This window comes from Mirounga angustirostris, unplaced genomic scaffold (assembly GCF_029215605.1).
Source record: "Mirounga angustirostris isolate CCGP_5_RB_7025 unplaced genomic scaffold, mMirAng1.0.hap1 SCAF_8, whole genome shotgun sequence".
Lineage (NCBI taxonomy): Eukaryota > Metazoa > Chordata > Mammalia > Carnivora > Phocidae > Mirounga > Mirounga angustirostris.
The window spans coordinates 58,164,014-58,236,102 of NW_026991716.1; positions in this window are offsets into that span (position 1 = coordinate 58,164,014).

Here is a 72,089-nt window from a genome sequence, read left to right on the forward strand (position 1 = left end):
TTTCAATGTGTATTTATTTCAAAGGAAGTATTTTTGATGAGTATATTTAATAATCAATTAATAAGTGTCTTTTAAAATTTTTAGTAGCTTGGGGACTCCTGGGTGGCTCAGCCAGTTAAGCGTCTGCCTTCAGCTCAGGTCATGATCCCAGGGTCCTGGGATTAAGCCCGATGTCAGGCTCCCTGCTTAGCGGGGAGCCTGCTGGAGCCTGCTTCTCTCTTTCCCTCTGCAGCTCTCCCTGTTTGTGCACCAGCTCTCTCTCTCTCTCTTCCTGTCAAATAAATAAAATCTTAAAAAAAAATTAGTAGCTGAATAATATTTCATAGCATGGAGAGTCAACAATTGATGGAACTATCTCCTATAATGGATATTTTTTCTAGGTTTGTTTAAATATTGTAAATAGTGATACAATAAATATTATTAAATATATCTTATTTTTGGTGCATTTGTTTATATAAGAGGGATACCAAAAGTTAACTTTTACAATCAAAAATTCATAATTTTTAAAAAATGTTATTTATTTGAGAGCAAGTGAGAGAGTGCATGAGCAGAGGGGCAAAGGGAGATGGAGAAGTAGACTTCCTTCTGAGCAGAGAGCCCAATATGGGGCTGGATCCCAGGACCCTGGTATCAGGACCTGAGCCAAAGGCAGATGGTTAACTGACTGAGCCACCCAGGTGCCCCTAGATTAATAATTTTTAAAGTATAATTAATACTGTAAAATAATATTCCAAGAACATTATAGCAATAAATAATCCTCCTAGCAATATACAAACATGACTGTATCTATATGCTCTCACCCTCATTAGTTATTAACTCACCTTAAAATATTTGATTATTTAACTAATGAAAACAATTTTTACATGGAAATATAAAATATATTCCAAATGGTTTGAGTCAACCTTGGATGCAAATATAATTGAAAGTATATGTTGAGTTTCTATTCATGTAACTCCATTGCAGTTCTGAGTAACAATCAAAGCTTATTGTAGATATTGAGATATTTTTACTAGAAAGATTGTTGACAAAAAGCACTTAGTTAAATATAATGGATAAGTTTAATACTGATTCACTTTGCTAGCAGTATAAATGGACTAGCCAAATAAGGTAAAAGTTCTGTTATCTTTGCACATTCCATATCTCACCAAGAATTGAGATTCCTGGGCCATTTGTTTGCAAATATTCTCCTGTGAACTTTACTTGCAATGGATTTATTGTAATCCACTATGCAAAGCAATTCTTAGATTTGAGATTATGATTACTACAATAGCTATATACACGTTTGCATTGAACTTTTTAGAGAAAATTGAATTATTCATCAATGTTGTAATATTAAACCTACTAACAATGACTGATTTTTTATAATTTATTCACTGGTATTCAAACTATGTAGATATCTTTAGAGTAGAAAAATCATTTTTAAGCTGTTCTTTATTACTAGATTTCTGAAAGATAAAGTATGTTTGGAATAAAATTATTTTACATAAAGTAAAATATCACTTTTTGATAATATAAATGAGGCAATGTTTACCTTTTAGTTTTTTACATATTTTCATTTGTTTCTAATAATTGTCTGTTTAACATTTTGCCTACATTTTATGTAATATTTTTTGTGTGGATATTAATTTTTGTATTGGGATATTAACCCTTTGTCCAGGTTATATATCATAATAATTTCCTTTGGAGTATAATCTTTTTACTGATTTTGTTTTGGTCTTCTTCCATGCAGAAAAAAATCAATAATGTATTCTTTTATGGCTTTTATATTTTTTTGCATCCCTTAACTGGGCCTTCACTGGAAACAGTCGCAAAGTCTTCTCAATTTTTTTCTAAAAGGTTACAGTTTTGCAAATAGTCTTATAAATGAAACTATGAAATATTAGAAAAATTAAGAAGAATTTATGTAACTGGGTCCAGTGAAAACTAAAATATCAGTGGAAAATAATGGTTAGCTGAATTAGTCACAATTGATGAAATTATGGAAAAAAACTAAGGTATACACAATTATGTATATGAAATATGTTTAGGGGTTACCTTGATTTTATAATGGTAATTAATGTTATTACACTAGCATTATTTTGAATCTAAATATATTTTGTTTTATTTAAAAAATCAATGGAAAATTCTCAGAAATGTATTCTTCCTTTTGAACTTATGAATCATTTTTACCAATTCCAAGAAACCATTTGAGAATTATGATTGTAGTTTCCATAAATTTCTATAATTTAAAATAATTTCTATTTCTATATTGTCTTTAAATCCAGGAAAATTGCATACCTCTTCATATAATTCAAGGATCCCTAGTTATTTTAATAAGTTTTATAGTTGTGTATAGAGGCCCTGAATGTATAATTTTTCCTATTTTACATTTTTCCACGATCGTAAAAGGGATTTAAAAATTATTTCTAGTTGTTGGTACTATCATAAAGTAGAATGCTTGTGTTTTGTAACATGTTATTTTTTGTTTCCTATAGTTGGCTACTAGGACACAAGACTGAAGTTAAAGACACAGTAATTACCCGACATCTTGAAGAGAGCCCATTCATGTGGGAACCACCCTCCTCCACACTTATTAAAAGTGTTTCCCTAAACATCATCATCCTTGAAGGATTTAGTTAAATGATAGCCAGAATAATAGTCATCCCTCTACTTTTTCTGATTTTAATCATTGGGACTTTATTGTTTTATTAGTTACTAGACTGATTTGGGCTGAAATAACTAGTTTTATTATATTTAGTTTATTTCTTGTTCACTTAAATTGAGATTAGGAATGACTACCAATTATTTTGTAGGATTTGTTAGCATCCTGTGGAAAAACCATACAGTTTTAAATACTTTGTGTATTTGTGTATTTGTGTATACTTTGTGTATTTCCTAAATTGAAACAGCTTTGCTCTGCTCTAATGAAAATTACTTGATCATAACGCATATTCTAAGAATATGCTTTTGAATTTAAATCTTATTTAATCATGTCTTCTTTATAACTATTATATCTAGGAAAATTTTTATCAACATATCATGTTTAGATGTTTTGACATTAAATGTAATATTTACCTTTGTTTTTCACATCAGCTAAGAAGGAGCCATCTTTTTTCCAACTCAATAGAAATTTTTTAAAAAAGTTTTAAATAATGAAAGAATTTTTGTGTTAGGTCTAAAGAAAGATATCTTAAGGTGAAACACTATATATGCCATGGGCTAATTTATATCATCCCCAAAATTCATATGTTTAAGTACTAACCTTCAGTATCTCAGAATGTAACTGTATCTGAAGATAGAGTCTTTAATAAGGTAATTAGGTTAACATGAGGTTATTAGAGTAGGTCCTCATCCAGGATGACTAGCACCCTCATAGATTAGGACACAGATTAGGACACAGACACACAGGCAAGACCATGTGAAGACAGAGGGAAAGAAAAACAATCTACAAAGGGGAGATACATCAGAAGAAACCAACTCTTGTCATACCTTGATCTCTGACTTTTAGCCTTCCAGAATCACAAGAAAATCAATTAAAGTTGTTTAAGTTTCATGGTCTGTGGTATTTTTTTGTGGCAGCCCTAGCAAAATAATACAATATAATACACTGTTTAAATTTAAGCATTAATTTAAATTTAAGCATTAAGTTATTTTTGATCCATTGGATATCTAAAATGACAATTTTTATCAAAAATGTATGATTTTTTGAAAAGTTTTAGATTCAGAACAAAATTAAGGGGATGACACAGAGATTTCCATATAATCTCTGCCTCCTACATGCATAGTTTCCTCAATAATCAACATCTCCTATCAGAATGGTACAATTGATGAAACTATATTGACAAATCGTGATCCCTAAAAGTCCATAGTTCTCATTAAAGTTTATGCTTGGTTTCATATATGGATTTGGACAAATGTATAATGACATGTATTCATCATTATGATATCATATAGAGTATTTTCAGTCTTAAAAACCCTCTGTGTTCTGTTTACTCATCTCTCCCCCTGCTCCAATCCCTGTCAATCACTGATGTTTTCAGTCTCCAGAGTTTGCCTTTTCTAGAATGTCATATAGTTGGAATCATACAATACGTAGATTTTAAGATTAGCTTCTTTCCCTTAGCATACAAATTTAAGTTTCTTCCATGTTTTTCATGGCTTGCTAGTTTATTTCTTTTTAGCCCTGAATGATATGCCATTGTCTGAATGTACCATAGTTTATTTATCCATTCACCTACTGAAGAGCATCTTGGTAGTTTCCAAGTTTCTCCAATTATGAATAAAGCTACTATAAACATCCATGTACTGGTTTGTTTGTAGACATTAAGTTTTCAAGCCCTTTGAGTAAATACCAAGGACCATGATTACTAGATCATATGGCAAGAGTATGATTAGTTTTGTAAGAAACCATCAAACGGTCTTCCAAAAAGTGGCTTGTACAATTCAGCAACCCCACCACCAATGAGTGAGGGTTCCTGTCCCTTTATATCCTCAACAGCTTTTGGTGTTGTCAGTGTTCTCGAATTTGGCCATTCTAACAGGTGTGTAGCACTATCTCATAACTGTTTTAATTTGCATTTCCTTGATGACATATGATATGGGGCATCTTTTTATATCCTTATTTGCATCTTAACCAAACAAAGCCATTTTAAAAACCATAGCCAACACATAGGCCATGATAACACAACTCAACTCCACTGTGCTGTATCACAATTTTCTAAGACTCAACAGCAGAAATAAATGCAGTCTATAAATTAAAGAATTTCAAAGTCCTCACCTCACACTTTTGCACAGCAGAAAAGACAAAGGATAATCCTATTTTGTAGAGAATTTCTGCTACTCTCTACCACTTTTTCCTTGTTTTCATTGGCATGGCACCAACCTCATTTTCTGTTTCAAAAGGGCCTTAAGTTGACTGTCTCCAATTACCCCAGAAGTAACCTTCTTCTTAACATCTTCCCCATTCTGCTAAACCAATGAGTTTTCATTTTTCAAGCGAGTAATTTAGAAAAAAATAAAATGTAATCTGGAAAATATGAAACTCATGTGAGAATCTCTGGCTTTTAGAGTTGCCTTTTAATTTTTTTTTACTGCAACTCTCTCATGGATTTGTTTCCTTTAACAACAACAACAAAAAATCAAATTAGCTTATTGAACCAGTTCCTATGATTTACATTTTGGGAGAAGCAATAGATAACCAGTTTTAAAAAATATGTCTAATACCTTGAAAACTATAATAGCAATTCAAGAAAGATATCTGCAGCTAATTTTGAAGATAACAACTACAAGCTTAAGTGGTTGCTTACATTTTCTTTATAGAATGTTAGGCAGAGACCTTGTCTTTTTCATCTTGTCTTCTTAACTGATTCTAATGCAGTGGCTTGCACATTGTAATTGCCCAATAAATATTTGTAGAATTAAATTGAAAATTTTATCACTTTAAATGACTCTTCTTGACACATTCTGGCCAGTGCTGAGTTTAATTAAACATTACCTCAAACATAAATGTTGGAAATAACATTTCAAACTTAAACTGAATTTGACATATTGAGGTACTGTTTTCAGAATTGTGTTTACAACATCATAACTTTGTTATAGGCAATCAATCTTATGACTTTTATGAAAGAACATATTTATCATCTAAATGTTATTTAATCAGAAATATCCTGGTTTGGCATCAGAGTGGTTCACAGAATGATTGAGCAGTTGTTAGGATTCTGTCAAGCCAAATAAAATAAATACATTCTTAAAAATATGAAATACTTAAAATATTAATGTATCTTATGCTTTTAATTTGGAGTATTCAGAGTTTGAACTGCACTTCAAAAGCTACTTAAAGCATATGTGATGATTTGACTGTTCAGATATAAGTAGAAGATAGCCAATGGCAATAACACCAAGATGTGTAACTCTGGTGCACTTAAATTTATTTCATTCTTATTTACTGAAATGATTTTTATCATTTGATTTAGTGTATATAAATTATGTTTAAAGTCACATTTATCTATCTAAAATAAATAAGCAAAAAGTGTGTTTGGATAAGTCTATTTTGAATTTCTATACTATTTTTTCTCTAAGGGAAGAAGCTGCTTTACCTTAAATAAAATAACAAATGAAAAATATCTGCTCTGGTGAATTAAGTAATGAGGTCTAGGAAATCATTTAATTCTTATCTATTTCAGCAATGATTCTCAAATACTGGGAGGAACTTATCTAAGCTCTGCTCATCAAAATCATTTGAAGGAATTATTTTCTTTCAAATTATACATAGAATATTCTAATCTATCTTCTCTTTCTTCAGGGAGAAAATGAAACACAGGCTTATCTTTGAAAACCCAAAGTGTTCTCTGGAAAGTCTCCAGTACCTAAGACAGAGCATTTCTCTGGGGCTTCTTGCTCCTTCCTATCTATCTCTTCCTCCTTTTTCTCTTAACCATCTCCGTTTGTTTAGGTATTTTACTTTTAGCCCAACACTGCCCATCCGTGATTCTTCATTATGACCTATTTGGTCCATCCTGCTGATGGTAAGCCTCTTTGTGTTGCTTAGTTTAAATTCTCAGGAGATAGGATTTGGTGGATTGTCTTCTGCTATGCCGTAGGTTATTATGGAATGCCTAAGATGTGTTTGCCAAAGGCGAGGTCTAATCATCTGTGTCTGGAGAGCGTTCACATGGTACGTAGGACAGCCTCTTTTTTTTTTTTTTTTCTTTTTCAAGTTTTTATTGAGTTCCAGTTAGTTCACATACAGTGTAATATTAGTTTCAGGTGTAGAATTTAGTGATTCATCACTTACATACAACACCCAGTGCTCATCACAACAAGTGCCCTCCTTAAAGCTTCTTTGGGCAGGGCACATGTCACAAACTACATCTATTACAATCCAAGTATTTTGAGTTTGGTCAGCAAAAATTTACCAAGTGCCTACTACATATAATATACTCTGCTGAGGGATGGTAAATAAAGAGTATAATATATAAGGTCTCTATTGTGAGATTACAGTAAAATTGGGAGGACTGAATGCATCTATAAAATTCTGGAGAGTGACAGAAAATATTATATTTAAATATATAATATTTTTATATATTTGATGACTAAATGATTTAGGGATTCAGAAGTGAAAATTATGTCATTGTAGACAGTATAGGCTCAGGAAAGACCTATTTGAAGGGGTAAGATGTAGGCTGAAACTTTATCAATCACAGATAGTTGCCTTTCATTCAGAGTAACTGATGGAGCAAAGGTTCTGAAGAGTCTTTAAAATGTACCCTTTTTCTTTAGGACTTCCATTTGTATGTCTTATATGACAAAAATTCCATGAATTGTTCACTTAAACTATGATTTGATTTTGCATGTTTGTTTGTTTGTTTGTTTGTTTTTTCTTTTCCCGTTCCATTAACAACACAAACTCCTTACTAAGGGATTAATTCCGTGCTTCTTGTAAGATCTCAAAGTAATCAGCTTGGTACCAAGAACCGCACCTGTATTCATTCAGTATTTAAGTATTTTCTCACTAGTGCAATTTAACACAGAATCAAGAAATGTACTTAGAATATATAAAGCTTAAAAAAAGTGTTTTAGGGATGCCTGGGTGGCTCATTCGGTTAAACATCTTCCTTCAGCTCAGGTCATGATCCCAGAGTCTCCTGAGATAGAGCCCTCTGCATCAGGCTCCCTGTTCAGCGGGGAGTCTGCTTTTCCCTCTCCTTCTGCTCTTCCCAGTCCCCACCCCCTCTCCTGCTCTCTCTCTCTGGGTCACTCTCCCCCTCAAATACATAAATAAAACCTTTAAAAAAAAAAAGTGTTCTAACTTCACATTTTCTGACTTTACCTACCTGATTCATAAAACAGGGACCTAAAAGTCCAGTCAGTTATAATGAATCTAACATCCCATAAGAAATAAGCCTAGTACTTTTCTATGTCAACATATTTGAACTAAACAGTATTCTATTTCCTGTCCCCTCAGCAGAATTTGTTGTATAAGCTCTAAAGAGAGGATATTTTTTTGAATTTTAAATATAAAGCATTTTTCTTAAATATGATATAGACTCAATTTTGTGACATTTCAATGTTAAGTCACATTTGAAAGACAAGAATCTGCATATTTTCCAGCTTGAGAAAAGCCTTTTACTTTATCTATTTTATAAAATAGGTTTAATTAATAAAGCCAACTTCTTTTTTGTTTCTCCATCCCATAATTTTGAAAGGTTATAAAGTATATATAGATTTTTTGTTATTTCCTCAATGTTGCCATTTTAATTATATCATTTTTTTACCTTTGAAAATTTACTTTTTCCCTAGAATAAATATTGAAATATGAAATGCTGATGTTACTATATTGCCAAAAAGGCCCAACAGATCTGGGAAGCAGTCCAAAGTGCTTCAGAATGACTTTTGTGCCAAACTAAGGCTTTTTACCTGAAGCCATCAGTTTCTGGAGAAGAAAAAAAAAATTCATCTTTGAAGATAATTCGGGTACATTATGAAATGATTAAACTCTTGTGGGTACAATTGAATATGCCACCTCAGTTTTATCACCACCAAAAACATCATTCTACCACTCCCTGAATGTTCAGGCAATTGTGATTCAGGACCACTTCTCAGAAATTTGCAAATTCTTACAGAGCTTGCCCCACTCTCTCCTTGTGGCTAAGACAGCACCACACAAAGGAAGGGAAAAATTGAGGCAACTGATTTAAAATCAGAAAGGCTGATTCCTAGTCAGTGTATGGGAATTAATTGGCAAATGTTAAAAAATGAAATTATGGGGTAGAGGTTAATTACTCTTAAATTAAGTCCAGTATATCCTGAAGTCCAGCTGACTGCAATCATGGACAATTGTTATTTAATTTGATTATAATTTTTAAAATGCTTCAAAGTGGCACAGATTTCAAATGGCAAAATAGAAATCATTGAAAAATAAGATTAATTCTATCTCTGAGTGTACATGAATACAATAAGTTCAGTTGCATTCCTAATATGAGTAGCTTGTAGCTCTTGACTGTTCAGTTCTTTTCCCATTTATGTTACATTTTATTTTGGTAGGGATATTGTCCTTCCTTTCACAAATTAAACATCTATTTTATCAATTCTCTTAGTGAAATTTTCCTTTTTAAGATCTTTGGAACTCCAGAAGCTGTCAATAACTATATCATCTTTGTTAGTTTTCTGTGATACTATCTCTCTACCAGCAAGTTCTTCTGAGCCTTTTACTTTTTTAGTGAAATTGAAATGCTCAATGACTTTTGACATCCAGGTAGGATTAGGAATGCCTTTAAATGGCACCAGAGTTTATACTAGTATATTGCCAATTAAAATCCAATAAAAGTCAAATCATGCCTTAAGGATTTGTTAAGGGGGTATTTATGAAAAGTGCAAAAAATACATTTCCCAACCTTGCCACTGAAATCAGGTGCCCCTGAATAAATACCGTTTTGGTAAATATCATGTCTCAGGACATTGCTGAACAAAGACTAATTAATTGCATTTACAGCGGACAGGCCTCTCTAGAGTGGTGCAGTCAGCACCACCAAATAGTTCTATCTTGCAGGACAGGAATTAACTTGAACAAATCACCAACTATGAATGGCTGGCACCAAGATGCTGGGGCCAAATATGAACAATAGCATTTTACATTGAGAAACTACACTAAGAAACTGAATCAGGGTTTAGATGACAATAATAAATGATTGTGACCTGGAATATAAAGGCAAGGCTGTAAACCGAGAAGCATGCCAACTTAGGAACTAGAAAAATAAGAATTAGATTAAATACTGTATGATAAATAGATAAGGAGAGCACTTCAGAACGAACATCATGAGTTGTAAGAGAAAACTGGGGTGGTGCTGGCACACTAAAACACACATGCACAATATCCAGTTGAAGGACTAAAAACTGGAAGGACGGCATAAATGAGTGAAGTTTTTAAACAAATTCCAGGACTTTCAAAAGCCTGTGGGATTGTATCAATAAAGAAAGGGTAAAAAAAAAAAAAAAAAAAAGACAATTCCCCAGCGATAAGTAAGATTCTTCATAAGGGGAACACCAAACGTATTTTAAATGAGGCACCATTCACCATAAAGAAAGTCAGAACTTAGACACTACAAAATCCTTAGAGTAATTCATCAAGGGACCAAATTTCAATTTGATGACAATATGTCCTTCCAAAAAAAAGTGGGAGAAAGAAAAGCAAGGCAAAGTAATACAACTCTGTTCAACAGTAAATACCCAGTTTTGCACAATTCCTAGAGAAATGTCCTTTGCACTATATAAGGGGTTCCAGAGTTCCGTCCATTCTCTGTTGAAGCTGCCTGCTAGCAAGCCTGGTCTTACCCACATCTTCCTGAAGGCACTGCCCACGCCTGACAGAAACAATCTCCTTCAGATATCTAAATAAATCGGGCTTGTGTTTTTATCTGTAAATGTGAAGGGACAATCAAGAAATACTAGACAATTTAAGAAACCCAAAACCATAAAGAAGGATCAAGATGAAGCAACAGAACGGCTGGATTTGATATCCATCATAAAAGATCAGGGTGCTATAAAAAAAGAAGGGAGTAGAAAAAATTTCCATGAAAGAGAGCACTGATTAATAAAATTAATAAAATGATACTGAAATAAATAATCCAGGAACGTGCTAATAGAATAAGATAAAGATTAAAGATGTCTTACCAAAAATCTGATATTTTGAATATAAAGTCTAGAAAATTTCTCAGTACATGGAGGACATATACAGGAGGTACAATATTATCCTAACCAATGTTTTGAATGTTTGAAGAAAAGATTTAACAATCTTTTATTCTCTATCACTTTCATGATGTATGAATTTACATATATATGTATGTGTACATATATATAACTATATATGCATATGTCAGGTATATAGTTACTTTCAATCACTGCCTAATATCTATTGGTCATATTAGAATATAATCCATTCTCGGGCGCCTTGGTGGCTCAGTTGGTTAATCATCTGCCTTCAGCTCAGATGATCTCGGAGTCCCACGATCCAGCTCTGTTGGGCTCCCTGCTCAGTGGGGAGTCTGCTTCTCCCTCTTCCTCTGCCCCCCGCATTCATACTCTTTCTCTCTGGCACATGCAAGCTCTCTTTTTCTCTCTGAAGTAAATAAATAAAATCTTAAATACATATATATATATATATATATAGTTTCTCTTTTTGTTTTATTTTTCCCCTTACAAATTAACCTGCCATGAATATTTTGTGCAGGTATTGATTCTGTTCGTTCTTGTAAGACAGATTTCCAAATTTTTCAAGTAGGAATAAAATGACAAAGAGGCATTGAAAATATAATTTGAATAAATATTGTCAGGTTATCCTTTAAAAACGTGCTTTATTTCCACCAATATCAATCAGAGCTGAATATCATTACTATTTATATTTTTAATTATTGACCATTTAAAAGGTGGAAAAATAATTTCCCATTGTATTTTATGCACACTCAAAATTATTGTTTTATTTTTCTTTCTAAAACAATTAGTGAGGTAATACGTCATTTAACATGTCGATGACAATTTCTTTACTTTCTCCTTTTGTTTACCTTGTTCATAAATGTTGCTTATTTTTTCTCCTCATACTTTTGTCTTCATCATTTTATCTTTTTGTAGCAGCATCTGTATCATAGTGATAGCAAGCCTTTTTTATAAGACTGGTAAATAAATAAACTCAGTCTATCATGTAACTTTTTTAACATTTTATGATATGTTTTTTATCAGTAACTGACTAGTAGGTTTGGAATCACATTCATGCAAAATAGTCAAACAAACTTAAATTTGAGCGGTTTTTCCCCTATACATAATGTCTAATAAATCAGAGGTAACCCTATTCGCTAAATTGGTCATATATGTCGTGTTAGATCTAAAGAAAAGTGCATATCCTTCATTCAATGAATTCTCAACAAACCTCAGGTATTTATAATACCTGGACTTCTCAAAGAAAAACAAACAAAATGTTTCATTTAAATTTCATATTCTTGTATAAATAAATTCTTTTAAATAGGAAAAGTCAATTGTGCATCAAGTAAACATTTTTGTTATTTTAGTATTTATTTCTAGTACTAAAGATAGAAGGAAAAAAAGTTCTATTAATAGCACACATTTTGTCATGTGTGAGAAGGTTAAAACATTAAACTATTTCCAGTTTTTAAGGAATGTCATCATCTGTTGTTTCTATTTCAAAGTGATTTATTTCACCACAAGCGAAGTGCTAGAAATTATAGCAGAACATTTAGGAACAGATTCTGGCTAGCTTCTTTTAAATAAAAAGCTAGCCAAAGGCAAATTGAATGCTTGATGGGTTTAAAATAATAAAGTTTTAGAGGAAATATATTTTGATACTTGAGAGCATTGTTTACAGTACAGTCTATAGACCAACAGCAGCAGTATGACCTGAGAAATTTTTAGAAATGCAAATTCATTTTTTAAAGGTTTATTTATTTATTTTTACAGAAAAAGAGAGAGAGTGTGTGGGGGAGAGGGGCAACGGGAGAGGGACAGAGAGTCTCAAGCTGACGCCATGCTGAGCACTGAGCAGACATGGGGGCTCTATCCTATGACCCTGAGATCACAACCTGAGATGAAACCAAGAGTTGGACACCTAGCTGACTATGCCACGCAGGCACCAGCCCCCCTTCTTTTTTAGAAATGCAAATTTTGGGACAACACTTCAGGTGCGCAGAGCCAACTAAGGGTAGAGTCCATCAATCTGTAAATTAACAAATCCTCCAGGAGTTTCTCATGCAGTTTAATTTTTGACAACCACTGCGCTACACCTCTTAGGAGTTTTCAATTGGCCTAGAACTCAGGGATTGTGTGTGTGTGTATTATATATACTATTTTTATTATAAGTAGCTAGTTTATATGAGCAATTTATGTGACTACATAATTTTATTATAATATCTGCTGTAGCATGAGTGATGAGTTAAAAAGAATAGAAGAAAAACTAATAAAGCAGCTATTATACTAGCATGAGGGAAATTGTGGAAGTGAATGGAAAGGAGATAACAGATTTTTGAGATATTTAAAAATTTTAGATTCATCTTAAAATTATATCTATTTCCGAAGCTTTAACAGTCCTTAATGGAAACTAAGATAACCAAAGTCCAAATATGATTTTCTCAAGAAAAGCCATATATAATGTGCATATATATAATTTTCATTTACTTGTAATGTTTATATAAGCGGCATTCTGTTCCTCCTTACTTATCATACCATGTCCAGCTATCCACGTGTGGTCTTAGTTTTTCTTATAAAACTGTAAATACTGCTTAATAAATTTGTAAGAATTGCAACATTTTAACCTGCATATCTTAATTTTTCACAAATATACACATATGAAAGTAGTTATTCCCTTACAGAGTTGTTGGAATTTTGATAGGAGATAATGCAGGCAAAGATGCACTAGATTCCTGAATTCTTCACTTTTCCTCATCTCCTTGACCCCCTTTACTGAAAGCTAATATATTGTATATATAATTACATGATAAAAGATAAAAGCATGTGAAAACTAATTGATTCACTTACTGACATGTAGGGAATATAAACTTTCATAACTAATGCCAAAACAGAAAATAAACACATGCCAAAGGTAACTAAATTTATTAAGTTCATTGCAGAGCCATACTTTATCTTGAGCGAGGTAGGGTATGCTGGACAGGTACAACTGAACAACAAATACATCCTGGCCTCAGTTGTTGTATCAATACTTTTTTATGGAAATTTCTCAACATGGCTTTTAAACAGCTATTGGAAAGTTATTGATCCCACCTATATATTATTAAATATATTTCAGAGAAACAAAAAAGTTCTACAAAGCCAAAAACCAATATTTAATGAAGAAATATTCATGACAAATATTCAGTAAGAAAATTATAAATTAGAACAAACATTCCACATTATAGTAGATCTGTATTATATCTCATTTAAAATTTTTGAAAACAACGGGCACCTGGGTGGCTCAGTTGGTTAAGCGACTGCCTTCGGCTCAGGTCATGATCCTGGAGTCCCGGGATCGAGTCCCGCATCGGGCTCCCTGCTCGGCGGGGAGTCTGCTTCTCCCTCTAACCCTACCCCCTCTCGCACTCTCTCTCTCACTCTCTCTCTAATAAATAAATTTAAAAAATCTTTAAAAAATGTTAAAAATTTTTGAAAACATTATGATTTGGAAGACATGGAGTTATTTTAATGTTTTTTAATGAATTCTAATGTCTTTAAATCTAATGTGTCTTTATCATTGTATATTGCCATGAGAAAAGTGTCTGGCAAGCAGTCGACAGAGATTTTTATGCTATAGTATGAAAGAAGCAAAGAAGCCAAGAAAAACGTGCCTAATAAGCTCAGCAGAGCTTAATCAGTCTTTAATAACTGAAGGAAAATGTAGTTTAAGGTCTGCCATGAAGGAGGATCTCTAGTAAAAATATTATGCTCCCAGAGTGGAAGCCCACAAGGCTACACCTTGAGGGTAGGGAGGAACTAAAGAGGGATAGACCAAGCATCATATCTAGACGTAGTCTGCAAGTCTAAAGGAACTAATCTTTTACTTATTGAGATTATTATTATAAAACTTAAAACACTAGCAAAAGAAACATAAATAATATTATTAATGACTCATTCGTGTGGTAAGGAAAAGTAATCAACTGAAAATATTAAATTGTATTTCACTTTGATTGCTGTACCAGATTTTGTATTATCCTTGAAATGATAATTATTTTTAGTTGGCATCTTTTTTCCTTGTGAAAGTAAAACAGAAGATATTTGTTCTGAGGAGAATGACTTAAGGCACTAAGAAAATAAGTTTATTGTCAAGATTATAAAATATAGAGTTTTATAGTTTAATCTGGCCTATATCAGTCTCTTGTTATGAAATAGACTGCCTTCTTTTTTCCTGTTATTATAGTAATGTGAAACAAGTTCTTTAAAATTGAATGGGTGTTATACACAAACAATGAATCATGGAACATTGCATCTAAAACTAATGATGTAATGTATGGGGATTAACATAGCAATAAAAAACCTAATGATGTGATGTATGGTGATTAACATGATATAATAATTTAAAAAATTGAATGAACAGTCCATATAATAGATAAATGGAAACATCCCCTGAACTTTTAATTTATAGATTTCATTTATCATTTGATTAATCAAGCTTTTTAAAAGTTTTGATTATGTTTATTCAATTGCAGGAGGAAAATTAAATATATGAATCCCGTCTCCTTTCCCCGTAGCATTTCCTCATCATAAGGGGTAAATTTTTGTTCAATATAAGTGCAATCACACCACTGTGCCCATTAAAATAGTGGAAATTGCTCATCCAATTTGCCATTGACCAATTGAAAATTTTCCCCATAAGGGTAATGAAATACATAAAACTTACCATAGGAGATAAACTCAGTCTGCATTTCTAGACATTTGGCACCTGAAAGAAAGAAAGAAAGAAAGAAAGAAAGAAAGAAAGAAAGAAAGAAAGAAAGAAAGAAAGATGATCTTTTAAAACCATTTAATGTATAACTTAAATATTCCAAGAGAGTATTTAATAAAATGTTATGCAGATAGAAAAAGAAGAAAAGTAAAGCTTGAAACAAAGAATAATGCAGATTAAAAAAGAAATAAATTATCAACCTAGGAGTAAAAAACAACATAAAATTGCCAAATCACATGCACAAGATCATTTATTTTATAATTTCCTTGGCTGGAGCTTTCCAACTTAATGTATTTTTTTCCTTATTCAAAGAAAGAATAGAATGTCTAGAATAAAAGTACTGTAAGACATTACCCATACACACAGGGATTGCAGGATTTAAAAAAATGATATAATACTTTATTTAGAGACAATACAAAACAATTGCAATTGTTTATAGATTTCATCTTCAAATTCATCTGTCTCAAAAACTGAGTATTTCCTATTTAGTTTCCTAGCACAATACAATAAAACATTAAAATGATAACCAGAATTTTAATTAGTTACCATTATCTGGAAATGAGTTAAAATTTAAAGTAAGTGGAGCCAGTTTTTTTCCTCAAACTTCTCTTAGCTCTCCTTGTCCCTTCTAACTTTTTTTCCAAAAATGGAAGTTTATATATTTATACCTTAAAGATACACAGCTTTTTGTCTGTCAATTATACCTCAATAAAGCCTTAAAAAATAAAAAGGAATATATTTGGAGCAAAAATTATCTATATTTTACCTAATTTCATGCATATTATAGTTTAAAAATGTCAAGGAAGTACAATTTGTTCCACTTTTTATCGACCTTCTGCTCAACTATTGTCATTTATTTTTGTTGTTATTGCTAGTATTGAGGGCCTCATGTATTTCCAATGACTCAGCATTTGTTTGTATGTTTGTTTCCTCAAATTTCTAAATGTGTGGTGTCATTTGAATACTTCTCCTTTGCAACCTCACTGACACTGAGTCCAGAATCTCATCTTGTCATACCTATTATACCTGTTAACAGAATTGCCTCTGTGCATGTTCTTGTTTTTCCAACCATCTTTTCCATCAAAATCAATTAACTTTTAAAGCACAGTGTAAATCACTGAGTCTTTCCTGTTGGGAAAAAAAAAAAACAAAAAAAAAAACTTCATTATACTATATGACCTACAATTTATGTAAATACACCTCAGTTGGGCCTTCCAATCTACTTTTCAAACTCATTTTCTACTATGAATTCCCATGCACATCCCCACCCCAGGTTTTCCATTTTTTACTAAAATGCATAACTGTGTTGGAATCCAAGATTCATTCTTTTCCTCAGCCTGAGATGTTCTTCCTTTATTTTTCCTCAGAATTATACACATCTTTAATAGCCATGTTACAAGTTCTATAAAATGTTTTTTAAAGAACTTAGTACTTAAAAAGAGAAAACCTACTTCAGAGAGTTAAGCTTTTCTGTGCCTATGGAGAACAGAACTGTGTTTTATGGCATGTAAGAGCATTACCTACCACCATCTACCAATACCCCCAAGGAAGAAATACTTCACTGGCTATCTTATCAATTAAAACTCCAGTTTCATAAATGTTTTTAACCTTTAGAGTATGTTCTCCTTTCAGAAATGAAGATTAAAAAATAAAACACTGTCTTCCTAAATGTTATTTAATTTTACCATACCAATTACATATGATAATCAAATGTAAGATAGTAAGTATTTACATTGAGTCTAAGTCTAAGCAAAACAAAAACAAAAAACTTCTTAAACATGTTTTTGGATTCTAAAACCTTTCTATTCATTTGAACTCTTTTGATATTAAAAATAATATCATGGCCTATATTGTCCAAGACTATAACCACAAGCCATATTTGGCTACTTAATTGAAATTTAAAAAGCAGATCAAATAAAATTTAAAAATTCGTCCCTTGATGACATTAGCCACATCTGAAATGCTTAGTAGTTAACATGTGACTAACAGCTACTATAAGATAGCACAGAATGTAAAGCATTTCCATCAGGGCACAAAGTTCTACTGAAGGGAGCAGATACCAGTTAAATGAGAATGTGTAAATCCTCAATTTAGCATCTCCTTACACTCAGATACTCATACTTACTTTCCTTTTTAGTTAATTTTTTAAAAAGAAAAATATCCCCCATGGGAAACACAGAATAAATGGTAACAAAGATAACAAGCTCCCACATGCAATGAGCATCACTTAAGGGCCTTGTTCTTTGCTACTTATGAAGTCTACAGTTAAATGTTTCAAACAAATTTCACAACATTTTGCCAGTCTCCCAGCTTTCTTACCCAAAGCTGGTATGACTGGCCTTTGCATATGGGTTGCAGAATTTTCTTTTCCATTATCTGTAAACATATCTTCATTCAGCATTTATTTGTCATCAACTTGCTTCTATATGAAGGAGAGAAACGGAAAAGCCAGTCCTTATCCACTGCTCTATCTCCAACATAATACCTCAAGGCTGAACACTAGTAAATCTCACTAGGAAGTTATGGTGAAAGAATGAGATGGATTGGGTGTATCTTTGGGAAATTTGATGTTCTAATTCTTTTTCGTCTCTACCAAATGGTAAGGTGTGATTTTGAGAAAGTTTCTGTACTGCTCAATGCCAAGCTGTCAGCTTTAACTTCTCAATGCTGTCAGAACACATTTAACCACCACTTCTTCCTAAATCCTCCCACGTTGTTTGTTGCTTCTAATCTACAATAAAATGAAAAAAATAGATAATCCAACTCTTCAAGATTTACAGTGCAAATGGAGCTCAGAGTGAGAGCTTCTTTTTTTTAAAAAGATTTTATTTATTTATTTGACAGAGAGAGAGACAGTGAGAGCAGGAACACAAGGAGGGGGAGTGGGAGAGGGAGAAGCAGGCCTCCTGCCGAGCAGGGAGCCCGATGTGGGACTCGATCCCGGGACCCTGGGATCATGACCTGAGCTGAAGGCAGACGCTTAACGACTGAGCCACCCAGGCGCCCTGAGAGCTTCTTAATTGTAGGTTTCTGTGGTCTCATTTAAGCTATGCTGATGCTTTATACACTTTCACATTTCCTACTACATTCCAGAAAGTTTAAGGGGATGGACCTCTAACCTAGTGTCCAATCCATGCTTTACATTCCATGATATCCAAGCAAGTGCCTTTAAAAAATCTCCTGAAAGTCCACAAGGTTCTTCGACTTTGATCTTTTAGAAATATTACTCCAGAATCTCAAATCTTCTTAATTATCAAAGAAGGAAACCTGCCATGAACACCAGTGAACAACTCCTCCATCACATAATCAATCTGATTATGTTTGTAGCTATTATATCGAACACTATAAAGTGATTTCCCTTACTCTTGTATGACCTGCACTGAAAACTAATTATGTAAATGAAACTGGAGTTTACAGATGTGAACACTCAACCTCAAAGAGACTTCATTGCCCAAAGTCACACACTTTAAGGGATGGAACTTGAATTCATATCCAAATTTTTAGTACATTAGGACCTGTATATTTTTATAATCACAACTTGTTTCAGAATAAAATTCTGGAAGAAGCAGGAAGATTAGAAGGAATTTTTATCATGAAATCACATTTTGTTTAAGTGAATATTCTAGATGAACAAACTTTGTCTCATCAGGTGCCAATGATTTAATTTTTTTTTTTTTGATAGCAATTTTTCCAAAAGGCGGAAAGTACATTTCACTTCCTTCCTCAACAGAGGACACAGCACATAATGTAGTCGTTTTCTTGATGACTCATCATCATCATTATGTATCTCCATTCCTGCTCTCTGTTAAAACACTCAGCACATTTCTGCATATGCTTGGGAGTTTCTGTATTCTTCAATGTCAGGCTGTCAGCTGTAACTTCTCAATGCTGTCAGAATGCCTTCAACCAACACCCCTCACTACCACCTCCCACGTCTAATTTGTTGCTTCTAATCTAACTGCAACTTCTAATCTGCAGTAAACTAGAAAAATAAATAACCCAGCTTTTTAAGATTTACAGGCCAAATACAGCTCAGAATGGGAGGCGGATGGCCGGCTTTAATTTCGGAAGTTCTGTAGCTCCTTTGCATTGTTCATACTTCATACACTTGTCATGTTTCTCTGTCTTTCATAGAGTTTAAGATGATGGAAGTCTAACCCGTAATCAAATAGAGGTGATTTATGGTTCTCTCCTTATGCAAGGTGTCTATAAGTATACTACACAGACATTTGTAAAACTATTTTGCAACTGTTATGTTTGTAGCTATCATATCAAACATTATAAAGTGAAGAATATTGTATTTAATCTGCCAGTAAACCAGTTAAGAGAGCACAATTTCATTGACCCCTTCTCCTGCAATCTAAAATGAATAAAACACCTCTTTGGAATAATATACTTGTCCTGTAATTTAAATTATCTTCCAGATGAGTAAGTCCTCTGACATAAATCTGCCCTTAAAAGCATATATGCTTTAAGAATGACCTATGGATTAAGTCTTCTTGGGAAACTATCCATGCCAATTTGTCCTTTCAGAGTCTGCCAAATTTATGTAATTCATGAGCATCTTCTAAAATATCCATTTTATGTCTTTTTTTATTCACTTTTACTGGAATATCCAATTAAAAAGTAATTTTAAATTTTCTGTAAAAAAATCAAGTATTAATGACATAAATAACAATGGAAGTGCTATGTTTTCCATATTGAAGGGACAATCAAGCATTATAATATTTTAATGCCTACTTTCTACACATTTAAAACTAAACAGGAATGCTTCTGACTATAATTATAATTTTTCATTTATTTTTGTCTGTTGCATAAGAACAGAAAAAAAAAAGTTTAAAAAAAGCAAAACAAAACACTATGCTCCCTTTAAGACAACATCAAGAATCCACCTGTGCTTATTTATTTAAAAGGAATGGACTTTCATTTTAATTGAAGGAGTGAAATCTTTGTGTAGGGTTGTATCACTTATCATATCGGACACTTAGGCAAGACTTTCTTTGTATTGGGCCATGATTTCTCTCTTCAGGCCTACAAAATGAGATTTATATAAACTGATTGAAAGGCTTATTCCAAAATGTACTACAAGACTTGATTTAGATACAAGACTTGATCACCTACCCTGTTACACAGGGTGAAGTAATGGGTATGTACTTGACCTGGAGGAGGCAACGGTGGAGAATGGGGGAGGAGTAGCAAAAAATCAGGGGCCTTTTAATACCAATCTCAGAGCCACCCTCCAAATTAAAGCCTGTGACTTATTCTATGCCAGGAAAAGGAAGGCTTTGAAGCAAATAATATCTGCTATTTAGTAGGAAAAAAACAAGGAGAATAGAGAGGAAGAAGTGTTTAGCAAACATTGTCCTCGTTTTATCCATTCACTCTAAATGACCATTTTACTAACTAGTTTTGCCTGTGAAAGACAATGTGTAAGTTCATCACTGTTTAGCACACATGGTCATCAATCAATGCTGAATGCATATATAACCAGATTCTTTAAATCAAGGTTGAAGCAAATATTTAGAAGCATCTTAATTGTTAGGCTGTCTATGAGGACATTTTTTTTTATTTCTCTTCTATCAACTCCTATCCCACTTTAGGAACCTGTCATGTGTTGCATGTGGTGAGGGCTCTCTCTTTCTAGGAGCAGCATGCTGAACAACTCTGAAAAAGTTAACATTAAGTCATCAGTCAACTCAATCCCAAGTTCAAGAATAATTTTGACTGAAGCTGAGAAGGAAGGAATAAGGTACTGCAATTTCTTTTGCTATGATGCTCAATCACACACACAAATCAACTCTTTAAAATGAACTTTAGGGCGCCTGGGTGGCTCAGTCGTTAAGCGTCTGCCTTCGGCTCAGGTCATGATCCCAGGGTCCTGGGATCGAGTCCCACATTGGGCTCCCTGCTCGGCACGAAGCCTGCTTCTCCCTCTCCCACTCCCCCTGCTTGTGTTCCTGCTCTCGCTATCTCTCTCTCTCTGTCAAATAAATAAATAAAAATCTTTAAAAAAAAAAATAAATAAATAAAATGAACTTTAAGTATTAATAATTAGCCCAAATATTCTTCTATTATAAAAACAGGCAGAAATATACCAATAGCATATAATAAATGAGCACCAACATTCAGTAGCAGTATTTATGTATGTTTTATAAGTTTGGATAAACAAATCACCTATAAATTATTTTGATTTTTGTACTGCTTGGCCTTTCGGCTAAAATTAAGTGTAGTATAAATTATTTTGGGTTATTTATATCAGTAACATCTGGATAAGTGGTTCAATGTAATTTTTTTATTAAAATGTTTAATTTGACAAAATTTTAGATGATTTTCCAAGAGTTAAGTACAAGAGTATATACTTAAAACCAGGTTTTGCTGTCAAGGCTATTATTCTGTGTAATTATTGCGAGAGTGATTTGTATGTGTTGTTCTCATTGAACAGATTCGGAGAGATGGGAAGAAGAGAAGGTAATGCATATGCACATAAATCTGCACTGTTTGATGTCTAGGATAGGGATGGTAAATGTGTATGTAGAAAACTAAGGTTTTTAGAGTCTTTTTCCTCTTTGTACACATCACTCAAATGTTGTGGGAAGCTATCATATAAACTACATAAAGCATTTAAATCCTTTTATCTCAAGTTACAGACTGTGAAAAAAATATTTGCAAACAACATATACAACAATGGACTTGTATCTAGAATATGTAAAAACTTATAAATTTAAAAAAAATTATAAAATGGGCAAAAAACATAAACAGATATGTGAAAAGTGTTCAACACCGTTAGCCATTAGGGAAAAGCAGATTAAAAACTTAAGACATCATAAATCTCCTATCAGAATGATTAAAATTCTTAAAATAGTGATAACATTTGGAAAATGTTGTCAAGAATGTAAAGAAACCAGATCACTCATATCTTACTAGCAGGAATGCAAAATGGCACAGACTCTGGAAAAGACTGGAGGTTTTTTATACAACCAAACTGAACATGGGCTTACCATACGATCCAACAATTATAGTCTTGAACACTTATCCCAGAGAAATGAAAACTTACTGATCACACAAAAACCTAAACAAGAATGTTTACAGCAGCTTTTATTCATCATAACCAAAAACTGGAAACAACCCAAATGTATTTCAACAGGAGAATAATTAAACCACAGCACATCCCTGCCATGAAATGTTACTCAATAATAAAAAAGAATAAGCTACTGATGCATATAACAACCTGGATAGATGTCAAGGGGATTAAGATGAGTGAAAAAAGCTAATCTCAGAAGGTTACATTTATTTAACATTCTTGAAATGACAAAATTATAGAGATGGAAAAAAGATTTGTGGTTCCCAGGCGTTAGGAAAGTAGGTAAGGAGGGAGCTGTGGCTATAAAAGGATAGCACAAGGGATCCTTGTGATCAAACCATTCCATATCTTGACTGTGATGGTGGTGGGCTAAGTCTACACTTGTGATAAACTTTCATGGAACTAAACACACACACACACACGCACGCACACACATGCATGCACACACACGCACATGTGCACATAAAACTGATGAAATCTGAATAAGGTGGTGGGTTATGTCAATGTCAATTTCCTGGTTGTGATTTTGTATTATTCAGTTCCTCAAGATCTTACCATTGGGGGAAACTGAGTAAAGAGTATAATGAATTTCTCTGTATTTTTTTCTTTTTTCTTTTAAAGATTTTATTTATTTATTTGATACAGAGAGAATGAGAGACAGAGAGCATGAGAGGGAAGAGGTTCAGAGGGAGAAGCAGACTCCCCGCCGAGCAGGGAGCCCGATGCGGGACTCGATCCCGGGACTCCAGGATCATGACCTGAGCCGAAGGCAGTCGCTTAACCAACTGAGCCACCCAGGCGCTCTCTGTATTTTTTTTCTTACAATTGCATATGACTCTACACTTTTGTCAAAATAAAAAGTAACCAAAAAATTAAAATCTTTGTGATCCAGAATTCTTGGTAGTTTTTACCAATTGCCCAGTGTTGGCACTAAAGATAAAATGTCTTTGCTATCACTGATCTGGTTGTAGAAATAAATCAATCAGGGCAGGTAAATTGTGAATTACTATGCACGATGCTAATGGGACAGGCTTTGACAATGAACAAAGCTGTGTTTAAAAAATGGCTGAAAAGGTTTCCTTATCAACTGTCTAACAGTGGAGAATTCACCCAAGCCCTTTAAGACACAGATTCTTCAACTACAAAATGTATAAAACAAAAATAGTTATACCTACAGCACTGTGTTGCTGTAGGTATTGTACAAAATCCATAATATAGAACACATATCTATACACACATATATGTAAATATATATACATAAAAATTTTAATACTTATTATTTTTATTATTTCTTCCCAAGCCACTTGGTATCAAGGAGAATGTATCACTACAAAATTTTACAGGAGACCCAGTTAAAGAGAGAACTCAAAGCCAAGTAGGTGGAAGGAGAAATCTGGTAACTAGAATATAAAATAGGGAAGAACACATTGACAATAAATAACACATTAATAATTTACAAAAAAAAAGGATCAAATACAATTATGAGGATACAAAAACTAGATCATCAAGATTGGCCATGCCAAACCACTGGGATACATATTTGTTGCTCTTATCTTCACCTATGACAAAAACTGATGCACACATGTTGGTTCAGGCTGAACGTACAGATTAATGTTGAAGGTTCTAGGTGGAACATACAAAGAATACGGTTAAGGGAGCTGATAGGTATGATAAACTTTAACATCAAAGAATAAACTTTAACATCAAAGAATAAAAATAACCTCTAAGTTTTCCATGGTAATAATGCAATATTTAACTTTAACATCAAAGAATAAAAATAACCTCTAAGTTTTCCATGGTAATAATGCAATATGATTATAAATAAAGGACATATATGTAAGTACCCCTGTGTATAATAAAGATTTATTGATATTTCCCATTTTTATATATGCCTTCATTAGGAAAATATTTGCTATGATTTCTTAGATAAAATATTTTTAAACTGTAAATATGCTAGCATTTATATACAGAATATAAAGTATTCCCAGGTGTTGCTTAAGCCAGACAGTCACCATGAAGAGTTGAATATTGATTATAAGATTTCTGAATTCAATTACAACCACGTGGTTCACTCTAGAAGTATGGGTACAACAGGCACTTGACTGATACACACACATGTCAAATAAGTGTGAAGTTGGTCAAAGAGGTGACAACACACACACACCAGAATTGATGTGTCTGGGACTTTGGTTTCACTTTGTCATCACCAGGCTTTTCACCAGACCCAAATTTTTTTTAGTTTTGGCTTTCCAAGAAATCTAACAATGAATTCCATCTAGGTCCTTACAAAGTCTAATAATTGCCCCTACAAAAATAACCTTTAACTCATATCCTTCCTAACAAATTGGTTGTTTAATTTACTTCTTTGTTTATTTATTCATTTCTCTTCCATTCAATGTTGATTCAGACTAATGCCACATTTGCATTACACACTTAACACCAAGGAACACTTAACAGTCTCTTTATTTAAGGTGGAATGGTCAAATGAATGATGAAGCATTTTATCTCCTTCTTTACCTCTTACTTTAAGAGTGGGACATGATTGGAGCAAAATTCTTTGTATTTACATATTTTCTGATGTAAAATAAACAGATGAGCTGGCAGGTTCTCTCTTCTGAACTAATTCCAAAAGCCTGGGTGTTACTTGTTTGGGAATCACTGGCTCAAGGAAACCATCACGTATAATTTGGGGTCTGATACGGTGTCTCTCAGACAATAAGAATACCCACAAAATTCAGAAAAATTATCTTGATGAAAATGGTGGAAAAATACAAACTCAGTAGCTGGTCAATTCCTGCCTCTGAAAAACTACAGGGATTTTCACAGCCGTAGATATTAGCTCAACATTTTATTAGATAACCTTTGGGATGTCTCTGTTCTTCCTTTGTGTTCAGCAAGTTCTCTAGCCCTGGTTCATTTCTACTTATATTTGGCATAGGACCCAGGGCACTTTAACTCCTTTAGATTGGTCAGCAAGGGATCTTTGTAATGTTTCTCCTGTCCTAACCACATTCACTTACCCAGAACTTCTCAAATTTTAATCAACATACAAACCACCTGGGGATCTTGGGAAAATTCAGATACTCATTCACTAGGTCTGGAATGAGACCTGAGATTCTGAATTTCTTATAGGTTCCCCAGTAATGTCAATGGTCCTGGTCCACAAACCACATTTTTTTTTTTTAAGATTTTATTTATTTATTTGAGAGAGAGAGTGAGAGAGAGAAAGAGCACAAGAGGGGGGAGCGGGAGAGGGAGAAGCAGACTCCCCGCTGAGCAGGGAGCCCGATGCGGGACTCGATCCCGGGACTCCAGGATCATGACCTGAGCCGAAGGCAGTCGCTTAACCAACTGAGCCACCCAGGCGCCCCACAAACCACATTTTTGTTGCCAGAATGGAGACACTACCCTCTCCACTGATGTTATGATGGCTCGATTAGGGGAAATTAGGAACTTTGCTGTGGCAAAATGTATTTCAAATTATGAGCTTTTCAATTTTTCCATATTTTTACTCTTTACAAGGATGATTGGGTAATTCCAGGTCACATATTATTAAAATATTTTGTATGAAAACCCTTACATGACTTAAGGAATCATGTATACTCAGTGATTAAAATTTAAAAGAAAAATAGTATAAAAATTATATTGATAAAATACAGTACTTTTTCAGCATTACTGAGGTATAATTGATAAATGAAATTATAAGATATTTTATTTTTTGTAAGATATTTTAGCTGTACATCATGATGATGGATACATGTACACATTGTGAAAGGGCTCTTCCCCCATCTAGTTAATTAACATGTCCATCATTTCATAGTTATATATATTTTTTGTGTATGTGAGAACATTTGATTTCTACTCTTTCAGCAAATTTCCATTATATGATAATGTTATCAACTATAGTCACCATTCTATACATTAGGTCCTCAGACCTTATTCATCTTATAGCTGAAAGTTATGCTGCTTGTTTTTTATTTCCTCTAGGGACTATTACTCCCCTCACTTTGTTGTGCTATATGTATAACATTTTCAATTAGATGCAATACTTATAAACACAAATAAAACAAAACAAATATCTTACTGTGTTTTATTGCCACCTTAAAGCATTCAAGAAAAATAGCAGCAGCTGCTGCCGACCCTTGCTGAGGCCCAGGCTTTATGCTGTATTTCTGAAGAGACACCACCAGGACCGAGGGAAAGAGAATTGTCCTGTCCTTGGGCTTGCTCTAGGATAGCACATCTGACAGGAAGCTGAGAATTTCTTTACATTCCCTGTCAGGGGGTAGAACTTTAGATGCCCTTTCAGAAAATAAAAGGAAGAAAAAATACAGTACAGCTGATGCATTCTTCTGTTTTGTTTTGTTTTGTTTTGTTTTTGTATTTTAGGCAAATGGGGGTTCAAGTTTATATGAGATATTATGAAATTTGTATTTTTAAAGCAGGATAGAGGACTTTTCTTAATCTGCTATTTGTGTTTAAATTCAAAAGCCAATATTTTCCATAGACCTCACTGAACTTCAGTTCTCTTTTATGCATTATACTCTACTTCACAGGTTGATATTTTGCTTTTCCAAGTTGCCAGTTCTTTTCCATTTTATAAGTTATTACCATTTCAGCCTGTCAATTTGTTACTCTTAGAGGTTTTTTTGAGCATAAGAATTACAAGTGCTGGTCTACTTGGAGGTTTCAACTTTAGGAAAAATTTAAAATATTAAGGACATACTAAAAATATGACTTTGGGTAAACTCCACAAGAATCTTTTCAAATATAATCTCATTAATTAGTGACTGGCTAAATATGTAACATTAAATATGACAGAAATATACTGATAAATATGCCATTATTCAGAACCAAATTCACCTGTCCTGAACATTTATTATCTTTTGTGGTATAGAAGCTATTTAGAGGTGTTATAGTAAATTTTATTTCAAAAAACAAAGTAAAACAAAGCCAATGCAGCCACCAAAGCTAATTTACTCCCATTTAGATTCTACTTTGGAAGAATGCAGTCAAATATTCAATCAATCAATTAATAGAGTTTTATGCTGCACACTGAACTTTCTCAGCCATCTTAAACTATAGTAGGGGAGATAAAAGGTAGATATTATAAATTATTAGATACAAGAAGTTAGAAAATGTTAAGAGTGTTTAAAGAAACCAATATAGATCTGCAGAATGCAAAAGAGGAAGAGATGACTGCTATGTAAAACTGTAAGGAAAGACATCATGAGGCAGAATCTTCTGATTGATTCCCTGAAGGGAACAGAAAATACAGATATTTGGATTAAGGAATGTAAAATTCTGAGCTGAGGAAACAGCACAAAAAATTAGTGCAAAGACATGAAAGTCCATGAAGAGTTCAGGAAAACATGTAGGATATAGGCTGAAGGATATAGGAATAGAATATGATAATTCTATGTTTTTAAGATAAAGGCTGAGAGGAAGATTTTGAATTAAAATAGGCAACAGGGGAGTACATGTTTCAGAAGGAAAAGAATGACTCATACTTTCAATTATGCTGAATAAGATAAGGATTTTTATTTTTTTTCAGCCCTAATCAATTTGTGCACATATACATGACTATATGACTATATCTAAAATGTGCATCAATGATGAATACATCCTATAAACCAGCAAACCCAGTTGACAATCCCACAAAAGTAAACACCCAAACTTTCTTTTTCTTTACCTTTGGAGTCTGAATAGAAAAATGTAATCATTTATTAGAATACTAAATCTCTCACTTTTTACTCCTATCCCACTTATCTTTTGTCAGCTGGTCTGATAAAAAGGGCCAAGATATAACCTTCTTCTACACAATGTGTGCAACTCTGCCATTTTAATATCATCTTATTTAAAAATGTAGACAGAAGATTATGCTATATTTTAGAATTTGAGTATATGAATATAACAGCTGGAGGAGATAACAAGATTAGATCACTGAAAGTCCCTCTCCTTACTGACAAAAAATGTGGTTTCTAAAAAAAGGGGGGAATATTAAACAAGTATGGAATAAATAATAAGCATATAAACATTCTGCAGGAGTTAGGCAAACAGGTGGGATGTTCTTTTTGAAACAGTTAATTTCCTAGAGAGATGAGAAAGATCACCTTTCTCTTTTTTTGTAACTGAATAATGAGTCAAATGGGATAATCCCTTGAATCATGCTGTTTTCTTTTTAATTGGTGTATTAGCAGTTGTTAAGAACAAGGCAGGAAAAGAAATAGATGAGCATAACCACTATCCAAAACATACAGGTTCATCTAATAAGATAGGATGGGATAAAAAGTTCTGCCATCAAATTGACTAAAGTCAGTCTCCTAGCTTCATCACATATGAAGTGTGTGACTTTGAGAGAATTTGTAAACCTCCCCATGCCTTGTTTTCCTTATATATTAAATGGTATAACAATATCTCTTTTACAGTATTATTGTTATAGCTACTATGTACAAAATATTCATTTTGGTAATTCCAGAGCTGATTTTAAACCCTGATCCTAGCAGGGATAGAAAATTGATGCTCTAAACTATAAATATAAGTAACAACAATGTTCAACATAGAAAAGCAAGACAAACACAAAAGGAAGTATTTTAGAGCTAATAAGGGCATAGCTTCTAGGATTTCTTCCTTAAAGACCTCTTTATTAGTGGCTTGCCACCTATCTAAAATAGGTAATCTGTCATGTACAACCACAATATGGCTTCTCTTCCTTTCTAGGAAGTGTTAACCCTGCTGCCCAAAAGTTCAGTCATTTTTTTTTCCCTAAAGACATGTGATTTCCTGCCCAAAAGCATTTAAATTTTTTCTGTGATTTGGATGAAACACTATATTCACTATTCTTCCCCAAGACACAAATATGACCTTTGCTGTGATGTATTTCTGAATATTTCTATTCCCCCTGTAATTATCCTTGTCTAAAAACATACAACATTTTACTGGTCATTTGCCACTAAACCATGTTCTGACAGGTGATATCTGATGAAGTGTTTACTTATATTACTAATTAATTCATTTTTAAACTACATATATGGACCAGATTTCTCTAGTCCATATACGTAGGTTCAAAAATAATCTTGGGTGCCTGGGTGGCTCAGTCGTTAAGTGTCTGCCTTCGGCTCAGGTCATGATCCCAGGGTCCTGGGATCGAGCCCCACATCAGGCTCCCTGCTCGGCCGGAAGCCTGCCTCTCCCTCTCCCACTCCCCCTGCTTGTGTTCCTTCTCTCGCTGTGTCTGTGTCAAATAAATAAAATCTTTTAAAAAAATCTTAAAAGATTACTACCAATGAATGACTTTGGATGAATTATTTAATACAGTTTTTATCAAATTTTATAAATAATAAAACTGAGACCCAGGGCGCCTGGGTGGCTCAGTTGGTTAAGCGACTGCCTTCGGCTCAGGTCATGATCCTGGAGTCCCTGGATCGAGTCCCACATCGGGCTCCCTGCTCGGCAGGGAGTCTGCTTCTCCCTCAGACCCTCCCCCCTCTCATGTGCTCTGTCTCATTCTCTCTCTCTCAAATAAAAAAAAAAAGAAAAAAAAAAAAGAAAAAAACAAAACTGAGACCCAGAAAAAAAAAAAAAAAAAACTGAGTGACAGACTCAAGATCATATAATTGTTATTGCTGGGATTCAAACACATGTCTATCTGTGTCTAAAGCTGATACATTTCCTATTTATCATTGCCTTTTAATAAAAGTAAGATGGCATTTAAAATGTGATAATTTGTATTTAAATCATTTAATTTTTTGAAAATTTCTCAAAAACAAAGCATTTGCATGGATCACAACTCTTAAAAGAAATTTCTCAAAGCTCATGGATACCTATATTTCACACAAAGGACTGCTCTACCATTGCTACCATAAAGGAGAAATATTTGTGTGGTGCATACTTTGATGCATGGCCAAATGCCAAAGTAAGCATTATATATTGTTGGTTAGGGACATAAAGGAATTGGGGAAGTGAGAATATAGTATGGCCTTTTCTCCATATATACCAAAAGGAGATTATCTCTACATTTATTTATACTGAGAAGACAAAAATCCTTAAATCTGTGCTATCCAATATGGCAGCTCCTAGCCACATGTGGCTCTTAAGCACTTGAAACGTAGCTAAACTAAATTGAGATATATTTTACAAACCAGATTATAAAAACTTAGTAGAAAAGCATGTAAAATGCTTCACCAATAACTTTAAATTGATTGCATATAGGAATGATAATATTTTATATGTATTAGATAAAATAAAATATATTAATAAAACTCATTTCACCTTATTTAAAAAAAAATTATGACACTGATGCCCTAAGTCTTTTTCCAGATTTCAGTTTTTTCCTCCCAAAGATATATTTGTTGATTTCTGTCATAATCCTGCTCTAACTCTTTTCATAATTTACAGCAATAGAGAAAATACTTTTAAGCACAAGCAAATCCCTTTGTGTTCAGCAGTTTGAAAAAAATTATCAGAATAATCATTTTCTCTGCACCAAAACAGCTATAACAGTTCTAAAATATCTGTGTTCATCATCATTACCTCTTGAGCATTATTTGCATTGTTTATCCATGTTCAGAAATATTGCTCGATAGAGGGTTCATAAGATCAGAGCTCCCAAGGCTGCATTACAAAGAGAATGTTCCACTTTCATTGGTTTTGACTGTTAGAGTTTGGGGGAAGACTTAACAGTGGTATCCAGCAGTATTAAGTAAGGGTTTTGTGCAATTCCACCTGGCATACAAGAGCTTGAAACATAATTCTCTGAAGGAGTTTTCTACCTAAGAAGTCCCAATCAATAATCTGGATTTAGCATCAGATTATAAACATGCTTTAAAGAAAACTACCTCCCCAATTTTGCCTTAAAAATATTTTAATGAAGCATTTAATTTTCTGTAGATTTTAATAATTTTAAAACTTTAGACTTATTTAAGATTTATTTATTTATTTTAGAGAGAGAGAGAGAGCAAGTTGAAGAGGTGGGGGGCAGAGGGAGAGTAAGGAGAGAAACAGATGTAGAGAAGAAGACTGTTGAGCACGGAGCCAGATGAGGGGCTTTATCTCAAGACCCTGAGATCATGACCTGAGCCAAAACCAAGAGTTGGATGCTTAACAACTGAGCTACCTAGGTGCCCCAAAACTTTCAACTCTAAAATTTAATATTCACCAGGTAGTCTTGCTTCAAAACAATAAAACCAGCAAAATATTTATAATAACAGAAAATATACATTTTCCTTCAAAAATTGTTATAAAGCTATGATAGACTCATCACTGAAGTTCAAGTTGGCTAAATGTCCCAAATTTTGAGTTCTTCAAATATATTATTCAAGCTATCAAGAAAATTTATTTATAGGAAATATGGTAGAAATAAAAGATGAGAACATGATTATTCTCTGAAAAGTAAAAACAAAAAGAGTAATGGCTTGGAAGAAAACCATATGGAGAAGAGTAGAATAATCTTTCAATCCCAAGGACCCAAATGATTTGGAAGATGGGGAGGAAGGCAATCAGTTAGATATACCTTCTAACATTTCCCAAGTAAAAGCCAAAGGTAGGCTATATCTACATAGTTTCAAGGTTGGCTTTAATTCTTTTAAAAAATACTGCATCACCAATGCTTTTGATGAAACAAAGGACTATATTTTGTGGAAAACATGCACATCAACTTCTCTAAGCCAAAAAGAGAATCAAGAATCAAACTTTGATACTGAAGAAGTTTTAAGAATTTCTTTTTAATTTTTTTATTAACATATAATGTATTATTTGTTTCAGAGGTACAGGTCTGTGATTCATCAGTCTTATACAATTCAAGAATTTCTTAATCAAATTATTTATTATGTATTTTCCCTATGCTTATTCTTAAATTGTGTCTTATCTTTCTTGTTTTATATAAATAGCAGATATAAAACACCAGCCAATAAATATCAAATAAAAATTTTATTAATAGAAAGCCTTGTGTGATAGTTTATTTTTTAAACATAAAACTAGGCATATATTATCATCAATGAAAACTTCAATTTAATTAATCCCGTGTACTAAAGACAACATGTAAGTTTATTTTTCTGTTAAAACATATTTCTATGTCATGAATTGTTCCATATGCAATCAGTAAAAGAGGAATGTGTGGTAGTTGCTTTGATTCATAAACCACTATTCCCAAACAGCTAATACTTGGGGCCACCAAGAAACAATTTAAAGAAAAGAACACTGGAACAGCTGAAATAGAAAACAATAATATTCATCTCACTTTCTTCCTTTTGGGCAGTTAGATGCTAGGCTCTGACTTTGGTTATTCTTCAGTTTTCCTATATATTTCTTGAAACATTTATCTTTAAAATATTTTCCAAAATATGGTAATACTTTTATATTGCCAGTATTTTGAGTTCTTATTAAAAAATTTCACAGATGTTAAGTGGTCTCCCTCAGATGCTCTTTTCCTCCATGATTTGTCATAGAAGAAGGGTTAAAGGATCCCTATGAATCACATAGTGTAGAACTTTGGAAATGATCATGCATGTTGGAATCTTGCAGAACAATCTTAATAATCAATGGGAAAGGTTATAATTACTCCATGACCTTTAAAAATATTTTGTCAAGATATTTAAAACTCTTAACTGTCAATTAAAAGTGTATAAGGAAGTGAAAACACAGTAAAACTGATCTTTACGTATACAGTGTAATTTAATAAAGGTGAGATGAATGCCATAGTACGCTGGCTCACTGAGAATTGAAGTGTTTTATTTCTACGTAAAAAAGAAAAGACTAGCTTGAACAGCGCTTGCCTTCTTCTTGTTATATAGTTTATATGGAGCAAGCATCATTTCTATTTTTTGGAAAATTGTCATACTCCTTTTCATGTTTGGATTAGCTTCCAACCTTCTATCTTTTGAGCTTTCAATGTTGTAAAATAACTCCAAGTGTTCTTTTAATGCGTCATTTTTACCGGACCACTTCTTCTGGGACATTTTTCTCCTTATCATCATGACCATTTTCTTCATTTACATTGGTAAGTTGACCTTCACTAATTCCTCCAGTTGTATATCTAGAGTCTCTATAAATGGAGACAATGTATTTCCATCATTGGCACTTTCACCTGTAACTTCATTTATATTTTGTATAAATTTCCCTTTCAGTGTAATTGCCTTTTGTTGTTTTTTTTTTTTTTTCTGTACTTTGTTGGACAATTCCATATTTCAATTACCTATTTTATAAACCATTACAGGAGCTTGTCAGTGGGAGACAAAAGAGCAACACACTATAAGCTTTGCTGCCTATTTGTGAACCGAATAACTGATGCTCAGAGGCCAATCACTGACACATTTGGAAAGAAGTGAGTGATTAATCATTGATCATGAAATGCATGTTATTTACATAGTGATTAGGGGACTGAGACAGCCAAGTTTGTATTTTATGCAATTCCTCACAATTAATATACTGTGATTACTAAAATTTGAATTGAGTTTTTAGGGGACTGGTGTTATTTAACTAAACCATGATAACTGAAATCCACACATATCTGAACTACACGAAGCAAGTTCTATCTGTGTGTGTCATAGCAGGAACACTTGTATCACCTGCATAATATATTAATTCTCTCACTTCTACTTCATCAAAATATCCTTTCAGCAGACATAGGCTGAATTGGAATACAAATGTACTGGAAAATCAGCTCATACCTCTTGTGTAGAAATCTTTGTGAAATGCTAAGAATCCAGAAAACAGATCAAACAGCATTCCAGTGTAGGGGTCAACTGGTTCAATTTGTGTATTTCTTATATCATTCTTCTATTTTGAAACAGTTATTTGGAAACAGTATTTTAGAAAATTACAAAAATTATTAAATGACCAAAATTTAATTCTTTCATAGCTTTCTACCTGTTACATAATTAATTACATATAGTATCTTCTGGAGTATATATTTAGACTAGTTCTGTGGCTATATTAGGTGTATTATAAAATTAATTGTACTGTTTTCCAGTTTTGTCTCTGCAGAGAATGTAGCTTAAAATACCAAATTAGTAATAATATCAACAACAAAATAATTAATACAGGTGTTTATCATGTGCCCTCAACCTTTTTAAGTATTTTATGTACATTAAGTCATTGTTCTTTCCAAAAACTCTAGAAGACTAGTATAATTGTTAGCCATAGTTGACAGATGAAGACTCCTAGAAACAGGATAAGTAACTACAGTAAGTGGCAGAGTCAAGATTTGAACCCATGATATCTGATTTCAAAGTCTGGCTCTTAAACTTATGTCCATAAATGTAACGTAAATCTGCACCTCGCCTCCACTGATGGCATTTAAACCAGCTACATCTATGTCCACCTCTGAGTCTACAGAGCTCCATGGGGCAGTAAGCTGAGTATAGCATATGTAATGCCGAGCAAAGGACTGAGTTACTGCTGAGCAAAATAATAAAAAGCACAAATGAACTAATATTATTTGGAGAAAAGTGAAAATCAATAAAGTAAAAATGGACCATTGATTTTGTGGGTCAATATTTGATGGAATTGGCTTCATTTGCTTTTTATTTATTTTATTGGTTCTTAATCAGGTTTAAAGTGCTTTGGTTATTTTAGAGATCTACAGTAGATCTTAGAACTGTTTTCATTTTGCATCTAGCAGTTGACCTTTTAAAGCTTGTTTCCTCTTGCTCAGCTTATTAACATTGAGTTTTTGTTTTCCCACACAATTAGGATTGCCAGATTTAACCAAAATCAACCAAAAAAGTAAAAAATAGAAAGATCAATTAAATTTTCATTTCCGACAATGAATATATATATATGCAAAGCGTAAGTATATATCTATATATTCAAATAAGTGTGTATATATATGTACATATATATATATTCAAATAGCATAAGTATGTCCCATGCCATATTCAAAACATACTTTAAAAAAATAATTACTCATTAATCTGAAATTCAGATTTAACTCAGTGTCCTATTCTGGAAACTACATAAATCAATCATAAATATAAATCAATCAAACATAAATTTGGAGGATAGGTATCAAGCGAGAAAGTCGCTCTGAATCTAAATGCTGAAAAGAATGTCTTTAGGTTATTATAGACATTATATTTTACTAATTAAGCACCCTTGGATCATTTTACCTGTTTGAGCCTTTGTCTCATTGATAAAATGGAACCATGAGATACTCCCCAACCCTGACAAATGAAATAGATAAATTAAAGACCTATATTTTTTAAAGATTTTATTTATTTATTAGAGAGAGAGATAGCAAGAGAGGGAACACAAGCCGGGGAAGTGGGAGAAGGAGAAGCAGGCTTCCCGCTGAGCAGAGAGCCCCATGTGGGGCTCGATCCCAGGACTCTGGGATCATGACCTGAGCCGAAGGCAGACGCTTAACGACTGAGCCACCAAGGCGCCCCTAAAGACCTATTTTTGAATGACATTTAAAATTCAAGAGCTACCAATATGAGTCTTATATTTTTTCGCTCATTTCATATACAAACTAACTCTCACTCTAACTGATGTGATTTACCATCACACGCATCATATTACAGACAGCGATCTTTCACCACATTGCGACATGATGCTTACTTTATCCATGAACTGAGACTGGTTAATGAGCATTAAATAATTAAGGTTAAAGCAATAACTTCTCTCATACAGTCATGGTGACCATGAATACCATAAAATAATTGCCATTATTATGTTCTTAAAGGAGCTTGATATAAATGCTTTTTTTCTCTTCAAATTCATTCATGGAACAGGAAGAAATATCTTAATGTTTGCCTGAAAAAATGTAGTGTTATGTTTTTCTGACACTTAGAAAATGTAACGGCAAAATTAGTGAAGAAATCTATACCAGCAAAAGATATACTAATTGTCAGATTACTGTAAATTGTAGTATGCTTGATAAAGGATGACTTTCTGACTGTGAAACACATTTTTTGCCATTAAAATGATTTCTGACTTTTACCCTGTTATTAAAAATTCATGAATATTACCTGTTCTTCCATACATCCACATGGTGGCCAAGGAGAATCCCACAGGAAGCAATCTTTAAATTAAGACCATGTCAATAAGTTCCAAGCTTCCTCTAAAGGACTAGGCATTTCTTTTTACACTGTGATAAAGGAAATCATAAATCTTTTTAAACGTTAGACTTGGTTAAAAACTATCAATGAGAGAAAAATACAACTAAATTTATTCTGTGATGTTTAATTACAATTACATTTTTATTAATTCTATCAACACTCATCTGTTGATACAGTCTTTGAAGTTATCCAACTATGACAATAAATTGTTCTTATTTTTCTCTAATTTTCTATTTTTTTTCTAATTTCTATGTGACCAAAGGAAGTCTTTTCCTTTTTGAAAAAGTTGAAATTTAGCATAATTCTCCAAAATCACCTGCAAAGTTTAGAACTAAACCAACCTTCCACATCAACTTATTGGTTGGGATTTGCTAAACAGTTTCCAATGTAGTAAGCCCAGAGAGTTAACTTCTTAGATATTTCTACAATTTTGTTACCCTATATATGAGTATAACATGCTCAGCTTTTTTTTTTTTTTTTAAGATTTTTTATTTATTTATCAGAGAGAGAGTGGGAGACAGAGAGCATGAGAGGGGGAGGATCAGAGGGAGAAGCAGACTCCCCGCTGAGCAGGGAGCCCGATGCGGCACTCCATCCCGGGACTCCAGGATCATGACCTGAGCCGAAGGCAGTTGCTTAACCAACTGAGTCACCCAGGTGCCCTAACATGCTCAGCTTTTGATTAATAGTGAATAAATGCAGATAAGGATGGCACAAGTTGACCACATCTAGTTCTCAGAAATAAACTTTATAAAATACTCACATGCACAAACACATGCATAATCATCTGTTATGTCTAGAATAGAAAAAAAAAGTTACTAAAGAATATATATGTTTTAAGAACATAAAGTGAGGGCGCCTGGGTAGTTCAGTTGGTTAAGCAACTGCCTTCAGCTCAGGTCATGATCCTGGAGTCCCTGGATCGAGTCCCGCATCGGGCTCCCTGCTCGGCAGGGAGTCTGCTTCTCCCTCTGACCCTCCCCCCTCTCATGTGCTCTCTCTCATTCTCTCTCTCTCAAATAAATAAATAAAATCTTTAAAAATAATAAAAAAAAGAACATAAAGTGAAAGAGACAGACCTGGAATACTATGGATAAGTATATAAAATGCATTCCCTTAAAAAGACAGTAGATAAAATTTGTCTGAAGTTTTCTTTCTTAGTATTATGTGCAATTTCATTTACTCTTAAATTGTTACTAATCACTTTTGAAGAGAGGAAAAAAGAAAATTGCTTTTCTGACCACATGATGAGATGAGAGAACCACAAGGTGGAAGCAACACGGGTCACTGAGTCATAGCATGAAAGATAAGCACTTGTGAAGAGCTACCTAATTCTCATCTGACAAAAATACAACTTTATATTACAAAGTCACTAAGCTTTAAGAGTTTTTCAATTCCTTTGGTAGAGCCTATTATTTTAACTAATAGTGTCACTTTGTCCCTACAAAATTAGATATATTTCAAAAGTAGTAGAGAGAAAATATGTTAAGCACATTTTATCTTAGAATCATATTTTTTATTTCCTCCCTCCAAACATTTGTGTTATTGCTGTCATACATTTTACTTTTACATGTTATAAGCCCCACTTGATATATTGTTACCATTCTGCTTTAGAAAGCTAATTATTATTTTTATATGTTAAAGAAAGATAATTATTATTAAGAGGGAATAAAAACAAGAATACAGTGTCTTTTTTTTCTTTTTTTTCACTTCCAAAGCTTTCTACTTCTGTGTAGATTCAGATTTTTGTCTGGTATCATAGTCCTTCTCTCAGAAAAAAGTCCATTTAAAAGTTCTTGTGATATCAGAATGCTGGCTATGAACTCTCAGATTTTTATTGTCTGAAAATGTCTTTTTTTGGCCTTCATTTTTAAAATATATTTTTGCTGAGTATATAATTCTGGGTTGACAGTTTTCCCTTGCTTTCAGTACTTTAAAGATGCCATACTATTATCTTAAGTCTTGTGCATTTTCTGACAATAAGTCTAGTGTAATTATCCTTGTTCTTTTGTATGTAAAATGACTTTTTCTCTTTTTCTCTTGCCTTTAGAGATGTTTCTCTTTACCTCTGATTTTCAGTAGTTTGACTGTAATATCTATTGATAGTTTTTTGGGTTTTTTTTTTGAGAGGAGTATTCATCTTGCTTAAGTTATTCTTGGCTTCTTGAATCTATGCTTTGATATCTTTCATTACTTTTTTTTTTGCAAGATCTCACCATTTTCTGTTCCAATGTTATTTCTACCTTTTTGGTCTCTTTTCTCTTTATCTGACTCTAATGACACATTTGTAGACTATCTGAAATTTCCCATAATTATGGATGCTCTGGTCTGTTTTTGCTGTGGTGGTATTTATTTGCTTGTTTCTTGTCACCTTTTTTTCTTGGTATATTTCATTTTCATCCATTTTTATTGACCTATCTCCAAGCCGACCATTTTTTCCTCATCTCCGTTAAGTCTACTGGTGAATGCACTGGAGGGATTTTTCATTACCTCTATTGTATTTTTTTTATTTCAGAATTATTTACTTAGCTCTTTAATAGATTCATTCTTTCTAATGAACCCCTCTAACTTTTCATACATGTTGTCTACCTTTCCCTTAAATTTTTAAACATACAATCATAGTTATTTTAAATTACCTGTTTTATAGTTCAAAAATTTGGATTAGCTGAGTCTGGTTCAGTGTACTCCTCAGGTCTTCTTGCTTTCTGTATGTTTGTTTGCTTGCTTGTTGCTTAAAGTCAACATTGTAGGAGGAATAGTAGACACTGAAACCAAGAATATTTATGTTTGGAGATAAATAAGCTTCTTTTGTCACTCAGCACTGTGTTAATATAGTAAGTAGTTGAGCTGGGTTTGGGTTTTCTTGCTGGTATTTCTACCTTCAAAGCATCACAGTTTTTATGTTCTTCTAATAGTGGGATGCTATTGCCTTGTATTTAGGATGATACTTGATATGGCAAATAATTTTTCTTAGTCTTTGTACTTCATCCTCAGATTTCAGTTATTCCTGCTTGCCTGCATCATGGAGGGAGTATTTCTCCACAATCTTCTCCCTCCCTCAGAGTAGATTTTCATTATTTCCAGGCCTGTGGTGGGAGTAGGTAATTGTTCTCTTGTCCTCAACTAGCATCTTTTTCCTGACCACCCCATTTAAAATCTCACCCTTCTTCTAACTTAAATCTCTTCCTATGGCTCTGTAAGCTTAATTTTTCTCCCTTTTATTTATTACCATGGAATGTAATATACAGTTTGTTATTTTGCTTTTTGTCTCTCTTCCCCACATTTTTGTCTTTCTTTTATTGCCAGATCTTTAGAGCCTAAAATATTACTTGGCACATATTCAGTATTATGAAAGCCTTGTTGAATGAATTAATGAAAACTGGAGTCATTTGAAAATACTATGGGTTTCTTTCTATAAAGACTTAAATGTTTTCATTCACAATATTAACAGTGTAGACTATAATAATATGGATAATTAAAATTTAGCTTTTATGTTTTTCCTTAATTGTGAAGGAGTCTTTGATTTTCTCTGAGTACTGTGTGCTTACTCTAATAGGAAAAGGCCTAGTGATGGTGGTTTAACTTGCAAATAGCCACAATAAAATGTAATCATCTTAATAGCCAAGCATAAGGATTTCTCAGGAAGAATTACATATCATGAAACAACATTTTGAAAAGTAGTCATTTCAGAAGGTAAAATTTACTATTCTCTCCTTTATTTTCAGGATGTGGTATTATAATGTACCAAAGCTACAGAAGAATATCAAAGGCATTTGGGTAACAGTTACAGTAGCGAGAGAGAAAGAAGTAAACAAAAGGTGGATGTTGAGATGCATCGAATGTGGTGAATTCCCAGAGTCCTCAATTCTCTCAGCACGTGGTGCTAAACTCACATATGCCTGTGTGAGTGACATCCTTGATGGTAGTATAAGTGTGAGATGGTGTAATCATGTGGCAGATGGGGAAGAATTGTTATATTAAGGAGACAGGGACTGAAAAACACTAGACCAGGGTAATGAAAAGCTTAGAAATTTTAAGACCCCTAAAACTTAGCAAACATCTTTGAAGATGTCAAAATTCTATAGACCCTTCATTGTGGGTTTATATGCAGTTTCACTAAGATGTCAGGCAACAGGGAGCACCTCAACTGACATCTGGCTTATGCTCATGCAGGAAATAAAGGTCAAAGGAGCTGAGAAGCTACAATTAAATCTCATATAAAAGACTCAGCAGCAATTCTTGAAGGAATAAAGGAATAAAGAATTGTAGAGAGCAACTAATCTTCCATAGTTCAATAGCAGTTTTAAAACATAAATCCCTAGGACCTACCTTCTGATTCCCTAATACAATATGTCTGAAATGGAGTCTAGAGATTTAGTTTTGCAAACTGTTGTCAAGAAAAACCATTATGTAACCTGTACTATAGAAATTAGCCCTGACCCTTCAATGGAGTATAATGGTGTTATGGTTAATTTATTTTAGAAAAAAAATTAAGTAATGGTCAGTCTACCATTTTGAATTTCCTTCTCAAGGTATGATAGTTTTGGTGATGATCCTCTGACAGAATTCCCTCAACTAAAATCAAGTCAATTCTGAAAGTGCTCTGAAAGTGAAAAACTGATAATAGATTCATGTCCTTTAGTGATAATCATAAAGGGGCAATTCATATTGAAAAATTGTATTTCATGTTTCCATTTAGCTTTCAAAATTAAGGTTCATATACCATAAATATGAATAGTAAATCACTTGAAGATAGAACAGAAATTATCTTTAAATAGATTTTTTTCTCTATTTGCATTATGTTGCCCATACATATATAGCTTCATAATCAGAGACTCATTCCTTTTCTAATATTTTTATACTGAATTTATAGGTATAATTTCCCACTACTATGGGTTTTAGGAGAGCATTAGCTTCTTGCAGGCTGCTATTCAGTAATATCAGGGAGCCAAATCATCCTCAGTGAAATTTCCAGTAGAGGTAATCCTCCCTCATTTATATAACTAGTAAATTGAAAAGAAAAAAATCCTATAACCTAACAGCATGAAGATTAGGTATAATGAAAATTTGCCAGACATTTGTATAAAATGACAAATGTTGGTTTTCAGATGCTTGGTTCCCATTAACTCTAATATAAATTACTCAAGACAAATGGCAGTATTTGGCATGTTTATCACTGCAAATCGAGGAGTTTGGTGTGTCCTTACTCTGGAATATTACATATACTTTGGGTAGGACAAAAAGAGGTTCTGTTTAGTCAATAAATTTTTCATTTCTGAAAGCTAAAAGTCAGTTTCCTTTTTAATATTTGACTGTGCAGACTATTTACGAAACATTTAATTCTCAAATCTGAGTTTTGGGAGCTAAAATCTTATCATTTCATGGCCTGTGTTTAATTTCAATGTAGCAAAAGGGGGTAAATAAAACTTCAAGCTATGTTAATAACAAATTAAACTCAATCATTCTGTCATATAAAATTTGAAATCTATTATATCACCATGTATCCTACAACAATTATACTTTCATAGGCTGAAATGTATTATTATGTTCATGCATCAACTGCCAGAACATGTAAGTAGAAATAGTGCTGTGTTTTAATTGACATACATATGAAATGAAACCTAATATTTATATTGAGTAATGGATAGGTAGCCCTTTTAAGTAAATTTCTTAAATTATTTATTAAATTATAATAGTGGGGTGCTTTTGTAATTTAAAATACAGAACAAAGTCCATTCATCTGTTGAAGGGCATCTCGGCTCTTTCCACAGTTTGGCTATTGCAGACATTGCTGCTAAGAACATTGCGGTGCATATAGCCCTTCTTTTCACTACATCTGTGTCTTTGGGGTAAATACCAAGTAGTGCAATTTCTGGGTCACAGGGTAACTCTATTTTTAATTTTCTGAGGCACCTCCACACTGTTTTCCAAAGTGGCTGTACCAACTTGTATTCCCACCAACAGTATAAGAGGGTTCCCCTTTCTCCACAACCTCTCCAACATTTGTTGTTTCTTGCCTTGTCCATTTTTGCCATTCTAACTGGTGTAAGAAGATGTGGTCCATATATACAATGGAATATTACTCAGCCATCAGAAAGGATGAATACCCAACTTTTACATCAACATGAATGGCACTGAAGGAGATTGTATTAAGTGAAATAAGTCAAGCAGAGAAAGTCAATTATCATATGGTTTCACTTATTTGTGGGACATAATGAATAGCATGGAAGACATTAGGAGAAGGAAGGGAAAAATGAAGGGGGGGAATCAGAAGGAGAGATGAACCATGAGAGACTATGGACTTTGAGAAACAAACTGAGGGTTTTTTTGGGGGGATGGGTTAGACTGCTGATGGGTATTAAGGAGGGCACATATTGCATGGAGCACTGGTTGTTATATGAAAACAGTGAATCGTGGATCACTACATCAAAAACTAATGATGTATTGTATGGTGACTAACATAATAAAATTAAAGTAAAAAATACAGAACAAAGTCTTGTTTAAACACTGTTATAAAATAAATTTGTAACAATTTCTATGTGCTGAAGTCTGGAAAATTCCATTTAATAATTTGTGTAAAAAATTTAATTAAGCACCTTTTAATGATCACAGAATCCTATGGGATATATTACGTATTAATGCAGTCTTCAAGTATATAATGGAATATGGGTACATGTGAACATCCAAGTGGATGCATTTGTTACATTGAAAATAAACATTTTCCATTAGTAAATTTAATGATTCAAAATAGTCTTTGAGCTGGACTTTTCTGGAATATCTGATTTTGTCATTCTGGTTGTATACTCATCTCTGATTCTTGCTTGAATGCCATTATGCCCTATATCCCCAAATTGTCTATGGTGGAATGATCATGTTTTTTGATTAAGATTGTTATACTCCTCAGAGAAACTTTGATTTCCTAATACATATAATTCTTAATACATTTGCTATTTTACTTCAGAGACTTCACCCTTTACTTCCAAAGTTGTCCACTTTCCTAGAAATTTCTGCACAGATCTGAATATTTAGTCAACTACGGAAAAACTCCTTCTATATAACCTTTCCTCACAAATGGCTTTTTTAGTGGTTGTATGATAAGGGTGAAAAGAGGTATATATGCTTTGGGAACTAAGAAAATGAAATTGAGATGCTCACTGAGAAAGTATCTTCAGCATCCTTGGTTATTAATGTTATCACTTTCTCAAATCATCAAAAACGTTCTATGGCTTGAGGAGCTCGGAACATTTTAGTTTAAGTCAACCAAGACCATGTGTATTTGGACTACATCTTAATGTAGGCACGTGAATTATACATCTTTTCACACTTGACTCTGGTGAAAAATGGCTGGCAACTAGAAGCCATGATGATTCACTATACCCCCTGCCATCTCTTCAAAAAATTTTTTATAGATCCTAAAACATGAAAAATAAGAAATCTTGAGTTCAGTCAACTATGGGTATGGCAAAAGATACAGCAACTGAGCTGGAGTGGGGGGTGGGGTGGGAGGGATGGGATGACTGGGTGATAGACACTGGGGAGGGTATGTGCTCTGGTAAGCGCTGTGAATTGTGCAAGACTGTTGAATCTCAGATCTGTACCTCTGAAACAAATAATGCAATATATGTTAAGAAAAAAAAAAGAAGAAGAAGATAGCAGGAGGGGAAGAATGAAGGGGGGGAATCAGAGGGGGAGACGAACCATGAGAGATGATGGACTCTGAGAAACAAACTGAGGGTTCTAGAGGGGAGGGGGGTGGGAGGATGGGTTAGCCTGGTGATGGGTATTGAGGAGGGCACGTTCTGCATGGAGCACTGGGTGTTATGCACAAACAATGAATCATGGAACACTACATCTAAAACTAATGATGTAATGTATGGGGATTAACATAAGAATAAAAAATTAAAAAAAAAAATGCAATGATAAAGGGTAAAAAAAGATACAGCAACTGAAATCCCCCCAAAATTTGCATTTCCAAAAAAAAAAAAGGAGCAAATTTAAAGCTTTGTATTTAAAGTGTATTTAAAGTGAGCAGTGTTTAAGTCGGTGGGGGGGCGGGGAGCTTACACTTCAGAGGCTATAGAGATTCCTGTTGAGGAGAGCAGAATCCATAGTTGAGATTTAGAATTAAGAAAGTTCTAAAGAAGGACTAAAGATGAAAAAAAGGGCAGAATGTGTATTTTAGATTACAACACCCTTCTGGCATAATGCCACCAGTACGCTGCAGGGTCAAGACTGTCAAAGGACGGGCAAGGTCTTAACTCCTTCCTTAGGAAAGATGCCATTTCTTTGTATTCTGTACCAATACATCTCTGATTATATAACAGAAACCAGTGGAAAATAAGATGTCCCTTATAGCTAACTTTCCTGAAAGACTGCATTCATTAAAGGGAAAGATTAAAAAGTCACACTGAGTAAAAAGCATGCTTGCAGATAGTTAGCAGCAGTGCTTAAAAATGGCAGCTTCTATAAGAAACTGCAGTTTGAAAGGCAGCACTGGTCACATATCACACATTTACCCGCTACTTATTTCTACATGTGAAGTAAGTAACCCTATCAGCAGCAGTGCCAACAGATCCTTAAACATAAAGGCCCCTCATAGCAGTTTTGAGAACAATCAGGCAGCATGGTCCCTTTTCATGTTGGAAACCAGCATATTTCAGCTCTGCCACATTTGTAGGGGTTTTGGCATCTGTTCAGAATCTCTTTAAATGTGCTGATAGTTCTCTTCATTTCCTCTTCCATTACAGTTCTCCCATCAAACAAGCCTACATAGCTGAAGCCCAAAGGAATCTGAACCCTTACACGAAGATTAACGTGTGCTCATCCAAAAAGTAGAACTCCATGGCAGGCTTTGAACTAGTCATCCAGGAGTTATTACATGCTGACACTGGTGCCCTGGATGCACATGCTCAGGAGGAAATGCAGCTGGTATCTGATTGTTTCACAAGTGACACTGAACTCTGATTTGAATGAGGCAGAGGTTGTGTATAAACCTGCTCTAAGAATGTCAGACTTGCAGCCATGAACTCCAGGCAATGACCCTCAGCAAAACAATGAAGTTGACTTTTTGCTCCCTCAGCAGTGCTTTGCTAGCATGCATTGTGTTACAGGAGAAGATCATCCACATGTTGGTAGGAATGATGGACTCACTCAGAACCCACTACCCCCTCTTCTATTTAACAGGGATTGCAGAACCATTTTACAGTGTGTTCCCACAACAAAAGCCCTCCAACTGGTAAGGATATATTCCAGGACAGAGAGCTCAGAAGGGTGGGAGACATGACACCATTAAAGCATACTGAAAACATTTTTTTTTTTTTTTGTAGTCTACAAGGCTGTCAAATAAAAGACTTTGAGTTAAAGCTCTGTTAAGGCAGAGCTTGGGAACGGCATTAGCTGAGGGAGCTGTTTCGATGCTGTGATCTGCAATAGTACAGCCGAGTTCAATCTGCACAGAAGAAATGGGCTCTCTGTAGGGTGAGGCAGCTACAAGCTGGGCCGAGTTCTAGCAGAGGCAACGCGCTTGGCTGAAGCGTGAGCTTAATGTACAAAGTGGGTGTGCTGATCAGAGATGGAACTGTTTAGCCAGCTCATTTCTCAGCAGAGAAATACAATCTTGGAAAAAGCATCGCTTCAATTTGGAATAGAACTGAAGGGATTCATGTTTTCTGTGCTATCACACTGGTGATGTCCAGTCTCTTTCTTCTTTTCCCTCAGTCCTGCTTCTTATGGTCCTCATGGGGAATAAGTGAAACTTAATGAAAACAATTCCACATGTGATTTGTTATGATTATGGATTTTTTAGCCCTTGTGATATGGTGAATTTTATTCTAGAGGCCTGTAAATAAATAAATGAATAAGAATGAATGAGTGAATGAAAGTGTCCCCAAAACTCTGATGTTGCTGTTCACCTGCCCTAAATCTCAGAGTCACCTGACTGAAAGATAAGAGATGTGTAGCCTCCCAGAGCAACTAATGCTGTCCCCCCATAGCATCCAGAAAAGGATGTTCTTAGGTAACAAGTGCTAAATCAATAGCTCTAACTCACATTTACAATTCTTATTGCCCCATTTTAGGTATCCCATTATTGGTGTGACCTTAAATTAGATGAAGCTAAAGGCAGTTTTTTTTTTTCCTGTGTTCTCAAAAGAATACTCCATATACCACCTCACGACTTTATTAACCCTTCCCTGGATTTGCTATAACTGTGTATCTTTGTTCTTCTTTTCACTAGGATGAAGGCATTCAGAGGACAGATATTATTTATTTTTTTATTCCTACAACTAATGCTTTCCCTGTGACATAGAAGGTACCCAATAAATGACTGTTGAATGAAAGTTGAAAGACAAATCTAAAAAGCACAAATGGATGTTAGTTTGCCTGTCTGGAACAGTGAATTTCAAAATATTTTATTTTATTTTTTGCTCATTGACAAGAGGAGCAATGGGCAACACTAGTTAATTAATCAGTATAGATTTATTACTGTGCATACCCTATAGAGACTAGTAACAGGCTGAACCCCAGGTGCGGGGCAATGACTTGGCAGAATTCCTCCTTCTCCCTTGCTAGTCCATCATCCTTCCTATCCAAAAAGGGAGGCTAATAAATTATAATAGCAGTGACAGCTACTTCTGTTCACTGCTTACCATGTCATAAGTTGTTACATCATACGCACTTCATAGTTTTCAAATCTCATAAAATATGATTCAACACACACTGTCTTTTCTTTAATGTCTTATTTTCGACAAGCAGAACTGTTTTGCTGTGAAAAAGAATGTGATTTGAATGACTCCAAAAAACAAATCTAGATCAAAATAGCTCCCTCATTGACCCCATCTAAAACCGCCACCTGAATATTCAATTTGGATTAAGGAAATGAAGTTTAAGCGTAAGTGATATAGGACAGAGCTAATTATTTAAGACATTATCAGTCCCTAGTATCTAAGCTTGAATTAGTAACAAATATATGTGGGGTTGGAAGGGAATGTTACAGATGATCAAACTGCCGTATGAAGAAGCGGAATTTTTTTTTTTTTTTCAGTTATACAATATTGAGGGGGAAACAAGACTAGAACCCAAATATACTGGTACCTAATGCAAAATTTTCACCAATCCAAGATAAGCCCAGAGTAGGGTAAGAGAATCTGCATGGTATGTGTAATCAGAATGTACTAGTTTTTCATTCTGGGTGGCTCACTTACTTCCTGTATGTTATGAAATTTCTGAGTGATAGTTTTCTCATCTATACCAAAAAGATATAATTGACTTCAAAATATTTGCATTTAGGGGCGCCTGGGTGGCTCAGTCCGTTAAGTGTCTTACTCCTGACTTCAGTTCAGGTCATGATCTCAGGGTCTTGGGCTCTGCGCTCAGTGGGGAATCTGCTTCTCTTCCTCTCCCTCTGACCCTCCCCCCACTTGCATATGCGTATGCCCACACGCTCTTTCTCTCTCTAAAATAAATAAATCTTTAAAAAATGTATGCAATTATTTGATGAGATTATTTATATAAAGGTGGTTTGTAAATGGGAAAGCACTACAAAATATATAGTGTATTATCACTTCCAAAGCAAGATCATATGAAATCCAATTGTTCCCTTCTCCAGTGAATGCTTTCAATATTCTCTCTCTTTACCTACACAGCATTATATTTATTTTAGAAATTACTTCATAAACATAAACATAAACATGAATCCTCATGACTTGGTAAAGTCATTCAGTATTATTGAACTCCATATCCTTTTTCTGTAAATTTTAATCATATTCTCTATCTCTCAGGTTTTTGTAAAAATTAAACATGTTAAAAAAAAACAAAAAATGCAACAGCATGATGCCTAGTATATAGTAAGAGCCAAACCATTCTTTCACTTCCTCTTCCCTTCCTTTTAGTGTTGCATTTATGGTGGTTGATTTTCGTAGTGGTGATGGTCTCAGGTTCTTTCTACCTTCCCAGAGTGGTTGTGTCTATCTGAGAGCAGGAAACATTTTTCCCATTTCATAAGTACTTATTGTCTAGGGTGAGACTACATACACAGCAACTAAAAATCAATCAGAAGTGACTTAAACAGTAAATAAATGTCAATAGGATGGGTTACTGTGGAAAGAGTACAGTCAAGGTACCGTCTGAATTCTCTAGATGATGAAAGATGGGCATCAAGGAAGGAGATTAAAAAAAATACTGTGGAACTTCTAAAGATAAATCTCAGACCTCAGCTAATTTACAGTTTGACCTAAGTATTACCCTGCCTATAAATGTGTCCTTCCTCTAGGAACTAAATTAAAATCAGTGTCCTAGAAGTTGTTTCTATTGGGTATACACAGGAATATAAAACAGAGATTTATATGGGTTAGGTAAGTTACATAACTCTTGAAAGTAAAAATATACCAGAAATTTCAGTGGCTTGACAAAACATAAGTTTGTTTCTTTCTTCTATGTAGTCCAGTTTTAATATTCTTGGTTGGGCAGCTTTGCACAAAATTGTGACTCAGAGACCTGGACCCTTGCCATTGGGTGACACTGTTCTCTGACAGAAAACTGCACAACCAATAGAGGATCACACAGAAGTTTTTAATCTCAGGCTTGGGGGTGCTAGATAGTATGTGGGCATTGCTGGTCACATGACCCACCCAGAGCGAGGAAGCTAGGAAGTATCTTCCTGTGAGTCCACAAGGACAATGAAACCATGCAGGGAACACATACATTGTGTCTGCTAGAAACCGCCCTTCCTGTAACCGAAGATTCCTTCATGGTAAATAGGCAGCCCCACCTCATTGCAAAAGCTCTGAAAAATGTGATTGTCCAATGTAGCCAAGAAGAAAGAGAAACTATTTAGTGAACCCATAGTGTTGTACCAGTCCTAGCAGTAAAGGTGGGGAGGACTTCCCTTTCTGGAAAAATAGCTGCTTATAAAAAGAATACCAGAAAAAGGCATGAGAAAATACACTTGTGCCAGCTACTAAGAAGGCATAGCATTGAGAAAGGCAACCAGCAGTGTCTGACAATGAAAAACAATGCTAAATTATTGGGTATTCCTGAACAAACTGTCAGTTTATTCCTGCTACATCTGATATACAGTATGTTATTTGCTTGCAATGTCTTTCCCTACTTGGCTGAGAGGTAAATTCCTAATCATCCTTCAAAATTTAGTTCAGCCATCCAAACTTCTGTTAAGACCTACTAATATACCTTCTTCCCCAAATACACAGAACATTTACCAACCTTACGGCCACTTCACTTCATACTGCATTGTATTTTTGTGTTTGGTTATCTGTTTGCAATAAGCTCTGAGGAAACAAACTGAATGAAGGTTTCTTCTTGTAACTTTCAGATCTAGCACAAGGCCTGGCATGTAACAGATGCACAATAAATATATATTTTTGTTTGGAATTTTTAGTTTAGTAGTCATATCATTGACCAACCTTCCATTTCAATCCACTGCTTCACACAACTTTAAAATAACATTTTATCAAATGATTATTAATAACGTCTTTTCTAAGAAAAAACATCTCTACCACAAGAATTAAGATTATTAGACTATATGTGCCTCTTGTATTTAGACTGAGAAGAAAGAAGAGTATGGTAGGAAGAAATAAATGGTTGGAAGATTAGGACATGACTGAGCAAGGTGATTTAGGAAATAGGACTTTAAATTGAATTGTAAATTTAGCTACCACATCTACAAAAGCAGAAAGAACTAAAAAATCCTTGAGACACACTCCACAAGACTTCTTAATGTAATACATTATAATTTTGAGACAAAGCCCTCGTTTTATCTATGACTTTGAACTTTTTGTGTTCAGATCATTAGTTGTTTAAATTTATTTTTATTTTACAGCCTTTTGATAATACATGGGTCCCAAAATCTTCAAATCTTCAAATTGCGTTTAGAACTTCCTAAGAAATGATAGCCCACTGGAAAACAGGGGATTGAGAAATATAACATATAATTCCTAATTATCCACAGTTTGATACTGTGCAGGTCTTTTTAAATAATTGTGTTTATTTGGTCTGCTTTAATTGAAAACATGGATATTTTATTTTCTTAGACAGATATAATGTTTACATTGTTGCTGGACTACAGTGTCACCCACACTGTGCAAATTAATTCTGAGTACTACCCTAGGTTTTTTTGTATGATTCAAGGATAGAGTAAGGACTTCAAGTCTTTTTTTGCTGGAGATAGAAAACAATAAAAAGTAATAGGCAGTAACAATTAAGATGGAATTTGCTGCTGATAGATACATTTTCTTTCACCACTTTCAAGAGCCAACTGCAAAATAGCTAAGTCATTTCCCATTGCTTTGTCTTCCCTCAGATTATTACATTGGATCCAGAGTCCCCCAAATACAAGATTGTTGGCATTGGCTCTTGAATCAAATCCCACTGAGAAGGAAATAAACCAAACAAGAACATTAAACTAAGAACATGATATTTTGATCTGATCATTTTGAGAATGCTGGCTATATTAACAGAACATGTTGCATTGATTCTCATTTTGGGATGTTAAATATAGACTATTACATTGTAGTTTTCTATGGCACATAAGTAATATCAACATGCATTCCTGACCTTCAACCATTCTTGAGCTTCCCTACAACCTATTTCAGCACACTTTGTATCCTTCCTGGCTTCATCACTCACTAAAATCAGTCTTCTATTGACTCACTTTAATAGAACTCAAGAACAAAGAACCCATTTCCTTAGGAATGGCTCCTGGCTCTCATACTCTTCCTGAGTCAGTTATTATTTTTTTTTTTAGTTTTTTTTTTTTTTTATTGTTTTGTTAGTCACCATACATTACATCATTAGTTTTTGATGTAGTGTTCCATGATTCATTGTTTGTGCATAACACCCAGTGCTCCATGCAGAACGTGCCCTCTATTACCCATCACCAGGCTAACCCATCCTCCCACCCCCCTCCCCTCTAGAACCCTGTTTGTTTTTCAAACTTAAACCTTGCACGAGTTCAATAATTTCTGTTGCATACGATTTTTTGCCTGAATATTAGTCTGTTCTTGAATGTGAGTCCCATGACCAGTGTTCATAGTTTTCAAACATAGACGTTCCAAACAATGACTTAAGAGTCTTTCTGACTGTTTAAACTGTCCTAAGGATTTGTAATTCTTAGGCTCATCCCCCTGCTGAAAAATTTAATAACTGTCATTTTATTCATGTTGATTATTTTCTTAGAATAAAATCATAGAAATGAATTCTACAGTCAAGTGTACACATGTTTAGGACTACTCATGCATTTTGGACAGTTGCTATCCAGAAAGGTTATATTCATCTGTATTTTCATCCCACTTTTATTTTTATGAGTTTGCCATTTAAACACATCTTTACAATATCGCATATTACTTTTCTAAGGACATAGATATATCACTAAGAAGCTGATGTAGCTATGTTAGTAAAACAAAATTATTTTAGGGAAAAATCATTACTTTCTGTGATACTTAAAGATAAGAGCTTTAATTTACAAGGAAGTTATATCAATTATACATTTGTGTGTGCTTAGTAATATCATCTCAAAATATATAAAGCAGAAAATTATTCAACTACAAGAATATTAACAATTTACCAGGATTTGAGAGATTTTATTGTGCTTTAGAATCACTTTTCAATGTAATAGTTGATCTATTAAAATAATTTATGTAATATTTATGTTAATGCTAAAGTTTACATATAGTATAAATTTATGAATATACTTCTTTGTCCAAGCACTGTAATGTGATCAGTAGCCTATAACTTTTCACATGGTTACCTCACCCATTAAAGGTCCCCCAAACTCAATATTATTTACATTACTGACTACATCCAATAAGGAACTGTTAACAATTCCTTACATGGAACACTTTCCCCAGCTCTACTCCCTAACTATAGCAAAACCATAGACTCTCACCCTCACCATCACACTTCATACTATAACTTGCCCTTTGATGCCAACACTCTTAACCCCGTTTTCCCTACCAAGAGGAGTTAATATTTATCATATGTACTCTTTATTTTGTCACTTTTGTTGGATTTTAAATTCCACTGGGGAGTGATATTTTATTCTATTTTGTGTTGTTCACTGTGGTGCCTCCATGACTCAAACAACGCCTAGAACAGTACTGAGCACAGTAGGTGAACAGCAAAGATCTGCTGAATGGACAGTGAGTGTATCACCCTCATTATCTTCATTTTGTAATTAAAATCAGCTTATTTAAAACCTAACCAAGCGAAGTGGAAGCTGGTACCAAATGTGCACATATATCCTTGCTCTCATACAGTGGTATCCTATGTTTGTTACTTTTCTATACTGAAAATTTGCAGGCTAATGAGGCACCTACTTAATTAGATCCCCTTTTCATATTTCTAGCCCAAATCCTCCAATGTCTGTCCCAATTATAAAAATTTGTATTTCCTACATTGTAGTCCCTCATTTTTATTAGCTCATTACATTTTCTACATTTCTTTGATAAATTTGATGACATTTCTAGAGGGGCTGATATAAAGTAACAATATTTCTTTTTTTTTAAGATTTTATTTATTTATTTGACAGAGAGACACAGTGAGAGAGGGAACACAAGCAGGGGGAGCGGGAGAGGGAGAAGCAGGCTTCCCGCTGAGCAGGGAACCTGATGTGGGGCTCGATCCCAGGACTCTGGGATCGTGACCTGAGAAAAGGCAGATGCTTAACCAACTGAGCCACCCAGGCACCCCAAAGTCTTATACTTTAAATAAACTGATATTATTATTTCCTCCCAACCAGAAGGAAAGCAGATGGGAAGATTAGATATGGACAAAGAATATAGCTATAGAACAATGGTGCCAAACTGTGGTTCTTGTAGAGGCAGGACCGCATCACTTAGGGACCAGACTTATTTTCAGAGCTTCGGGGTGTAGGGTCCAGGATCCAGCTTTCTCTGCTTTAACAGATCCTCCAGGTAATTTTGATGTGCACATAATTTGAATAACCACTGGTATACAGGTAGACAGATCTGAGTTAGAATCATATCTTTTTCACTCCTACATATGAGATCCTATGGGCTGAATGATTATGAATGCCCCCCAAAATTCATGTTGAAATCCTAACCTCCAAGCTGATAGTACTAGGAGGTGGAGCCTTTGGAAACTGCTCATATCATCAAGGCGGAGCCCTATGAAGGGAAGTAGTCCCTTATAAAAAAAGGCCTGAGAAGCAACTGTGTATCTGCTGCCGAGTGAGGGAACAGTGAAAAAGATGTCCATATTTATGAGGAAGGGGTTCTCACTGGATACCGACCCTGTTGGCCCCTTGATCTTGGACTTGGTAGCCTCCAGAACTGTGAGAAATAAATTTCTGCTATGTACGAGACACATAATCTATTTTTTGTTGTTGTTATAACCCAAACAAAGATAGAGACCATTAAGCTTTGAGGGAGTTATATGACTTCTGTAAACCTAGAATATCCTCATCTATATAATGAAGCCAATTATCTCTGTACTGAAGGCAGGTGTAGGTAAGTGTCATGTGTGAGTGTGTGTGAGAGAGAGAGAGAGAGAATTAACTGGAAAACATTCACCACAGTATCTGTCACATACTAGCTTCTTAACGAACTCCAGATTTTCCTATGCCATTTACTACACATCCTGCTCAATGAAATCTGTTCACATAATAATTATGATTTGAGAAAAAAGCTAATTTGATTAACAATGATATGAGACAACATCCTACATTATGGGTTTCATGGCTCTCGCATTCTGTGAACTATCCAGTGAGTACAAAATGGGGGAAGCATATCCAAACATGGTATCATAATCACATTCATATGTGCAGCAAGTATCCCCCTTAGACCTGGGCAAGCAAGGCCCTCCCTGATCAGGGCTCCCTATGTTAGCTCTTTCAGTAGTTTAGATGTCTGGCTCAAACTTTTCTCAGTCCCCCTCTGATATCTTGGAGCTGGAAGTACCAGCAAACAGGTGGCCTGAGGACTTGATCTGGGGCTGCTTTGGCCCCTGGGGCCAGCAGTGCCTTCCACAAAATTTCCAAAAGTCCTTCTCCTGGCTAGGTGTCTAGGACAGCCTGGATTCCCCCAGGCACCAGAGGTTGCCCCATGTATCAGAATGACCTTGCCACTAAAGCAACAGTAGAATGAACTGACCCTTATTCTGAATCCTATTAAAATGCAAGGGCAGGATGCTTTAACTATGATGAACAGCTTACATGACATGCTAGTGTTGTTTTTCGGTTATGTCACTGTAAATACGGTTCTCTTTCTCTTTCTACCTTTATTATGTCCTTACTAAATCATACATAGATATGTTGGAGAAATAGTGAACAGGTTAGTATTATATAGCTTTTATTTATTTACTTAAAGTTTTTATTTAAATTCCAGTTAGTTAAAATACAGTGTAATATTAGTTTCAGGTATACAATATATTTATTTATTTATTTATTTATTTATTTATTTATTTATTTATTTTTAAAGATTTTATTTATTTGACAGAGAGAGACACAGTGAGAGAGGGAACACAAGCAGGGGGAGTGGGAGAGGGAGAAGCAGGTTCCCCGCTGAGCAGGGAGCCCGATGCGGGGCTCGATCCCAGGACCCTGGGATCATGACCAGAGCCGAAGGCAGACGTCTAACGACTGAGCCACCCAGGCGCCCCTTCAGGTATACAATATAGTGATTCAACATTTCCATACATCACCCAGTGCTCATCAGGACAAGCGCCCTCAATCCCCATCACCTATTTCACCCATTCTCCCACCCGCCTCCCCTCTGATAGCCATCAGTTTGTTCTTTATAGTTAAGAGTCTGTTTCTTGGTTTGCCTCTCTTTCTCTTTTTTTGCCCCTTTGTTCATTTGTTTTATTTCTTAAATTTCACATATGAGTGAGATCATACGGTATTTGTCTTTCTCTGACTGACTTATATCACTTAGCATAATACTCTCTAGCTCCATCCACGTCATTACACACGCAAAGCTACCCATAATCTTACCATCAACCACCTATCTTTAGCCTCTACTCCACTTACATTATGTTGCTTAAAACCGGAGCTTCAGGGGCGCCTGGATGGCTCAGTTGGTTAAGCGACTGCCTTCGGCTCAGGTCATGATCCTGGAGTCCCGGGATCGAGTCCCGCATCGGGCTCCCTGCTTGGCAGGGAGCCTGCTTCTCCCTCTGCCCCTCCCCCCTCTCATGTGCTCTCTCTCTCTCATTCTCTCTGTCTCAAAAAAAAAAAAAAAATAAAAATCTTAAAAAATAAAAATAAAAAATAAAAAACTGGAGTTTCATATATAACTGGATATGAATATATATGACAAAAATGAAATCACAGACATATGGTTTTGAAACTTTATACAAGTTAAAAGTTTTTAAACATCTTGCCATATCAGTAAGTGGAAACATATATATTTTATTTGTATAATTTGCTTTTACTCTGTTTCAGAATTTATTTAGTTACTACCTCACTGGATGTTTTCATTACTTCCAAAGTAAGTAACATGTTAATAGACAGTAAGGTACATTTGCATTTGGTTTTGGTTCATTTTGGCAATGATAATACTCAGTGCTATGAGTCAGAAAACAGACAGTCATATATTTGCTGATGGATGTGTAAATTGGCAAAAATATTTTGAATGACAATTTAGAAATATGTATCAAAAGCCTTCAAAAATAAACTTCCCACCTTGGAGTCAGCAATTACTTTTTAACAAACGTATTCTGTAGAAAAGGAGTGAAAGAGTAAAGGAGGTATATAAAAATATATTTCAAAGAATTATTTATAATGCTAAACTATAAACTAGAGTAAATACCATTATGCTTAAAAGTATATGTAATAAAAGTAAATTTTCTGAATGAATACTTTTTAAAAATTTTTTTTTAATTTATTCATTTGACAGAGAGAGACACAGTGAGAGAGGGAACACAAGAAGGGGGAGTGGGAGAAGGAGAAGCAGGCTTCCCGCGGAGCAGGGAGCCGGATGTGGGGCTCGATCCCAGGACCCCGGGATCATGACCCGAGCCGAAGGCAGACGCTTAACGACTGAGCCACCCAGGCGCCCCTGAATGAATACTTGATATTTTCTTCTTGCACTTCAGATAGTTTACATAGCAATACTTTGGTGGTTCTTTTTTAACATATATTTATTTAATTAATGTTTACTTTTATATGGGCAGAAAGAAAATAATAAGGAAGAAAACTGATATATGTCCAAATATACCATGTATCTCAAAATAAAATATAAAACATTAAAATATTATCAATTTTTATAATATGCTCAATTGTTTATTTTAGGAACCTAAGCAGAATTTCAAATCCATATATAAAAAATGAATAGGGAAAATTGCTATATTCTTTACTCAACTTAGAAAAACTGTATCTAATATGGCAAAAAATAAAGATAATAGCATTTGCACCATATAACTTGCATAAAATGCCAAATATTTCCTACAGAAAATCTGTAGCTAAACTGTGTTCATAATTTTTAAAATATTCCAATGAAAAATTTCATATTTCCTTGATAGAGTGTGATTCATGTATTAATATCAGGAAATTTCTAATAAACTTTAAAATATTTATCCTTAGGTAGTACTAATTATTAGACCCATACTCAGTTAACAAGATCATGGAAGAGTAATCCATGCAATTTATGAAAATTTAAAAGAGATTTTGAGAATTTTACATTATCTGATTCTGTAATTATTTTTTAAAATGGGCTTAGTACAGGTGCTTATGAAATGTGAGTGTGTGTGTGTGTAAAACCTGAGTATTAACAATAAGAAAAGTATTAATTGGTTTAGATGATGCAAATTTAATATAAATATGGTATTCCTAATTCAATTTTATAGTTACTAATGTGGTTTACAATATAATCATAAAGGAATGTATATACAGGTGATTAATCATTTCTGAAAAAATCTAGAAAATGAATTGCTATTATCAAACTTTAAAATGACTTAAAGAGATGGGATTTTTCAGGAGGAGTTCTTGTTGACTTCCTGTTGCTTAGCCTTGCAGGAATTCCTGCCCATCACTCAACACACCCTACTTGAGTTACCTTCGTTACCATGGTTCTTGTTACCATGTCAAAGTATTCTTTGTTATTGATTCAAGAATTTAAAATTTTAACCATAGAATTTTAGGACATAGAAATTATCTAATCCAAACATCAAATGTAATAAGCAAGAGAAGAAATCCAAAACAAGAAAGAAACATTTTTAAAAAGAGCAATATGCAAGTCAGACAAATGTGAATATTCCCAGTATAGATAATGTAGAACTTATCAATAAAAACAGATACAAAAATAAATATTAAAAATACACAAGCCATGAGAAAGAAAATGCATGTCTCATTAACATACATAAAGTATTCAATTTTGGTAGTTTTCAGATTAACTGTAAGTTAAGCAAAAATGATAGGTTAGTTTCATCCACCTGACTGGCAAACATTTAAGCACCATCCAAACTTTACAGAAATGCAGGAAAATAGAAACTCTCACATATTACTAGTGGAAATGTGAGATGCTGCACACTTTTTTGAAACAGCTGGTGCTCTTTTGTCATAAAAATAAACGTTACTCTTAAAAAATATTTCATTGGCTATTCAATTCATATACTCATATAAAAGTACAATGATAAAATAATAAATGCACAAGATACTCCTTCTTGCAAGTCTATTGTGGCTAAAACCAGAAACAATGTAAATGTTCAGGAGTAGGGGAATAGCGAAATAATTTTGGCATGTGTATGCTATATGATATTTTGCAGATATGAAAAATGTTCAGTTTAATATATATTTATTGATTTGAATAGTTGTAAAGGATACATTTTTAGGGGAAAAAAGCAAAGTAGGGAATAAAGATTATTGTATGATCCCACTTTTTTAAAAAGAACCAAATATTAATAAGTATGATAAAGCATAAATGATTTTATGTTTGTGAATGTTAGCATGGAATAAGATGAAGGTGAATGTATATGGATAAGAATAGTCACATTTTCTTTTTTAAAAAATTGTGTATGGGAAAATATCTCAAAAAACAATGACTCAAGAGAGTAATGATTCTACTTCAGTTATGACATGATCATGACTTGGGTCAAATTATTTTACCTCCTTTTGCTATGAAATTCCTAAAAAGTCTAGCCTAGGTAATTAGCCAGGGCATAGCTGAGCAAGCCCCAAATCAAGGAATGCCAACAATGAAGAGGGAGATGAAAAGTAAACAAGTAATTGGGAGCTTATACTCCTATCCACTGACCTGAGTAGGAGTATTGCATATTAACTGCCACATGGAGACCAGAGGAGTAACACTGGAATTTAAATAATCACATAATGCTGTGACCATGATAGATACACATTATATGAAAAGTAGGACTAGGCCAAAAATCTGCTCACTATAAAAGGGACATATAAGAAACCACGTGTGTCTCTGCCAGGCTTTTCTGGGTACTTATACCACTGTACTGTCCTAATGCAGGTTTGAAATTAGAATTTGTATGACATAATATTATAAAATCTCCAAGACAGATAATAAATGCAAAAAGAGATTCCCTTCTGATACCTCTTGTCAACTCAGCTAAAGCAAATGTAAATTTGAATTTTCATATCTAAAGATGAAGACTCCATTCTTCCTGTTCTTATTCCAATAACAGAAAAAATTAATTTATTAAAAACTGGGAAATTTTTCAGAATTACTTACAGAATGAATGAATTCCTGTTTGAGTAGTAAGAAGTATAAAAATAAGATAAAAGAAGATGATTAAGGAGTGGAAATCTATTTCTCATTCTCATTCTATTTCCATCCAGGAAATGGGAAAATTAAAGAAGAGGGATTCAAGAAGCAAGTTTTCAAAGGAGAAGCTAAAATAGATGGTGTTAAGGAAATCTATATTTAAAATGTATACTGATCTATTTAAGATATGCATGTAAAATTTTTGGTTAAAAATGAAAATTAATTGCATTGGAGCAAAAATAATTTCTTTTAAATGTGAAAATGGGACTAAGATTAAAAACATACCAAACTAGAACTTTTTCACTCCACTCAAATTTCCTACAAATCTCTACCTTTTATTCGCTGCACTTGATGTTTCCACGACTTATGGGGAAAGAAGAGAAAATCAGGCACAAATTCTTTCAATATCTTGTCCAACTACTTCCTGCTGTATTTCCTCATCTCTGACCCAGAGAAAAAAGTTATACTATCTCTCTTGAAGAAGACTAGTCACCTGCACGATTGTCATTTTACTCTTAATATTTCCTCACAAATTATTTCATTACATATTTGCACCCAACAGTTAGCAACATGCATAACTCCAAGTTAGCTTTCAGTAAGTTGCTATTGAACAAAGCTTATTTGGTTCTCAAAACCAGACAGTTATACCAGTGAAGAGGAAGGCAGATTTGAAGCTAGAGTTTGAAAACTGAAAAGGATAAATCAGCAAAATACTAGTTGGGGGATAAAGAGGATTAAAAGAATTCTCTCCCAGAAACTGATAAACTTTAATAGGATAGAGTCATTTAAAACATCTTGAACTTGCCTGGAATTAAACTGTGCAAAATGTAATATATTGCACAAAATATATTTATCCCAACTCACCACAGATTCATGTATTATAATGCATATTCATAGAAGAGAACAACAGAGGTAAAACAAAAACAAATATACTGGTATAATATTTATATACAATGTCAAAGGAAACTTTTTTGGGTTTCATGATGAAAATCAATAATTGTCAACATATGGCAAAATTTTCTGATTTAAAAGTGTGTCCAGTGCACCTGGGTGGCTCAGTCAGTTAAGCATCTGCCTTCGCCTCAGGTCATGATCTCAGGGTCCTGGGACTGAGTCCTGCATTGGGCTCCCTGCTCAGCGGGGAGCCTGCTTCTCCCTCTGCCTGCTGCTCCCCCTGGTTGTGCTCATTCTCTCTCTTTCTCTCTCTGACAAATACATAAAATCTTTAAATTTTTTTTTAAAAAAATGTGTGTCCAGTGTGCCCATATTGCAGATAGTTGATCACATCATAGGGACCGGACCTCATTCACTCCCATCATTGGCCTTCTTTGCCAGTTTATACATATACCCTTAGATTTGGGCACGTGAGCCATGGGACTCACCAAATGTAATAATTTTCACTCTTAGTCCTCCTCATTAGCCAATATTTGGGGAGATGAGTGGGTAGAGCGGTTCCTGTGATAAATGTACCACACACAGAACTATGGCGTGCAGGCTTCATCCTCAATATGACTGAACTGCAGTGCCTGAGTCCTCCCTTCCTCTGAAATGCTCTTTTTTCTACAGTATCATTTATTTTCCTAGTGTGTAAAGCCTTTTATTTTGTTGAGGATAATTTCTTTTTTGAAGACTAGTGGTGGTACAGTTTCTAATATACAAAATACCATTATTAATAATCAAATAATAGCGATGAGGGGTATCATCATGGATTCCTTTAGTGATGTTTTGTAAGCTCTGGTGATAATGCTTGCCCTACCATTGAAAACGGTGATCTGCACGTGGCTGTCCGATTTTCCCAACAACATTTATTGAAGAGACTGTCCTTTTTCCATTGGACGTTCTTTCCTGCTTTGTCAAAGATTAGTTGACCATAGAGTTGAGGGTCCATTTCTGGGCTCTCTATTCTGTTCCATTGATCTATGTGTCTGTTTTTGTGGCAGTACCATACTGTCTTGATGATGACACCTTTGTAACAGAGCTTGAAGTCCGGAATTGTGATGTCACCAGGTTTGGTTTTCTTTTTCAACATTCCTCTGGCTATTCGGGGTCTTTTCTGGTTCCATACAAATTTTAGGATGATTTGTTCCATTTCTTTGAAAAAAGTGGATGGTATTTTGAGAGGGATTGCACTGAATGTGTAGATTGTTCTAGGTAGCATTGACATCTTCACAATATTTGTTCTTCCAATCCATGAACATGGAACGTTTTTCCATTTCTTTGTGTCTTCTTCAATTTCTTTCATGAGTATTTTATAGTTTTCTGAGTATAGATTCTTTGCCTCTTTGTTAGATTAATTCCCAGGTATCTTACGGTTTTAGGTGCAATTGTAAATGGGATCAACTCCTTAATTCCTCTTTCTTCTGTCTTGTTGTTGGTGTATAGGAATGCCACTGATTTCTGTGCATTGATTTTGTATCCTGTCACTTTACTGAATTCCTGTATGAGTTCTAGCAGTTTTGGGGTGGAGTCTTTTGGGTTTTCCACATAAAGTATCATATCATCTGCAAAGAGTGAGAGTTTGACTTCTTCTTTGCTGATTTGGATGCCTTTTATTTCTTTTTGTTGTCTGATTGCTGTGGCTAGGACTTCTAATACTATGTTGAATAGCAGTGGTGATAGTGGACATCCCTGCCGTGTTCCTGACCTTAGGGGGAAAGCTCTCAGTTTTTCCCCATTGAGAATGATATTCAGGCAGAAGAATGAAACTGGGCCATTTCCTTACACCACACACAAAAATAGACTCAAAATGGTTGAAAGACCTAAATGTCAGAGAGGAATCCATCAAAATCCTAAAGGAGAACACAGGCAGCAACCTTTTCGACCTCAGGCACAGCAACTTCTTCCTAGAAACATTGCCAAAGGTAAGGGATGCAAGGGCAAAAATGAACTATGGGACTTCATCAAGATAAAAAGCTTTTGCACAGCAAAAGAAACAGTCAGCAAAACCAAAAGACAACTGACAGGATGGGAGAAGATATTTGCAAATGACATATCAGATAAAGGGCTAGTATCCAAAATCTATAAAGAACTTCTTAAACTCAACACCCAAAGAACAAATGAACCAATCAAGAAATGGGCAGAAGACATGAACAGACATTTTTCCAAAGAAGACATCCAAATGGCCAACAGACACATGAAAAAGTGCTCAACATCACTTGGCATCAGGGAAATCCAAATCAAAACCTCAATGAGATATCACCTCACACCAGTCAGAATGGCTAAAATTAACAAGTCAGTAAATGACAGATGTTGGCGGGGATGCGGAGAAAGGGGAACCCTCCTACACTGTTGGTGGGAATGCAAGCTGGTGCAACCACTCTGGAAAACAGTATGGAGCTTCCTCAAAAAGTTGAAAATAGAGCTACCATACGATCCAGCAATTGCACTACTGGGTATTTACCCCAAAGATACAAATGTAGGGATCCGAAGGGGTATGTGCACCCCAATGTTTATAGCAGCAATATCCACAATAGACAAACTGTGGAAAGAGCCAAGATGTCCATCGACAGATGAATGGATAAAGAAGTGGTATATATATATATATATATATATATATATATATATATATATATATATATGCAATGGAATATTATGCAGCCATCAAAAGGAATGAAATCTTGCCATTTGCAATGACGCGGATGGAACTGGAGGGTGTTATGCTGAGCAAAATAAGTCAATCAGAGAAAGACATGTATCATATGATCTCGCTGATATGAGGAATTCTTAATCTCAGGAAACAAAGTGAGGGTTGCTAGAGTGGTGGGGGGTTGGAGGGATGGGGTGGCTGGGTGATAGACACTGGGGAGGGTATGTGCTATGGTGAGCACTGTGAATTGTGTAAGACTGTTGAATCACAGATCTGTGCCTCTGAAACAAATAATACATTAAATGTTAAAAAAAAAAAAAAAAGAAGAAGATAGCAGGAGGGGAAGAATGAAGGGGGGGAAATTGGAGGGGGAGACGAACCATGAGAGATTATGGACTCTGAAAAACAAACTGAGGGTTCTAGAGGGGAGGGGGGTGGGAGGATGGGTTAGCCTGGTGATGGGTATTAAAGAGGGCACGTTCTGCATGGAGCACTGGTGTTATACGCAAACAATGAATCATGGAACACTACATCAAAAACTAATGATGTAATGTATGGTGATTAACATAACATAATAAAAAAAAAGGAAAAAGAATATAGAAACATCTGACATTCAAAAAAAAAGAAGATGGTGATCTTTCTTAGCTTTTAAGACAAGAGGATAAGGCATTTATAATTTTTTGAATTATTTACTACCAGTTAGGTGACTATGACAATTCCTGAAACAGCTGTTTTAAATAAACCTTTCTTGTTGCTTACTCTGTACATTCAATGAAACATGCTTTTACTAAATGCAGAAAAATGGCTTTGGAATATTTTCAAATGTGAAATTTTCTATCAATTTTGATGAAATATTTACCTTGTGCTACCCTATCTACCTGTATAAACATTATATCAAGTTTATTTGAATGCTCTGCTTGTATCCTATGTAGATGCCTACAGTGCAAAAAAATTAATGAACAATAGATAACTAAAGTGCATATAATTGTTTATAACATAATTAACTTATTCAAATTAATCTTATCATTTTAATACTTTCTTAATTGTTTACTAAGATATTAATATCTGCATGTATCTTTAAAAAGGTAGTGCTTTAGCAGTACCTGGGTGTCTCAGTCAGTTAAGCAACTGACTCTTGATTTTAGCTCAGGTCATGATCTCGAGGTCCTGGGATCAAGCCCCTTGTCGAGCCCCTTGGTTCCTCTACCTCTGCTTTTGCCCCTCCCCCTGCTCGTGCTCTCTCTCAAATAAATAAAATCTTAAAAAAAAAAAAAGATTCTCTCTCTAAAAAAAAAAAGGAAAAAATACTGCTTTATATTCTTCCTACCTATATACAGTAATCATTAGAATACCATGTTTATTGCTAACCATGTGATGTTTGGCTCAGGGTTAGTAGGTATTTCCTCCCAATAAAGAACTTAACGACTTATTACTGTATTCAAGAAATTCATATAGTATAAATTTCCCCCAGTTTTTAAAAAAACTTTAAAAATATTTGACAAACCATTAACATTTTCCATGAATGTTTCTATAATGTAAAATGTGTCTTTAATGTCTATCATAGGGGAGCCTGAGTGTCTCAGTCGTTTAAGCAATGGACTATTGATTTCAGCTCAGGTCATGATCTCAGTGACCTGAGATCAAGCCCTGCATCAGGCTCTAATCTCAGTGGGGAGTCTGCTAGAGATTCTTTCTCTCCCTCTCCCTCTGCCCCTCCCCCCCACATTCATTTGCTCGCTCTCTCTCTCAAATAAATAAATAAATAAAATCTTAAAAAATGTCTATTACAGGGGCGCCTGGGTGGCTCAGTCATTAAGCATCTGCCTTTGGCTTGGGTCATGATCCTAGGGTCCTGGGATCGAGCCCCACATCAAGCTCCCCGTTCAGCGAGGACCCTGTGTCTCCCTCTGCCTCTGCCTGCCACTCCCCCTACTTGTGCTCTCTCTCTCTGTCAAATAAATAAATAAAATAAAATCTTAAAAAAATGTCTATTACATATGTTATGCTGGCAAATCTTTTGTTATGTGAATATCTACTATGACAACCTTTTCAGATTTCTTTCATAATTCTTTGAGGACCAAATTAGATAGTATATATGAATGTGGTTGAAAAAATGTAAACTGTTTATAAGTAAATTATTTTTTTAGACAGAAAGGAAAATTATCATAGCTTCTTTGTGAAACTAAAGCTCTTTTATATAAATAGAAATGTAAATTCTGAGGTGAGGGAACTGTTGGAAGACTGTGGGTCATAGTGCACAGATTTAATGATACTGATTTGACAGCAATTTCTATTTACATGAGTGCTTATTTTTTACTTAAATTACACATTTGCAGGATTAATGACCTTCCCTTGTTTTTCACTGCTACATTTTAAAAGTCATCATTTTCCCAATACATGTACTGTATCCTTCTCTTGTTGATTCAAATATCCATAATGCATATTAAAGGCTCTGAGAAATCCTATGGGATATTTTGTTTAAATAAGAATTCTTCAGTATTATTTTCCTCATACCAAACGTTCCTCAAAATTTTGGAAAATACTCTCAAAAGTATTATAATACTAGCAAATAGGGTGAGAACCATTAATGAGGTAGTGTTTGGTGTTTATGTGTGTAGCAAATTTTAAGAAGACAAGACTCAGAATCATGGTTCAAATCCTACTTCAGTCTTCAATTTCTACATTCCTAAAATAAAGGCAGTAAATCAACAGAAATATTGAGATGATACAATGAAAATGGGTTTAAGGCCCTTTGCAGTGTATCTTATGTTATAGTAAAGTTTTCCTTCATTTCTTAATGACAAAAATCTCCTATAAAAATCCTGAAAGCCTAATATGAAAAACAAGAATCATGAGAAGCAATCTGGCTTACAAGAGATTTTAAGGATATTATTACCCATATGGGAATTTGCCATCCTCGAGCATGATTGTTCCAGAGGTCCAAGAACAGATCCATTTATCAAAGACAGTAGATATTGTCCAAGTTCATGAGTTTGGGGAATAAAACAAAAACCGACTCCAGTCGATTTACAAAGAATATATATATAACTAGAGTCAAATTGAAGCACTCATATTGGAATATATACTTGATTCCCTCTCTTAGATAGACTCATGGCAAACCAATGTATAAGGGTACATTCATCAAATGAGCATAAAATCAGAACAGAAAATTCATTGAATTCATTTAATTAATCACAGGCCAGGAACTGTGCTATTTACATGATTTAAAATACAGTCACTTTAGATTGGGGTAGCCATTTCTTTTTTTTTTTTTTAAGATTTTTATTTATTTATTTGAGAGAGAGAGAGAGAGTGAGAGGGGGGAGGGTCAGAGGGAGAAGCAGACTCCCACTGAGCAGGGAGCCCTATGCGGGACTCAATCTTGGGACTCTAGGATCACGACCCAAGCTAAAGGCTGTCGTTCAACCAACTGAGCCACCCAAGCACCCCTGTACCCATTTCTAACAAAACATGAATTATCTTGTTAGTGGCTCTACATACTTTTAGCCCATTGAACATGATTGCCTCAATATTGTATATAATTTAGGTAGACATTTCAGAGATTTGTCTTTTATACTCTCATTTTTATATCTTCTTAAAACTGCCTAACCCCTCTTGTGGCTAGCAAATTCCAAGTCTTTCTTTAGGTGTATAATATGTTCAATCTAGTCCTGTTCTGCCATCTTATCTCTGTAATATTGATCTTATATTTTTGCTTTGACCTATCAAACATTAAGCCCATGGGCCAAACTTTATAGATCCGATTTCCCTTTTGTAAGATAAGTGAGATATCACACATAAACTCATTGTCAACATTTTCATTGTCAAAAAGTAAAATAACTGGGACGCCTGGGTGGCTCAGTCAGTTAAACGTCTGCCTTTGGCTTAGGTCATGATCCCAGAGTTCTGGGATCAAGCCCCACATTGGGCTCCCTGCTCAGTGGGGAGTCTGCTTCTCCTTCTCCCTTTGCCACTCCCCCTGCTTGTGCTCTCTCTCTCTCTCTCACAAATAAATAAAATCTTTAAAAAATATTTTTAAAAAAGTAAAACAACTGAAAGCTTTCAAAAAAAAACCAAGAAAAGTGAAACACTAATTTGCTTAAAAGAGCTTATATATTAAAGATGATGGAAGGAAGGAAGGGAGGGAGAAGGGGGGAAGAAGGGGGAAAGGAGGGAAGGAAGGAAAAAAGATCATTATTTTGCCTAAATTAGGAAAGAAGATGCATAAATGACTAGGTGATTATCTTAGAATGCACACAATTTATGTAAACTCAAGTCCTAGATATTTGGGATAAATTAAAATGTATATAGTGTGTGTTTACATATGTGGGGTATTATGGGATATTGGGATTTTTCTATTGAATTTCCTCCATTTCCTATTGAAAAACTTCATGTGGGATATGGAATTCCAAAGGCCTACTACTACTATGTTTGATACTCCAACATTTCTAGACTTATTTGAAATACAAATTATGTAATTCCTGACTTTGTGGTAACAGAAAAGTATACCCTCTGCCTTTTAAAGAACAATTCCACTCCAGTGTTACCATGTAAACTATACTTGCCTCAGCAAGAGTTTTATATGAAAGTTGCTGCACAGCTGATCACCCATCTCCCTTGGAGTCAATTATTTTTAAATTTTCAATCTGGGCTTAGGCCTAGTCATTGTGCCAAAGGGATTTTCAATAGGGTTTGTAATGACTTGTTACTTGTGCTGAGATTTTCAGGCAACTTTGATTCTGCTTGATCTATTGTTGCATTTGATTTTATAGATCACTGAGGAATATACAAGCACTTCTATCACCATGTGTAACTTCTGAATTCTAATCCAACTTGCCTTTGCCCAACAACTGTGTTGGACATACACATTAGCAGAGTATGTGTTCCTCTTAGGGCTGCAAATGTCAGTCCTCTTCAACATACAGAATGAAAACTACCTTGTCTAAATAAATGTATTTAGAAAGAGTTGGGTTAGTATTGTTTAGAGGATAGAATTGTTTTTCCTCGTCTATAATCTCCTTGCCAGGTGTTGGACTACTGCCTACATTATGCTTGGTTGGTAAATAAACTGCTGTTGTTTTCATACTAAAATCCTAGCGGTTATGTTAAGATCACACTCTCATGATGCACCTTAATGAAAAACATCTGTTTCACAATCTACTCTCAATCACCAAAGGTATAAAGAATATTGTTAAGTTTCTTTTTCTCTCTGACTCATTAGCTTATTGATGAACATTGTTATATACAGCCATAAGGAATGCCTAACCGCAAAAAATATAGTTCTTAAGGCAGTTGAGGTAATAAAAAAAAAAAAAAAAAAAAAACAAGCAAACAAGAAGCCTTAGTTTCACAATAGCTCCTATGTGTTTTATTCAGTATCTTCTCTCTTGGATCACTATTAAATACCTACAGCTTTAGGTTAGTTGTCCTCTTTTTCTTCATCGACTCTTGTGTATACTCCATGGAGTAACAGAACCATTCATTACTTCTTGCAAGATAATGCATCTGGTAGTATAGACAAAATTATGGAGTTCCTAGACAAATAAAATGCTCCACATTTTTACACTTTAATCCACCTCTATTAGCATTTGCTAGGATTTTCTCCAGGGCTGTCTCAGCCTAGACCCACTCCTTAGACAATCTAAAGTCAAACTTTAAAGCATGGCTTATGAGGCTCACTACAACCTGGTACCTGCCTACCTCTTTAACTTTACTTTCTGCCACTGCTCATTACTCATTACATGTTTGGGCAAAACTAAATTGTAGTTCCAAGAAGATAATACATCACTGCTCTATTTCTCAGACTTTACCATAATATTTAGGTCAATTTACAAGACCTTCAGATGATTTCTATAGTATTGGTACTTATGTTACTTATCCCTTCGAAATCACCAGTGGATTTGTCCCTCTTTTCTGCTACATTGAGAATTCTTGAAAGCAATGATATCCTTTTTGTATCTGTTATTCCAACCCCTGGCTTCTAATAGTGTGATCAATGAATGATTGTTTTCCCTTTTCTTTTTCCAATTAAACTTGTACTTGAGATGTCCATCTTTCAAGCAAAGTAAAATGGTGGATTACTTGGTTTCAAAAAAATTGAAATATTTAAAAAAAATAAATATGTGTCCATCCATCCATTCATCCACTAATTAATTTTAAATGGCATTTTAGGTATAGATAAAAACAAACAAACAAACAAACAGGAATCTTTGGACCTTGAACGAATAGTCAGAAGTCTGTCATATCATTCACCTACACAGAACTCTGACTCTACTGGAAATTTCAACAGCTCCACTTGTATTTTGTATTTCATTGCCTCTTGCCTTATCAAGGATATAGTTTATTTAATCATTCCCTTTTTCCAAAAACATTAATTTATTCTTCATAACTTGATTATTCTCATAAAAAATATACTCTAGTAATTCACATTAATTTTTAAAAATTTACTTGATTCCATATACCCTTTCATTTATTGACTCATTTCTTTGCTCCTCTTCAAGGAAACTTACTGACATTTTTTTTTTTCCATTCCCACTAATACCAACTCATTCAAGCCACCACTATCACTTGGCAAAAATCCTGCAATTACTTCATAATTTATATGTATGCATGCACTCTTACCAATTCCATTTTCCACTTATCATTCAAAGTAAATTTTAAAAATGTAAACCAGGTCATGCCATTCTCTTGTTTAATAACTCCCAAAGGTTTCTATTGCCCTTAGAGCAAGACCTAAATTATTTGCCCTGAGTTAAAGCTGAACAGGATTCTAGCCTCTCTACTTTCTGAATTCCTCCCACCATAATCAAAGCTGTGTCCTACCCAAATTCCTTGTCCCAACTTACCCCCCAGTTCATGCAAGTGTTGACTGCTAAAGATTTACAGATCTACATTCCTCCATATAATTACCCTCAGGTGACAGAAGCCATTTTAGTAGAAAAGTCAGGCCCTCCTGATGGATGGTCCCCCCAACCATTGACCAGCTGAAACTGGGCATAACTGGCCAGCTTCATTGCTTCAAGGGTATATGAAACTATACCACCCAGTTAATACTTTGAGCCTACATCTTTACTGAGAATCCCCCCCCACCACCGTTCTATTCACCTTCACCTTTATAGGTTATTTCTCTCCCCTCTACAGTATTTCCTCAAAAATTCATATAAAAACCTGCTCCTATGAACCTGACCTAAGACACTGACACTCACTACACTTAATTGTGCCTACTTTCTCCTTGATACATGTGGATTATCATCCTAATGACATTTGTACTTGCTGTTCTTTCATTGAGAAATGTTCTTCATTCACTATTTTCCCAAATAACACAATTTAAGTCAGTTTTGGTTATCTTTATTTTTTTTAATAAATGCAGTTGTTTTATTTATTGACAGTTTTCCTTTATGAAACAAAAACTGCATAAGAGCAGGGGTTTTTGTCTTCCTTTTCTGGCCAGTTATCCACAAAACATACAAGAGTGCCTGACAGCCAATAAATATTCAATAAATATCTGTAGTACAAATGGATGCCTACAATGAATGCCTACAAAGCAAAGAAAGAAAGTATACTCACAGACTCAATATAGAGTTGGTTGCCCTAAGGTTTAAAATATTCCCTTGCATTGGTCTGGGGCTAGCATTCTCTTATGGTTGTTTTCTAACTCTTTGGCTATGTTTTCACTCATTTAAGTAGCCAAATAAACCTAGTGCCATGAAGAAGAATTTTGTATACTCATTCCTCAGACTGCCCTTGCTATTTTCCTTATAAGTAATTTCCCTACTTTTCTGTCCCTTTTCAGTTTGAAAAGCTTTAGGGAGAGAGCTAACATGGCCATACATGATGTATACGCTGGATGAGGCCTATATACCGCTTTTTTCCCCTTAAAAACTTTTAAGAGAGATGAACATTCTCCAACACTTCATCTTGACAGATGAGAATCTACACTGATATTACTGTTGTGTAGTCAATTACGGTTCTCAGAGAAGCAGAACCAATAGATCTGTCTATCTACCTATGTAGAGAGATATTTACTATAAGGAATTGATTCATGAAATTATAAAGGCTGAGAATTCTCAAGAACTGCAACTGACAAGCTGGAGCCCAGGAGAGCCAACAGTGTAGTTCCAGTCTGAAACCAACAGGCTTGACACTTAGGAAAACCAATGACTGAATCTGAATTCAAAGACAGGAAGAAGCTATTGTCCTACCTCAAATAATCAGGCAGAAGGAATTCCTATACTCAAGGGAGAGTTAGCCTTTTTATTCTATTCAGTCTTTCAACTGATTAGATGGAAGGCCACCACATTAAGGAGGGCATTTGCTTTACTCAGTCTACTGATTCAAATGTTAATCTCATCCAAAAACATCCTAAGAAACACCCAGAATAATGTTTGAACAAATATGTGGGCACACTGTGACCCAGTCAAGTTGACACATAAAATTAACCATCACACACACAAATAAATTTTTGTTCACAAAAGAATTTTTCTCTTCTTGCATTTTCAGAACTGCATTGATTTAAAGTCAGGCATGGGCTTTTCATACTTGTAATGTTTAGAAAATTATACACACACACATACACACTTTATATTTTACAGACCTACACACACACACACACACACACACACATGCACCCTATTTCTTACACCTTAGCTTTTTTGATAGACAAAGAAAAGTATCAACATTCGTAGACTTCCAAACCAAAGCTAAGTAACCAAAATTTAACTACAAAGTGCCTCTGTCTGTAAGAAACGTAGGTGTGTTAGGATTCAAATGTTATGTTTATAGTATGTTAAATTCCACATTATTATTGAATTTTTATTCTATTAGTTATTTTAAAGAACCCTAAAATTTGAGTGATAAGTGTGATTTATTCTCTCAAGGTAGCAAAATGGTAGCCTAAAATCTGATGATAATTTGGAAAACCAAATACTATGCTGACTTGTTAATTTTAAAACTAAGTGAATCTTTCTTTTAATTTTCTTTAGGACTCATAAGTCTTGTTCAGATACAAGGCAAATCATTTACAGTATATTACAATTTTTATGCACTTAATATATTCTTAACATTGTTTTATTGCTTTCCTTTTCACAGAAAAGTCATTCCCTCTACAGCCTATTCCTTACTGGAAGAAAGATATTTATATTTCAGTATGATGCTACACATTCTATGAACACAAATTTCAATATACAAACAAGTTTATGTTCTATGTTCAAACACAGTTTCACATGAGGAAGTCACAGAACTGTTCTGCCTACACTTA